This window comes from Populus nigra, chromosome 1 (genome assembly GCF_951802175.1).
Source record: "Populus nigra chromosome 1, ddPopNigr1.1, whole genome shotgun sequence".
NCBI lineage: Eukaryota > Viridiplantae > Streptophyta > Magnoliopsida > Malpighiales > Salicaceae > Populus > Populus nigra.
Genome location: NC_084852.1, coordinates 39,296,120 through 39,363,871, shown reverse-complemented (window position 1 = coordinate 39,363,871; position 67,752 = coordinate 39,296,120). Strand labels below are relative to the sequence as shown.

The window sequence follows — 67,752 nt, the reverse complement described above, 5'->3', positions numbered from 1 at the left end:
TTTTGATTTGATTTCCCTTGGCTGTGCCAAAACATGAAAAATATCTATACCTGGTGGCTACTATGATTTCTGATGTAAATACTTGATAGGGTGGCACGTAAATCCCATCATGTAAAACACTAGATATGATGAATCAAAGTTGTTTTTCCTCTAGTCTATTGTATGTGATGGCATGTTTTAGATGAATATGTTTAGCTGTCTTTATGGAAGGTGATACACGAATATGTGCCTGTCTTTAATTAGAAATTCTGTAATCTGTACTACGAATGTTCTGTTTTCTCTTTCAACATAATTTTTCCTCTTGAAGTTTTTCCATACTAATTTATTTGACCTGCTTAAGGGGACCTTGCCTTTACTTTTGAAAAGGAACTGCTTTTAGAGTTTCTTCATGTTATAAACGATTTAGCACGCGCTTTTCCTTTTTAAGTAGATTAAAGGGGCACGTAATTAGTCCTGTAGCACCACTTTCCATTGAAAAGCAGAGGAGGGGAGCGAAATTCTCCATTTGGAAATGTAGCCTTGTTGATTAAAGCTTGATATTGCAAAGTAAAAGATGAACTCTAAATATATGTATCTCTTTATTAAAAAAAAAAGAGAAGAAAGCAGAAGGAAAAGACGATTTCAACGTGCAAGTAACAAGTAAAAAAAAGGGAACTCTTTCCTACTCCTATGGATTTCTCTTCTTTTTTGTCTTTTCCCCTCTTACGGCAGTGAGAACAGGACCTCAACCCGATAAAGAGAAAAATAGAAAATGTTTAGCTGAAAAGAAATTGTGGCTCCTCTGTGCTTGTTCTTCAAGATTGTGAAATTCTGCAGTATTAAGAATTAAGATTCAGAGTCCTCTGGGTATATATTTGGAGTGCTGTTTGTGGCATGGTGTTGTGAGAAAGCGCAGTTATCTAAATAAAATAGAGAAACAATGCAAGTCTGTTGTGGACAGAAAACAATGTCAAGTATAGATGCTTAGGCTTCGTTCGCTGTTCTCACTGTAAATGCATTCTGTGTTTCAATGGGGAATAGATATAGGATTATAATTTCATTGTAGTATTTGATGAAGTATAGTAGAGTGTACTTATATTTTCCTAAATTTTCTTTTTCTAAAGCCATCCATCATCATAAAAACTTTCTGATTAGTGCAAAATTGTTTGCAGGTGTTTCTTCTTTGTTTGCTGGCTGGATGTAGTATTTGTTGGTTCAACACTGTATGTTTTGTTCTTTGCATCCAAAATTTCCCAGCTAACCGGCCCCTAGCTTTATCTCTCACGATAGCGTTCAATGGTGTGAGTGCAGCCCTATACACTCTCGCTGGCAATGCAATAGATTCATCATCAAACGATATATATCTTCTTTTAAATGCTTTTATTCCCCTCATCACTTCCTTTGTATCACTGATCCCCATTATTCGTCAACCATCTTTAGACCCCCTTCCTCCTGATGGAGTCCGCCGTGATTCCCTTATATTTCTAATATTGAATTTCTTAGCCATCCTCACAGGAATTTATCTTCTTCTCTTTGGTTCAAGTTCATCTGATGGAACGAGAGCTCGTCTACTCCTTGGGGGAGCAATTTTTCTACTAATTTTCCCATTATGTATCCCTGGTATTGTCTATGCTAGAGAATGGTTTCACCGGACCATCCATTCTAGTTTCAGCATTCATGGCTCTGGCTTCATTCTTGTGGATGTTGATGATCTTGAGCTTCACAAAGAGCTCATTACCCGTGAGTCGAGTTATCATGAAAATGGAGATGAAACTATGTATGAAATTAAAAGGCGGAAAAGCAGTAGTGAAAAAGAAGGGTGCTGTGATTCAATCGTTAAGAAAGATCGATTAGCAATGCTTGGGGAAGAGCACCCTGTGTCGTTGCTGGTAAGCAGGTTGGATTTTTGGCTATACTACACTGCATATGTCTGTGGGGGTACCATTGGCCTCGTGTACAGCAACAATTTAGGTCAAATAGCACAATCACTTGGACAAAGTTCAAACACTACAACTCTTGTAACTCTCTATTCATCCTTCTCCTTTTTTGGCCGCTTGCTTTCAGCAGCACCAGACTACATACGAGCGTAAGTGATCGTACATTGTTTTGTTTCTAAACTTCTAATTTCAGCTGCATCTGATTGCATAAACTATGGTGCCTTCACCTCGAGCTGCAAAATCCTTGAGATGTTGCAGGCCTAGACATTACGTTAAGCTAAACAGTAATGATGTCTTCTGCAGGAAGATGTACTTTGCAAGGACCGCGTGGCTAACCATTGCCCTTGTGCCAACCCCAATAGCCTTCTTCTTGCTCGCTGCATCAGGCAATGCAGTAGCATTGCATATAAGCACTGCATTAGTTGGACTGAGCTCCGGGTTCATCTTTGCCGCAGCAGTTTCAATAACTTCTGAGCTATTTGGGCCAAATAGTGTAGGTGTCAATCACAACATTCTTATCACCAATATCCCAATAGGATCACTTGTTTATGGTTTTCTAGCAGCTGTAGTGTATGATTCTCATGTAAGCTCTAGCCTAAACATCATCACTGACTCGGTGGTGTGCATGGGAAGGCAGTGCTATTTCTTAACGTTTGTGTGGTGGGGATGCTTATCGGTGTTGGGCTTAACTTCTAGCTTGTTGTTATTCTTGAGAACCAGACATGCCTATGACCAGTTTGAAGCAAAACGTATTTCGAGCATGACACCACTGTATTAAGAGGTTGCTAAGATTATGGCGTGGTTAGGTTCAAGTAGACAATGGGAGGCAGAAGTTGTTTAGCTGTATCAATGTTTACTTGTACTAGCTACCTGGGGAAAAAAAATTTAGTTTTGCAGCAGAGGATGTTCTTTTTTATCAAAGATTTTGATCTGAAACCAAGTCAATCAAATTTAACATTGGTAGTCCACAAGATCATGAAGATGATCACCTCACAGTTTGATTGTTTCCTTTCATTACAAGGTTTATTGAATCTGAAACTACATGAAGAAGGATAAATCTTTTTTCCTGTCTCCTTAAATGATCCTAAATGATTTTATAGAGCAAACCAACTCAAGCAGTGTGTTAAATGCATAACACACTGCTTGTTATAAAAATAATATTTTTTCCTGTAACAATAGAATGAAAATAAAAATAAAGATGTAAAACCAAAAGAATAAATAGAACTATAATCTAACTAATCATAGGTGCAAAAGGTTTCATTTTTGATACAGAGAAATAACCTCTCATATGCCAGTGCCATCTTACGGGCAGTGAACATCGAAGCAGCGTATTGCCGGCATGCCTTTCCTCTTTGAGCTAGTCTTCTTGATCCTTCCATCGCCACAGCTTCCAAGGTCTCCAATAATGATTCCACGTTTGGAGAAAACATGAAACCAAACTCATCATCAACAACAATGGTGCCCTTAATACTGGGAAATCTTGATGCCATAACTGGCTTCCCACTCATCATTGCCTCCATGAGTGTAAGATCAAGGCCTTGGGGTCTAAGTGTTGGGTTCACAAAGATATCAATGGAGTTATAGAATGCCTTCAATTCAGATGGATTCATAGATCCCAAAACCAAGACTCTAGGGCCTAATTCTTTGTATCTTTGCTCCCACGGACCTGACCCTGCCACAATTAAATAAACATCGGGATGTTCTGTCATGAACTCGGAAAATGCTTCATAAAGAATTGGATGCCCTTTATCTTTCACTAATCTTCCAGCCACACCAAGTACTAAACTAGCATTAACTGGGACGCCAATTCTAGACCTAAACTCGTGGCCTGATCTCACGTCTTCTCCAAAATCATCTTCATCCACACCGTTGACAATTACATGAACTCTTCTTCTAGGAATCTGGTACACATCCCTAAGCATCTCACCACAACTATCACTAATAGCAACATGATGTTCATATTTCTTGAAAAACCTTATCTCATCGAGCACTCTAGGGACAAAACCTTGGAGACTTTTATTGAAATAAGGAGTGATGGCCTCATTTGGTTTTCGTGCCAAGTCCTGGAAAATACTTGATTGTAAGCCTTCAAGAGCTATACCATGCCAAGAAACTGCAAGATTTGGAACTCTGCGAGCTAACCAATAAGGCAAAGCCACGCTTTCCGAGTGAACCACATCAAATGGTTTTGCACGCTGATTCTCCTCTTCAAATTGCTTCCATGCTTTGCTATGTATCCACTTGCCCGGTTCCCCTTCATGAAAATGAATTTGTGGATAAGATATTACACTGGCATGAGAAACGGATGGGCTATTTTCATCTACAGGAGAGGTGAAGATATGCACTTGATGGCCGCGGTGAGCTAGGGCAGTGTGTAAAGTGTAGGCATGGCGTTCCATGCCACCAGGGGTTGTGCCAACAGGCCATTTGCGAGAGAAAACAGCAATCTTGAGCTTGACTGGAGGGGGTTTATTTTCAATGAAGGCAAGACGGTTCCATGCAAATTCTGCATTGCGTAGATCACCTGACCAAGGCCTGGCATGGTTGGCTATTAAGGTGGTGCAAATGGAGGTAGTTGGGGCATGGAGGAGGAAAAGGGCTGGGATAGTGAAGAGAACAACGAAGAAAAGTGTGGTGCATAGATTGGATTTAGATTGAGAAGGGATGGCATAAGGTTTCTTGGGCTTGTTGTGGAAGGCCATTTTTTGGTTGGGACTTGCTAAAATGTTTCTTTTGCTTTTGGTGCTTAATAATTTGCAAAGATTAATGCATTCTAAATATTTATGCTGAAAAGTGAAGGAAAGTCTTGTGGTGATGTGGTCACGCTCTTAAGCAAGTGCATGTTGTTTTCTTTTCTTCTCTTTTTTATTAGCCAGTGCAGTTCTCACGCCTCCTCCAAGAGAAAGAGGATTCTTCTTGTGACCATAATATGTACTTGTTTTTATTGGCAGTTCATATAATATTTGCAGGGCCTGGGCGAATTTACTCCATGTGCTACGTTTTGTAATGTTGAAGCCTCCTCCACTCCCTTGGCTAGCTTGTATCTTCTGCCATTCTTAACATGTTATGGTCAAGATTTACTGTGTAAATGTCCTGACTGTCACTTTTACTTTAGTTTCATATCTGTTAAGCAGAAAGATAGAACTTGAGTTTGCCTCGAAGAGGGATAATACTATCTCAATATATCATTCTATATTTTTCTTCTTTTTATTGAAGCTTTACCCATTTTCTTTAGCCAGTAGACAAGTCAACTTTACCTATGTTAGGCCATCAGCAGAAGACCGGATCTAATTTTCATGCAAAGTCAACCATTGTTGATAGTTTAACGTAGACGCCTTCCCATCTTGATTTTGAACAAAGCAAGCTAGCTAGTCACAATTTCTTCAAGGCGGATTTCGGGTGATTTGCGATGCACGAAGTTCTTTTAAATGCTATGCTTTTTGGACTATGAGACCTCTTTTCATTATCTTAATGCTAGATCAGTCATCAATTTAAGGCACTTGCAAGTGATCTTTGCTTGGACTCAAAGCACCTTGATTGCAACCTCTGCTTTCTTTACCGAAAATGGTGCTCATAAATATGGTTGGAATATTAGGGCTTAGATCTGAAGCAATGGTTTATGATGTTCACCCCAGCTTCCCAAAGCTCTAAGCCTTCAGCCCAACTTTAATCCACTGAAAATAACAAGCGAAATATTGAGATTTTTTAGGTCTGAATCCCAGTATCATTAAAACTTAAAGTGGCTTAAGTTCATTGAGATTTTTCCTGTCCGGTCCACTGGAAATGTAGTATGATGTTTGAAAAGGAGTAGTATGTTGTTGTAATGGATTGGAACAAATAATAAAATCGAAAGTCTACCCTTTATCATTCATTGAAGCGTAACGTTTGCTACATTTTGGCATGGGATTCGCTTCATTGCAATAGCATATCTGCAGGCCACAATTCTGGGACCATCAAAACTACTGATGTATATATGTATAAAATCTTCTTCTTCTTCCTCTTCCCCTTCCCATCACAAAGATATTAATGGCAACAGTTCCTGCCACAAACCCAATATTTAGGCCCATTCCACCTCCACAGCCAAATCCAATCCAATAGTAGTTCCAATCAATACCCCAAGTGCCATTTCCACGGTCGGCATTCGGCTCCATTGGAGGCAATGCATGAGAGCAGGTCTTGGTTAATGGAGGGCCACATAGTCCAATATTCCCTTCAAAAGCAGCTGATGTGAATGTCCCAAACTGATTGCCTTGCGGTATCTCTCCCACGAGGAGATTCTGTGAGAGTTTTAAAACTGAGAGAAAGGTTAATGTGGTGAGTTGTTGAGGAATCGCACCTGAAAGTCTGTTTTCTGACAGGTCCAAAGAACCAAGCTCCTTGAGTTTTCCAAATGAAGAAGGAATCTGGCCTGTGAGATGGTTATTTGACAAGTTGAGTACATAGAGTAAATCAAGATCTCCTATATTTTCAGGAATCTCACCCTCGAACAGATTGTTGGATAAATCAATAGAAGTGAAGATTGTCAAGATCTTCTCCAACTCCATGTTAAACCCTTTGTTTACCAATGTCACAGAGTCTTTGTAATAGAATGGAGTTAGCACCAAATAGCTATATCTGAGAACTTGGCTAGACTGTGATTTCTTTTCCTGCTTCATCATCCCCTTCCAACTCTTGAACCATTCAGACGACAAATTGCCCCGGAATTTATTGGAAGCTAGATCAATTATTTGTAGCAGAGGGAATGAAGTTTTACTGGGAGAATAAATGATTGAACCGCCAAAGAAATTGGACCGCAAGATAAGGACTCGTAGCAGGGGCAAAGTTTCCAACCAGAATGGGAAAGAACCATTCAAGAAATTGTTGCCAACGTCTAAAACTTCCAAATCTCCACAGTTGGCCAGTGATCTTGGCAGAGGCCCTTGTAAGTGATTTTGATTGACATCGAGAGTTCTCAAAGTGCAATTATCTGCGAACCTTTTTGGCAGGATTCCATGTAGTTCATTGTTTCGCAGATTTAACACCTTCAAGAAACTATTGGAATTACCCAGGCACTCTGGAATGGAGCCATTGAAGTGATTTTTAGACAGATCTAGGACAAATAAGTTCCACGTCTCGCACATTGAAAACGGAATTTCTCCATTGAAGTGATTACTTGATAGGGATACGAAACTAGCATAGGTCAGGTTTTCGAAAATCCTGGATGGTAAGGAGGATGAAAACTGGTTGTGTGAGTAATCTAAGTGGATGATGGAAGGTGATGGCATAAGGAAGGGTCCCTGCAGCAAATTGGAATGAAGATCGAGAACAACCAAGTTACCAGGAGAAAGATTTGGAATTGGTTTGTCAAAACCAGATAGCATATTGTTAGATAGGTTTAGATATACCAGATTCTCGTTGCCTAATTTCCAAATCCATTTAGGTATTTCACCCTTGATTTTGTTATTAGAAAGGTCCAAATGAAACAAGTTCATCAGGTTTGTCAGAAAACCTGGAATTTCTTTTAAGTTACAGGAACCCAAACCGAGCTTTCCAATATGAGAAAACAAGGTTGAATTGACACCACTAACCTCAAAGGAGAAGTTATTGCCAGAGAGATCGAGTGTAGTAAGCTCGTTAGTATCTTTGATCATCTCAAAGTTTATGCTGCCATTGAACTGGTTGGAAGAAAGCCCCAGGACATTGAGCCCTCTTATTTTGAAGATTGACACTGGTATTGGACCCTGCAATTCATTTTCACTCAGGTGCATCTCCCTCAATAGGGAAGATGAAGCATTCTGAAATTCTTTTAGCTGTCCATTAAGCTGGTTCTGGCTAAGATCTAGACTCCTCAGTAAGGGTTTCGTGAAAAGAGCTGGAGGGATCATTCCCTTCAATGAGTTGTTCCTCAGGTCGAGAACTTCAAGATAGTTCAGCCCATTCGCATAAGACAAAGGAATAAATCCTGTAAAATAGCTGCTATGAATATAGAGATTTTTATTTTGTTAAACTCTACCAAAGACAAGAAGAATGGTACCTGAGAAATGATTGTGGGAAAATATCAATCCAGTGATCTTTTCTGATAAAACCAGAGATGGAACTGGACCACTGAAATTATTTCTTCCAAAATCAAGATAACGAAGCTCGGTGAGATTTTCAAATGAGGAAGGAATTGATCCGGAAAAACTGCATTGAGAAATTTCTAAATCTTGTAGGAAGACAAGATTAACTATAGAATGTGGTAAATTCCCCATAAACATTGTTCCTGAGAGGTTAATAACTTCAAGTCTGCTGCCTGAAGGGAACTCTGCTGGCAAAGTTCCAGTGAGATTAGAATTGTAGGACACATCAAGAGAACGCAGAGTGCGCATCAAGAACAGACTATTTGGAAAAATTCCATACAACCCACAATAGCTTAGATGCAAAGTTTTCAAAGAAGAAAACTTGGCTAAGAAGTCAGGTACTCTTGATGAAAAGTTGTTTCCACTTAGCTGGAGATCAGTGAGTTTCTCATGTTGTAAAAGAGAAGGGTGCAATACCCCAGCAAGATTACAATTTGACAAACCCAAGACACGAAGGTTAGGAAGTTTTGTTGACAGGACCGCCCACAACTTACTCTCAGCCATGGAGAGGTCTATTCCATCAAGGTGGAGCACCCTCAGCCTAGTAAGGTTTTCGACAAGTGTTTCAATATCTGGATTTTGGAGTGTTACAGGTTCCTCTAATCCAAACGGATAAGAAGAAAGATCAAGAGATACCAACTTTCTAAGAAATGAAATTTCAGCTGGAACTTGGCCAAAAAAGCCTGACCATGAAAGGTTGAGATGAGTCAAGCTCGAAAGTCTACTAAATCCTGATGGAAAGGGAGAGGAATACAATTCATTTCCCGCTATGCTGAGATACTGGAGGTGATGAAGACTGAAGATACTGGTAGAGCCGTTGATTCCACTAGTAATGGAGCTATCGCTGAGGTCTAGACCGACAACATAACCAGTTTGAAGGTCACAAGTCACACCATCCCACAAGCAGCAGTTTTTTGTTGGAGTCCAAGACAGAAGCTTCGAGTCAGTTACAAACTGAGGATCAATTGACAATTCTTGTTTGATTTGTAGTAGTACTGACCTCTGGTGCTCAAGACATTGGCTAGAAACAATGGAAGAAGGGAAGTAAATTCCAACAAAGAGTTTTAGCAGGCAATATAAGCAGGTGTGCATAAGCGAATTGCCCATTTGAAATTAGTGTTAGAAAGGGGATGAACACATGGAAGGTAAGGGTAACACAGTTATATTACAATATGCTTACTAGAAATAGTGAGGAGAAAATAAAGAGGGGATTCTTCCTTGTTGCTGCACAAGTCATTCTCCTCTACCTTGACAAGGGACGTCTTGTACCACTAGATGACTTGGAAAAATATTGGAGACCATCGCCTGAGTGCGTGAGCCTTGAGAGTCTGAGCCTCTCAAACGGACTGATATACAAAGCATCATTTCTTCCTGTTCTTTCTTTTTTTATTCCCCGGTATTTTATAATAGGCTTTGTTCTTATGAATTAATTGGCAAATCTTTTTCGTTGTCCCAGAGGCGCATGTTAGGCTTTTGAAGATATGTGCATAATTCTGTTATTTATTTATCAATCAGAATTTTATAATGGCATTTTATAATTTTATTTAATTATACTCTTAAAATCATTATCAAGAACTAGGTTTCCAGCTACTTCACTGTTTATAATGGCATCTTCCCTTTTAAAAATAAAAACTTCACCTTTCCTTCTCTTTTTTATTAAATCCTCTCATGGCCTAATCAAATGAGATTAAATTTGAAATTACGCTAGAATTATCAAATTGAAAGATAAAGGATAAAAATATAAAGCAAAAAAAAATACATCGTCAATCCTAAATTTACAACAATTTTTATTTTAGTCTAAAAGTTTTTATTTTTATTTTTTAGTATGTGAGATTGAGATAGGAGAGAAATTCACCAAGAAACAATGAAGAGAGAAAGTTGTTGTTTGTTATGATTTAGACAATCAAAATAAATAAGCTTGGTTTGAAATGGTTCCATTCAACGTGAGGAGTTCAATGATGGTGTTTTATGACCTTCATCTTGCCAAAAAATATATCAATTATTGGGAAGTTTTGTGATTTCAGGTTATTTTAGAATTTTGTAATATTTTAAAGCCATAAATGAGTTTATTAAGGTTTATATGATAATTTTTACTTTTTTAAATTGAAAAATGATTGAAATGACTTTTTTTATTTTAAAAGTGAAAACCTAACTTTCTGAAAATTTTCTAGCCACTTCAAGTGTTCAAATACTAGGAAGTAGGAAATGTGTCATTGCCACGTCAAACAACATGTCGTTTGCTTTAAAAAAATTATAAATAAAAAGGGGCAATCAACATGTCATCCACCCCTTGTTGTAGGGGAAAAAAAAAATAAGCTTTAGCACGAGGGACTAGGTTTCCAGACCCAAGCATTCTTGGGCTTGGGTAGTTGGCTATGTACAAGGGCTTAACTTGCTAGACAGGGGCGGAGCCAGGGAGGGGCTCGTAGGGGCCCCGACCCCTGCAAGGAATTTTTTTTCCAACCCCTTCCTTTATGATATTTATAATTTTAGCTTAAGTAGTATAGTAATTAAAATCTTGGCCCCTCTTAATTTTATTTTCTACTTCCGCCATTGTTGCCATACCCATCAGGTTCTGACATTCATCTCTCTCTCTCTCTCCCCCCCCCCAATTATTTTTTACAATTTTTTTTTATTAATACCCCCTCTTTGGAATGTATTTTTTAGTTTATATTATTTTTTTATTTATATTTAAATTAATACCTCCTCTCTCAGATTTTTAAATTATTTAGTTTAACTTTTTTTTTAAATAATACTTTTTTTTAATTTTATAATGTTTAAAAGAGATTGTTGTAATTTATATTTATATTTATATTTTTTTCATTTTATATTTGATATAAATAAAGTGTACTATATAATGTATTTAAAAAAAAATCATTTGTCTTAATGATAAAAATAACCTCTAAGAAAAAACAAAATGCATAAATTCAAAAGAAAAGCGGGTGTTAAATATTTGCATAGTCAATTATCTTTTGCTTTTAGAAGAAACTAAATAGTGGATTGTGCTGCTTCATGGGTCCGAACTAATATTTGTGTAAAATGTTAAAATGTCGCAAGTGTATTTTAAAGAAAGAACAAAAAGTTGGGCTCATGAGAAAACCTAACAAAATTCATTGCCTTTTTTCATTTAAAAAAAAATGTCATTTTTACATTTTATAAAATAAAAAATGGTTCATTCAAGTTAATCCAAGTCAATCAACCAAACTCGAGACTTGCTACAGGTTGATCCTCGGGTTTGGCTTGAAAAGTATATGATAGATAACTTTTAAAACTCGTGGCACATATTATTAGAACGGAAGTACCATACATGAAAAAATAGAGAACTTCAATTCTTAACAAATCAAATGTTGAAAGATGAAATTAAGGAAGAAAAATCAATTACATTAAAGAATCTATAAGAAAAAAAATAATTAAAAGAATGAGGGTAAAAATCAAAATAAAAGTTAGAAGTTGATAACAATTCTTTGATTGGAGGGTTAAATTAAGAACACAAAAAAATTAACAAAAGGACAAAAAAATAAAAAGAATGAGCGCCACAGTATAACCTTGAACGGGTTGAAAAGGCTGGTTTTATTTTAATGACATGATAAAAGAATTAGCAACGATGGTAAACAATTTTTTATTAAAAAAATGGCAATGATAACTTGGAGAAAATCCATATGAAGCATGTAATTAAATAAAAGAAAAGAAAAAAACCTCAATTTAAGCAAACCCGATGCTACGTGATAAACATATAAGTTTGGCAATAAAAGGTGAATAATCTCAGGTTAACTCTTAAAACCTATAGCCTTAATAAGAAGATTGAGATAACTTTATAAATAACCTATTTAAACCCAACCCGACCTGGTAGTTTGACTTGTGACTGAGGCGATTCAGGATCTAGACTAGGTGGGGTTCCAACAAAAATAGAAAAATGATTGACCTGGTCTAATATGATCAAAAAATAGGGTTAACTTGCAACCTAATTAGCCTGGACAAACCTATTAAAAACCATTTTTTCTTTTTTTTTCTTTTTTTTTAAAATAATATCATTTTTATATGTTTATAAAAAAAAGAGTTGACTTGGGTCAAACAACCTGACTTGAGTCAACCCACTTAACTCGTGTCTTGCCCTAAATTAACTATCGGGTCGGGTTTAAAAGTTATTCTATAAATAACTTTAAAAACTCGTGACACAGATCATCACATCGGAAGCACCATCCATAAGAAAACTAAGAAGTCAAGTCCTCAATAAATCAATTGTTGAATTATAAAATTAAGGAAAAAATCAATTACACAAAAGGATTTAAAATAAAATATAACAATTAAAAGATTAAGGGTGGAAATAAAAAAAATAAAAGACACGAGCAATTCTTTGATCGGAAGATTAAATTGAAAATAAAAAATATTAACATTATGAAAAACAAAATAAAAGTATGAGGACCAAATTAAAAACAAAAAATAAATAAACTTAGACTAAAAGACAAAACTAAAACCCACCGGAATGTTGATAAAGGGAAAAAGAAAAAATTAAAAATTAAAAGAAGAATGACAAATTGAAAAATATTATAGATAAAAAAAATTAGAATTGAAGACTAAATTGAAAAAAATACAATTCACAAATAGGTAAAGAAAAAAACTCAAAAATCAAAACAATAAGAAACAAATAGGAAAAATAAATATGCCAAATTGAAATTGAAAACAAATAAAACTTTTATAAAATGATCAAAAATAAAAATAAAAAATCAAAACAATAATGATTGAAATTGAAAAAACAAACTAAAAAAGAACAAACATGTATTTTTTTTTGAAGAAGAGAGAAAAGAATAATAATAAAAAAAAATATCAACCAGTAACAAACCACCATACATAAAACCATACACACCGCTATTAATGGAAGATAACGCAACAACACATCCAATGACATAATAGCTTGTTTGGTCACTGGAAGGTGTCATGTATGTCACCTAAAGAGATTGACACTTTCCATACAATGACATGGTTATCATACTTTAACAATTTTATTGAATAAAAAAATAATGCTTTATAAGAAAGAAGATAAAATTAACTGCCATGCATAGAAGATTCACTACAAAACCTATTTAAAAAGATTTAAATACCTTTAATCAATGTTTCATCTCTCCTTCACTAAAAGAGCAAAGATAGTTTTATCTATACAAAGAAAAAGAAAGATGCAAAAATACCCTTAGCTAACAATTTTTTTTTTTTTTGAAATAAGAGGTAATTAAGTAATTTAAATGTTTAGAAATTATAAAAAAAAATACCCAAGATTAAAATACTCTCAAACCCAACGTTCCTCGATTTGGGGAGATGGTGTCCAAAAAAACACAAATTTACAAACCTTGAAATTACAACTAAACTGTAGAAAAAATCCTGATTTAATAAATTTTGAATATCAATAAGTCTAATGCAAATACTATACACTCTTTAAATAGAAAACTAAATTGACCATATTAACTAATAAATATGAGTTAAATAAAATTTTCAAATCTAATTAGGAAAAGAGTCTAAAAATAAATAGAAAATAAAAAAAACTCAAACAACAACTTTCTGACCAAATTTGAAAATGAAAATAACCTCAGTGAATGCTATTCAACGAACTTTTTTATAGAATCAAGTCTACATAAGATGTTTGTAAAATTTTAATTTAATATAATAATTGAATTAAAAAATATACACACACCTAACTTATTTGAATATCTTTTTAAATTTAAATATGTTGATCTACTTTATAAACATTCTCTTTATACGTTCAAATGTTAGATGATGAAGAAATATAAACATTGCAGAGCATAGTTTTAAAATTCTGGCTCGGCGGGTTAATTTGGGATCTGGCCGACTTGAAACTAGAACCGGACCGGGTTAAAGAAAAAATCTAGTGTGACCTGACGGGTTGACCCGACAAGACCCGGTAAAAATCCAGTTGTAACCCATTGATTTTTGTTTGTTTTTTTACTAAATCGACGTCGTTTTGATTTTTTTTAAAAAAAATTGACCCGGTGACCCGGTCAAAACCCGAAACCCTGGTCTTGGACCGAGCCGGCCACCGAACCGGGTCTAAAAACTATATCTCAAAAATGATACTAAGCACGTATATTTATGTTCTGTGATAAATATCAGATTTTACTTTACAGGAGATAGGTAGTAATGTATTTTGGCCATGCACATATACCGTTTGCATATTAAATATGTACCCAGGCGTATGCCTTAACTGTCAAATGTGTCCCATTAATACACACACACACACACACTAATAATTTACACTTAGCCTTCTAATTTATTAAACATAAAAAACATCTTTATATTTTTTTAATTAAAAAAATGATACAATAAAATAAATTCATAATATCAGTTTTGTAGCACTGTATTAGAAATTAACTTGGAATTCTTCCCTTGTAAAGAAATAGTGAGGTGAATAATTAGGGGTCAATTTTAAGGAGACCAAAGAGGACAAGAAATTAAGTAATTAAGGTGTGAGATGAACCTAACACTTTGTTTTTTTTTTTTAACCTAACACTTGACTTTGAACAAGACTGTCTTTCGTGAGGTCCAAGATTATTATATCTTGAGCAAGACTCTCCATTAATATCTTTTTTTTTTTTTAGTAAATTATTATATTATAAGTACCTTTTTTTTCCTACTATAAGATACTCCAAATGTGTGGTAGATTACCGTTTGGTGGAATAGAAAGATCTTCTTTCTTTATTTTATTTTATTATTTTACCGTTTACCGGAAAAGTCAATCCCATAGACAAGAATATCATCACAAAAATATCATTCTTCATTGCCAAATGCTTTGGGAAAGAGAATGGTAAGCAAGTAGCCGTCCTCAAAGCTTATGGTGAGGAAAACCTTCATCCCCCCCCCCCCCCCAAAGAGTTGTTCCTCGATTTGGTGACATGGTGTCCAAAAAAAAACTCACTAAACTTGGAATTACATCTAAACTATTGGAAAATTTAATAAATTTTGAATATCATTGAGTCTAATGCTATACATAACTCTTTAAATGGTAAATGGCCTAATAAAATATGAATTAAATAAAATTCTCAGACCTAATTTTTGAAAAAGAGTATGAAAATAACTGGAAAAAAACAACTTTTTTATTGAATTAATTCTACATAAAATGCTTGTAAAATTTTAATTTGATCTAATAATTGAATAAAAATATATATATGTTTCTATTGATAAATTCATTTAATTTGTCTGGGTATCTTTTTAAATTTAGATATATTGTTTTAATTTATAAACATTGGATGATTAAGTGATTATCACTACAAGGGCAAGAAAAGTGAGAAAGATGAAGAAATATCTCAGAAATGATACTAATTACATATTTATGCTCTATGATAAATATCAGATTTTACTTTAGGTAGTAATGTATTTTGGCCATGGACATATACCATTTGCATATTCAATATCTACACAGGTCGTATGCCTTAACTTTCAAGCGTATCCCATTAGCATACACACACGTACTAATAATTTACACTTAGCCTTCTATATTATTATTAATCATGTTTTCTTGCTTGATGTAATAACTGGAGCTGATTTCCTATAACTTGCACCTCTACCTTCCAACCTTCCTCCAGAGGAAACTCCATTTCTCGTAGCAGATTTTGTTGATGCTTGCGATTGCCCACAAGCCACAGCCATGTCCTTGTAATGTTGTAGGGCTTCAAGAGTCTCGACAATGGATGGCATTTTGGGCCTGTCTTTGGGGTTTAAACTCACGCATTGTCGTGCTAGCAGGGCCATTTGCTTCGCTCCCTTGACAGAATACTGGCCTGCAAGTCTTGGATCTATAATACAGCGCAACCTGCGACTGCTGGTCAGGTAAGGTTTTGCCCAGTCAATGATGTTTTGCTCCCTCTTTGGTCTTGATTTATCCGTTGCTCTCCTCCCTGTAAGCAGCTCTAGTAGGACCACCCCAAAGCTAAAAACATCACTTTTTGTTGTCAAGTGTCCTGTAATACATTCTCACAGGAGCCATTATCAATGGTCAGATTTCACATTAATTGCTACGTCATAATACACATTCTTGATATATTTTATTAATTCAAATCTATCCATGATGGCTAATGCAATTCAGATTCTCGAATCGGGCTTTGAGCCCAATAGTCTTTAGCTTTCTCTAGAGCTACTGACAGACTTGTAATGTTTTGTCTGGATACACATCACAGAACCTGTCTATTATGGGCCCAAGAGAAAGCTTTGAGGCAAGAAAATACCTGTTGAGACATATTCAGGGGCAGCATATCCATAGGTCCCCATCACTCTGGTGGTAACATGCGTGTCTGATCCTTCAGGTCCCATCTTTGCGAGTCCAAAATCTGATAATTTAACCGTAAAATCCTGACAGCAGAATCAAGTAGAAAACCTGACATGTCAATGATGTTTATCCACCAATCTGAATGAGAAAAGAAAGAGATGTTTACGCACAGAATCTAGCAACACATTGGAAGTTTTGAAGTCACGGTATATGACAGGCTTCTCAGCGCCATGCAAGAAGGCTAGCCCCTTGGCTGCTCCTATTGCAATCTTTAACCTCGTGCTCCATGGCAAGGACACTGAAATCCCTGTGATGGTCAATGAATGAAACAAAACCAAGTAAATAACCCCCCTCATCGTCTTCCTGAATGTTTCTCTGTACACGGCCCCATTTCTTTCATTTTTACCAATGAAGTAGAATCAGGTCAAAGGTTTAGCCTTTTCAGAAGACTTTTTCCATATGAAATAGTCAGATTGAATTGCACAAATTAGAAAGTTGATGTAAATCATGACTCGAAAAATAAATATGCAGCATAAAATTGATCGACTCACTTTTAAATAAGTGATTCTCTAAACTGCCTCGAGGCATAAATTCATAGACAAGAAGTCGTTCTTCTTCTTCACAGCAATAACCAATCAATTTAACCAAATTTGGATGCCTAAGTTGCCCTAAAAATATTACTTCCGCCTGCAATAAATAAAGAAAACTCTGCTCAATCAAACTTTATTGGATTATTACTTGGACAAGTCTTGTGTGCAAAAGAGACTAAACATGATTAAAGACTAGATAAATAAATATTATTTCTTCAACAGAAATGAATCATAAATCTGCAAATAACATCACAGCAAAAACTGCTTTTCATCATGTTTCCCAAACAACCATAGAATTGAAGTCGTCTGGTACTGCTCTGTGCATTCCTGTTCCCATGATCATATCCAGGTACCAAATTCAACGAGGAACAGGTGAAGGCCCACTATGCAAAGAGTTGAGAAAATTAAATTAAAAATACCATGCATGTAGCCGGAAGTCAATATTTGTAAGGATTATAATCTCCCATTGGTCATGATATATATAATAATGAAAATAATAGTGTTATTCATAAAACAGTAAGGAGAAAATTAATTATGTTTACCAGCCATTCACGGTGACCTTGCAGGCCCTCAATGTCAAGAAGCTTAACAGCAACAGCCTGAGCCTTCAAACCTTGCCTCAAATTATCATCTACATAACCCTTATGCACTGTCCCAAACCCACCCTCTCCCAGCAAGAAATTGCTAGAAAAATTCTGTGTTATGGCACGTAACTCACTCAATTGAAAATCAAACAAGTCAGGCCCAAAAGATTGTGCAAGATCCTCATTAATACGTGTTGACGAAGAACGGCTAAGATCAGAGAATGACAATCTTCTGAATGATGGTGCCGGAGCATTGATGTTCTTGGAAATGTCTGATTTTGATGTCCTACACCTGCTGAAGTTGCCAAAGAATGTTTGGTCTTCAACTGAACAGCAATATTTAGCTGTGAATGGTCTCCATGGCTGTGAAGATTCCTTCATTGCTAGTGAATTAGTAGTATAGAAGATTTTTGTGTGGTATGGAGTGGTGGGTGTGTTCGCTTTGTAATATAAACAAACTGCGGTTTTATTATCTAAAAGCTAGAGTTGATTAAAAAGATAATAGAGAGGGCATTCTTTCTTCAACTGCTCTAACCACTCTACTAAATCGGGTTATTTATTCTGTGTTATCCCGCTTAACACTAATATTTCTTTGAATTTGCTTTGTCATCTACTGTAATGTCCTCATGCAGAAAAGTGTCGGTATTTTATTATCTTAATGGCTGTTGGCTGCAATTCATTGTTGCAACAGTAGCCAGATGTCAAGGGGAGGAGTAACAATGGAGGTTACCCTTGTGGGCTCATAGATGCACCATTTGGAACTCCAGTACCAACAATTCATTGCATGGCTAAATGCTAATAAAATTAAGATACCGGTTCATGGCTACAGCAGGCCAAAATACGAGCCTGCAGGGCATTTAAGAATTTAGAACCCTGGCAAGCACTGCAATAACATCCCAGTTACAAGTTCTCTAAAATGATAACACTCCTAAAATGGCGTCTTGGCTTCAATTGAGAAAGAAAACCCCATTTCTTGGCGTCTACCTATATGCAAAATGATTTGAAACATCTTGAGGGCAACGTCACATTTTCTTTTCTGAATTTTGGCAAGGAAACAACAGTGGTTATGAAAATATTTGCAGTTCACGTATGGATTTTCAATTTCAGTGCAAAAGCCCAACTGCCCACAGAAACTGGATAAGGAAACGTTGTTTTGGATAATTAAAAAGGAGATAACTTCACCACTTGTCCACCTAACAGAATGTTTGCATATGCATATTTCAAAACACAGAAAGCAGGCAGGATATGCATGAGTAGCTGAAGTGTTTGAGAGTGATGAGCGGTGCAATCTGGTTTCTTAAGCACGAAATATCATTGGAGCAGTTGAAGTTGAGGTATGAGATGATGTCTGCATTTCTTATCTCTTTCTGCTCCACCACAGCAACAAGATAAATGCGTTCTGTCATGCTCCATACCCTACTGATCTTCGATGCTCTCCAAAAACAGTGTCATGCATTCTCTTACTCTGGGTGTTGGTGCCTCCTAACTTGTTTAGCGTTATGATCGATAAATCATAAACAAAATTTGTGTGCTTGATGTGAACCCCAAAAACAGGCCCCTTTTCCATTAAAACAAATATGCAATAATTGATATTTGCAAAATCAGCTTCTTGTCTTCTCCTCCTTCTTAAATTGTTGTCCGTAATTTAGATTCATTCCTCACTCTAATTGTTTTTTTATATACAGAAAAATTCAATTTTACTGATACAAACTAATCAGCTTACATTTTTATTATAATTCTCATAAAACTCGAAACAAAGATTAATAGAGAAACTAAGATTGCAATCAAATATTGAAGCTTCTCTCGAACAAGTGATATTCAATAATTTCATGACTTGAAATCTAAACATTATTGTAAATTTGTTCCTCAATCCACCGTAAGTTCTTGAACAAACTTGTAGATATAAATAAAAATAAAAAATCTCAGTGATTGAGGGTAAGAAACTAAATTATATAGATTTAAATTCATAATTATTTGAATTCTTGAAACTAGATTTGGAGTTATTAGAAAGAAAGAGGAAACGGAAGAGAAAGACGGATTTCTACTAGTGCCGCCATGAATATCAAATGGCTGAGAGTGATAGATCATCCTTGCCTCCTTCATTAATTCGAGGCACCATCTTTTTTCTGTAAATTTTAAATCAGTACCAAAAAAAAGGTGTTGGGGCAGCTGGTGTTGGGTTCAGCCATGGCCAGTTTTTGAGCTATTAGCCCTTGTTCAGGAATGCGTACAAACAGAAGTTTGTAAAAATTTTAAAAAAATATATTTAAATTTTTTTTTGAATCTTGATGTATTAATATTAAAAATAAAATTTAAAAAAATAAAAAATATTATTTTAATATATTTTAAAAAACAAATAAAAAAATTAGCTTTATTTTTTTATTCATTCGAGAATGTGAATTCATGTAGCTTCTATGTGGTGTACTCATGCAGAGGCCCGAGAGTGAGTTTTTAAGAAAAATAGTTGATGAGACTATTAGCATTAATTAAAAAAAAAAACTAAAACGCCTTAGTGTATATATTATTATAGATAAAAATAGTAAAATAATTATTTTAATTTTTTAAAATTAAATTATTTAACTAGTTATTAAAAGTAAAATAATCTTTTCAATATTATCTATTTATCATTAATATATTGTTTGATGGCAGATCATTCCTTTCACATTTAAATGCACACTACAATAATTTAAATACTCTTGAAATCATTAAAAAAAAAAATTATATGGTCTGAAGGCTTTTTGATCTTTTAAAACTTTAGTTGAATAGTGAAATGATTATATTTTTCTTAAAAGCAAAAAAAAAAATTGATGTCCAGGGTTTTTTTTTCCTTTTATTGTGGTTTTTTAGTTATAAACGAGGGGCAATTCAGTCTTCTCATAAATATAAAAGTAATTTTAAAAAATAAAAATGGTTGGCATTTGTTACGCACACGCCAACGAGTGAGAAGTGCCTCGTACTATTTGGATGGTGCATGCTGCTTCCCAACAATCAATCATTGTTATACACGATGATGTTGGAAAGCGTCGCTCTATTCTATTACTAGTGGCCAAATGCGCGTGTATGGCGGAGCAACAATTAGACTTTGATGGGTTTTTTTTCTTTTCCTCTTTTTTTTTAAATCATTGCCTCAAAATTTATGTCAACCTTTTCAAAAAATATGTCCCTTCATTTTGTATTTGTATCAATTTGATCTTTATTTTTTTTATTGTTATTTGTTTTTCTTATGCTATTTTAAGATATTTTTTTAATTTTATCTCTTATTCAATTTGATCCTCATTCTTTTTATTGTTATTTTTTAATCATTTTCTTGATTTTTTTTTCAATTTTTCCCTCAATATTTATTTCATTTAATTTTTTTATCCAATTTGGTTTTTATTCTTTTGATTGCTATTTTTTTAATTTTTTATCGTTTTCTTGATTTAATTTTTTTTTCAATTTAGCCCCTCATCATTCTCTTTCATTTAATTTTTTGTATCAGATTTGGTTCTTATTATTTTGATTTCTATTTGTTTTGTTTTCTAATTTTGGATGATTAAGAATTTTTCTTCGCGGTCTTTTCATGTTTGTCTTATATTGGGTAAAACCGATATCATGACCCGAGTTGCAGGTTTCAAATATTAGATTAATTTCTCTTTGGTTTTTTTAAAAATTGATTTTTTTTTCAATTTTATTTTTTGACATTAAGTTATTGGGGTTTAAACTTCATAATTTTTTCTATTTTTCTTTATATGAGGTTATCCCAACCTCATATAATAGGACACGTGTTAGTTGAGTTGACTCTTTTTTTATGATCTCTTTACATTTATTTTTTTTCAATTTTACTTTTTATTATTTAGTTTTTTTAAGAGTTAACCTCCGTTGTTTCATTCAATCTCTTCAATATAGGGTTATCCTAATCTCACAATTAGATTGTGAATTTGGCATATTAACTAGAGTCAAGTTTTTTTATTCTTTTTTAAAATTGATTTTTTTTTTCAAATTGTCCTTCAACATTTGCTTTCCTAGTTATTAAACTTCAAATTTCTTTTATTTTTTCTCTCTATGAGGTTAACTTATTATCATTGAGTTTTTCTCTTTGTCATCAAATAAGATTTTTAATACTTTTTAAAATATTTAAAGAGTATTTTTTTTATAATATTGAACAAACATTCATTTTTTAAAATAATTGGTTTTTTTTTAGAGTTATATATATTATTAAATTAATCAAGATTATAAAACTTATTTGAATCAATATCCCGGATTTTTCTTATTCCTTTAAAAATATTATCATTGCTTGGACATTTTTTTTTTAAATTTGATCAAGTCCATAGAACGAAAGCCACCTATCTAATACCATTCTATATAGTTTCTTTGCATACAAGAGATGTTGCGTGTTAGGTTGTGTCAAGCCTCTTCTCCACCCCCCCCCCCCCCCCCTCTCCAAGGACCACAGGCTTTGATTAGGCATATACTCCATTAAATTTCTTAATCACAACTAATTAATACGACTAGTTTGAGGATTGAGATGATGGGGGCGGAATTACAACAAGATATCAACAAACACCAAAAAAAAGAAAGAGTAAAATATCAATATGTTCAAATTTACTTTTTGAATAGCTTTACAGTGTTTTTTTATAGGATAGAAACAATAATTTAGACCAAAAAACAAAATTAGAGTTCTAAAATATAATGGAAAATAATTTAAAATCCAAAAATAAACTATAAATGTAAAAAAAAAATCTTAAAAAAATAACAAAAATAACCTCAAACAATACTAAATCTGAGACATCGAAGGATCCAACAGGTAATAAAATCCTTTTTATAAGATAGCTGGTTGTAGAATCACTTTAAAAATAAATCAAGTATGATCTGATCACTATCATAGCTTGACATGAGCATGTCTTCTCTAATTAGTACACAAATATTTGACAAGACATCTGTCATAGTCTGATTTAGAACACTGTGTGAGAACCCAGCTACATCAGGAGATCTTCTCGACAATGAAGAAATCCTCTTGATATAGAAAAGAGAAAAACTCAAAGTCCCAAAGGTAATGGGAATGAGCTGTGATAATTAAATTCCAAAGCAAAGTTTTCAATAAAGTATCCGAGCCATTTCGATTTTTTTATTGGTATAAAAAGTCTTGGTATCATAGTATTTCTTCTTCCATGGCACAATTAGTATTATAATATATTACATTAAGCATAGTAATATTGATAAAAAAAAAACTAAATATTTTTTTAAAATAATTAATTTGTTTCTCAAAACTAATTTATATATACATATATGAACGCGTATGGCCCCAGGAAGAGAACCGGCCCCACGATTGAAAACTCGAACAAAATGCCGAAAGCATGAGCTAGCCGTTACTAGAAGAAGCTCCCACAATCCGAGTCACCACAAGGAGGACAGCCCCTCCTGTTCCTCTCCTAAGTAGCACACAAAAGAAAGATACACAAAGAGTTACCTGTGCAATCTCACAATTCTCTCTCGAAAAATGGCAGATTTTGGCTTCCTATCAGACACAGATGACTCGGCGGTAGACGAACTTGTATCTCAAACACAGGAACTCTGTGTCCTTGAACAAGTTTCTAAAATCAACTGTTCTGGTTTCACCGACTCGGTCCTTCCTGCTGATTTAGAAACCCGTTTTCACAAACTCAAATCCTTCCCTCCCACTAAATCTAAAACCCCAACTACCAATAAATCTCTCTCAAGGTCTAACACTGATATGAACATCATCTCAGTGAAGGGTAAAAAAGATGATGATGGGTCCTTTTCTGATTCTGAAAAAGGAGAAAACTTTTCAAGTGAGGAGCAAAACCCAGGTGAGAAAATGGGATCTTTGAAGGGGCAAAATGAAGTTTTTTTGGACAACAAAGAAAACCCACAATGGAAATCGGGTTTAGAAAAGGAAATGAAAAGTGGCTCTGTTTCTTCTCCTCCTTCAAAATCGTCAATGGAAGAAGAGATTTTTTCTCCGAAGAAAGAAAACTCAGATGGGAAAGGGGGTTTAAAGAAGAAGTCTTTACACGGGTCTGATCATTCTAACTCATGGGTGGAAGATGTGATTTTCTCACCATCCAAACAGAAACCGGAGAGGAAAATGAGTATGAAATCAAAATCAAAATTTGGGTCTTCCAATTCATCAAATTCACTCATGGATTCACCTTCTCCTCCTAGAAAAGTTGGCTGCTTTTGGTGTTCTCCTAAAAAGAAGCAAAGCAAGGAAAGTTTGGGTCTTGACTGGGAAAGCAATAATCTTGATGAGTACTTGTCTGATTTGAGTACCTTTTCAGTGAAAGAGCAGCAGAAAAGACTAAAGAAGGCAATGAAAGAGCAAGAGAAGATGAGTAAAGAGGCAGAGAAGATTGTGAAGTGGGCAAAGCAGGCATCTGCGAGGATGAGTTTTCATGACACTGACGATGTGCTAAGTGACGATGAGATTGCTAAATGAGTATGGATTTAATGATTTTGGTTTTGCTTCATGTTGTCATGCATGTGATGGAATTATAGTAGTATATGTTTTTTCCCTTCATATTGGCTTTTTACCCTAATACTAGTATAGTTTGGGCTTGAATTTTGTCTTGTAAAGGTTATACAAAATCATCTGGCAATGGTACACAATAATAGGTTGGCAATGCCTTGAATATGTTGTTCTCTATGTATGTCATTTGAGATTATTTTTTTATTTGTTAATTGAAGTTCTTTTTCTTAATAAAATTATGAATAAATTCCTCTCTTTCCATTAGTAGTGCAGAATTTTTCTCTTGGGAACCAGAAGTGCCAAGTAATAAAACTAATTCTTTGATTGGAAGGTCCATGGAAGTGAACTCTATAACAGGCTAATTCTTCCCCTGGATGGCACAGTGAATTTGAAATCAGATTATACGGTTGCTGTCTTAAAAACCTTAGCATTGTGCTCGTTTTCAAAATAAAAAAAAAAAAAAAATACTAGCCAGGTTGCAAAAATCCCCGATACACGCTACCCAAAGACACGAACCAAGACCAAACATTGGCACAATTACTTTTAAGGAAACACAAAACCTACCCGAAGACACGAACCAAGACCAAACATTGGCACAATTAATTTCAAGGAAACACAATACCTACAAGGCGATCTGTAAGAGACCAACTCAAAACATAATTTCCCTAGTAAAGAATGAGAATTTGGAAAGAAAAGCACAGCCCCAACAGTCATGTAGAGCTATGTCACCAGCTTTTTCAGGTTGCTGGTACATCAGGTCTGGCTGACTTGGTAAACATAAGAAAATATTTAGCAGCAGCAAGTAATACTAAGCTAAGAACACCAGCTTTGAATGAAAGCATTGAATCCAACAAATTCCTTTTGCACTCAGTATTGGGTTTAGGATCAAATTCAATTGCTCCAGATCTCTTTTGTTTAGTCTTCATAAATGATGAATATCTTTCAACTTCAGCTCTTGTTAAAGCTGGTTTTAAGGACTCCTTTACTCTCTGGAAATGACGATTGCATACGACAGTGGCAGATATGTTTTCCCTCAGAGCTACAATACCAGCTTCCCGACAAAGGCCCTCCAGCTCAGCCCCGGTGAAGAGCTCAGAATCTTCTGCTACTCTTCTCAGGTCAACATCATTACTTATTTTCATTTTACGTGTGTGAACACCAAGTATCTCATATCGAGCCTCTAAATCGGGTGGTGGCACATACAGCACCTGCAGGTTCATATAAATGAAATTAAACAACATTTAAAGATGTTATCTGCATAAAGAATGAATGGCTTTATTGTGATTTTGGCACCATCTTATGCAAAAGATCACAAGGTAATCAGGAATAGTGAGCTCATAGCTATGATGTTAGGGGCATCTTCGAATACGCAGCAGACAAAAAGACAAACTAAGGAAATGATTGTTAAACAAGGCCAGCAAAAAGAAGGGGTAACAGGTATAAGATATGGAAAACTTTTAAACTTGCACCCCTCACCAAATCAAAGCGTCCAGGGCGCATAAGTGCAGCATCAATTGCATAAGGACGATTTGTGGCAGCCAGCACAAGAATTCCCTGATGGAATTGAGCAAGTGTTTGAACCACAAAAAAAGGGTTAGATGTTATCTATAACTCCTCACAACTATAGTTTCAAGATAAATGATAAACTCAATCATGTGACTGGCACCTACTTTAGACTGCTCTAAACCATCCATTTCAGTCAGTAACGTTGACAGAAGCCTCTCTCCTACGGTAGTGCTGTTACTTGAAGTCCCACCTCTGCCATTGAATAGAAGTGCTTTGAGAACCATTTTTTTATCAGTTGTTTTAAAAAATCAATCATAAGAACAACCGCATTACTCCGTATGGTGTGAATGAAGAAAATGTTACACATATTTCCACATGTGCCCATGATTGCATTTATTATACACCAACTTGAAGAAGCTCAATGAAATAATTACCCACTTACCACAGAAAACATTTGCAGAAACAGTTTTAAGAGAAACAATCATTTTTCAGCAGCAACATATAGGAAACCTCCATACTAACCTTTTTGCAGCAACAACATCAGCCTCGTCAAAGAATATTATGCTTGGTGCTGCAAGGCGAGCTCTCTGAAATGTATGGCGCAGCAATGCTTCCCCCTCTCCAACGTACATTGAATAGAGTTCTGCACCACTGATTTATGCTTTATGAGTTTTCAAGAAATATAAATCTTTGGTTCCCCTTCTTACCCTCTCTCTTTTTATAAATTCAGCATGGATTAACAATCAACAAAAATCAGTTTTGAAACGGCCACCTCTAATATCCCAGTTATCAAGTCTGTACACTAAAATCTGAATAATAAAGCTTTCAAAAAAAATCCTTTCTTCGTGAAAAACACTTCCATTTTACGAGATATGAAAATACAATACAATGATACCTCAAGGAAAAAAAGGAAGCTTGAGCAGCATTAGCTGCAGCTTTAGCAAGAGTGGTTTTTGAGCATCCTGGAGGTCCATGCAGAAGAACTCCACGAATTGGTGATATTCCCATCCTTGCAAATGCAGCAGAATGTTTGATAGGCCATTCAACAGCTTGTTGGAGCTTTTTCTAACAACATAGGAAGTATGGTTAACTTCTGCGTCAGTGTCAATACCAAATTGAAGTGCAGAGCTAACATATATAAAGTTGAGCATCCTTAAAGTCATCAGGAAGGATTTTGATACAAAATTAAGACATATAGTTACAGACTTTTAAATCCTTCAGTCCACCAATATCTTCCCAAGACACTTTGGGAATTTCCATTGTCACACCTCTTGTTATGCTAGGGCCAACCACAGATTTAGCATGCTTCCAGTCATCCATCGTTAATTGCACACCAGCATCTTCACTTGTATCCAAAGAATTAAGAGCGGACATGGTAGCTTCGCGACATAAAGCTTCCAAATCAGCCCCAACATATCCGTTACAAGATGCAGCTATAGCATGTAAGTTAACATTAGGATCCAAATGAAGCTTCCTTGTATAGAGCTGAGAACAATCAAGAAGAAAAAATCATGATAAAATCATGCCTCTACTGCCACATGACAAACCTTTTTCTAATCAACATTCCATCAAACAAGAAGAGCCATGATCATACTTCTAGTAATAACATCAACTGGCAACTCAGATAGGCTGATATATGTTTCATAAATATTGACTCTTACGATGCTCATAGATATTGAAAGATTTGTATGCTACCTTGAGAATTTGCAATCGCTCCTCTTCTGTAGGTGTAGTAACTTCTATTTCAGCATCAAAACGACCAGATCTTCTTAATGCAGGGTCAATTGCATCCACTCTTTATACAGAATATATATATATATACACACACATTAGTTAAGATCAAACAATATGTGCAACACAGCCATAAAAAAAGGCCAATAAAAAGCTTCTGTGTCAGATTGATTCTACTTCATTTCAATAGAACAAAACCTCAAACATACAAAAAGCAACAAACTAACCTATTAGTTGATGCAATCACAACAACTTGTGCTGAAGATGTAGATGAGGGCTTGTTGGCATCCATCAAAGCAAATAGTTGAGAGGCTACACGAACATCTTGCTCCCGTCTGCATTTGAAGGCCTAATTTAAATATATGAATGGAGAAGTTTACCTCTTTATGTCTTATCAAGACAACAGCAAGCCAAGAAAACAAACTAACACAAAACCTACAACAAAGCAATTGTATAAATCTAAAGAACAGGTAAAGCTGCAGCAAAATCTAACCATCCTTTCTCCAATACCTTGAATCACGACGATGACACAAGGCATCAATTTCATCAATAAAAATAACTGATGGCTTGCCTGCCACAGCATGAGACAATGCATCTGAAAAAGCCTCACGTAGAACTCTCTCGCTTTCTCCAGCATGCGCTCTATGAACGAAATGTGGACTACAAAAAAATTCTCACAAATCACATCAAACTCAAGTCAAAAATTAAATAAATAAATATAAGTATTAATTCAGCAATACATAAAATCATTAGTCGGGAAAAAAAAGAAAAAGAAAATCAAATTACCTAATGACAATTAAATGCGCCCCGCATTCGCGTACAACTGCTCGTACCAAACTTGTCTGCGGAAGAAAAAAAAAAGATAAATAAATAAATTTAGAATCAAAGAGAACAATTTATTGGATTAATAAAATGATTAAAAACTACTTACCTTTCCGGTTCCTGGTGGACCGTACAGAAGCAAACCTGTTGGCCACTAGAATCAAAAACCAAATTAATTAATTAATTAACTTGAAATTAAAGCTGTAGTATGATCATAATCAATCACAAAATGTACTTATTTTGTAAAATTAGGTTTTAGTTACTTTTAGACCGAGTTTCTGAGCTTCACGCGAGTAGAGAAGAGGGAAAGTAATGAGCTCTCTTAAAGCTTCGAGAGCCGCTTTATTTCCACCAATTGCTTCTTCGGCTTTCCACTCGTTGTTTGAGTTTTCAGTTCCGTTGTTGACTTTGCTGCTGATGCCGCCGCCGAAGACGCTGCTGCCGCCGCCGAAGCCGCTGCTGCTGCTGGGAGGTTCCATTTGAGAGAGAGAGCGGTAGCAGAGAGAAAATAGGGATTTTTAAGCGCCTTGGTGCCAAAAAAAAAAGATGATTAAAGTAGAGGTAAAGGCCTTTTAAGTTTGTGTAGTTTTCAGCTTGATCTCTAAAATGTATTGTTTTGTCAGTTACGCCCTTTTAATTTTATTTTCCAATGCAACTCCTCCAGTCCTGTCCTATTTTAAATGTGGTAAAATCTAAAAACTTTTGAGGACAAAAAATTAAATTACCCATCAGGAATTAATTAATTTTGATATTGAGAAGAAATCTATTTCTTCTCTTGAAAAATTTGTTCATCCCAAGATACCGTGGATTAGTAACCTGCTTTTTTATGATTTAATATATTTTTTTAATTTTTTTTGTATTTGAGAGTGAGTTTGCCAGGTGTTTTTGAAAAGTTTTTTTAAAAAAGATATTAAATAAATATTTATTTTTAATATTTTTTAATAGTTTTAATGTATTGATGTTAAAATATAGAAAAAAATAATAAAAAATAAAAAAATTAATTGTTTGGATTTCAATGATAAAATTGACTAGATTCAGTGTCAAGACATTCCTTTTGACAAGATGAATGCGATTGAGATGTTTCCAGAGTTACATGTTAGTGGAAAAAATGGATTGAGAGTGAGAGAGGTTTTACTTCACAATTGATTTTGTGAGTTTTTTTAACCGATGTATTTTAGGTAAAAATGAATTAAGATTTAAGATGATAATTATTAGAGGTTTATATAATTATTAATTTTAAAATTTATAGGATTAATTAAAGTATATATAAGTAGGTTTGGACATTCATATTAATAAAAAAAATTAATGTTTTTAATTAAAAAAATTGACCTAGACTGTTTTTTTTATGATGTTATTGTAATGGTTGGTCAACTACAATAAATTATGCATGGTTTACCTGTTTTATTTTTTTTATTCGGTTTAAAATTAGATTAATGAAACTTAGATTAACTTAAAATGTATTAGTTAATTAAACAGCGTGGCATGTCCAACCTCATGGCATTCAATTTTAATTGAAATTAATTAAAATAAGTCAATTATAAATATTTTTGTAAGACTTTTTAACAAAATATTGTTTAATTTTTATTTGATTTTCAAATAAAATTATAGAATTTTTTTCTCATATTAGCATGTGTTGTTTTTTTCTCAACCCTACATGATTATTTTTTTAATTTTATTCAAATTTTTCTGTAATTATTTATTTTTATTTAATTAAGTAAAAAAAACCCTTTCACACCGTGGCTGGACATAATGGTTTCCAGGAGAAGGCATTCACAATTTAATTACCTTTATTTTACTTATTACACTCTTGTCTCAAATTTTCCACAATTACGACTTGGTCCCAAACCCTCCTCTAACGGTTAGAGTCTAACCTAAAGATTTTTATAAAAAAATCTGCCCAGGCAGTCCTTTACACTGATCCGTTCTTGGAGATATCGTTATAATTTTCACATAATTTTAATTTTAAATTTAAATTAGAAAAAAAAGTCACATAAAATTAATTTATTATATTGAATTTAATAATAATATTAAATAATTTTCTGATCTAAATTTTTCTATCATGTTAAAAAAATTTAATCAAACCCACAATACAGCAGACATGTAATTAGTATACAATAGCAAGAAAACTAAATCGCCATTTCTAGAAAGTGTTCGTTTAATATTTCTCCTTTGAAAATTTCATTTTCCGCCTCTTCCCATTTTCTAACGCGTCAAAGAACCACCCGATCAGCGGAGCAGCCAGACGTGAATGTTCTCCTCCTAACCGACCCAAGTCAAAACGGGTAAAAATTTGAAGTATGTGTTTTACATTGTGATGATTTTTACATTATATTTTTAAAAAAATAAACTTAATTTTTATTTTACTTGCTGTAGGAACAAAACACATTTAATTCTAAATTCGTACCCGACAGACAGTTTCCACTTTCCCCCATTTATCTGTCCTCGCCTTTCCCTTTCCCTTTCCCTTTCCCTTTCCGTGTTGCCTGTAAAGCTAACTACAAACAAATCAAAATTCTCTTTCCGCAAAAAACTCACTTTCTTGCTTAATCGCCTCCTCGATTTGAGCAGCCTCTGGCGATCTAAATCTTCTCTCTAACAAAGTTTGGTGTTGTAACTGTTTTAACTGCACAGAATATAAGTTGTACAGTGAGTAGTTGATAGTTTTTCATTTACATGGAAGCCATAAAAAAGCAAGCTACCAGGCTTAGAGAGCAAGTTGCAAAGCAGCAACAGGTAATTAATTTCAGTTCAGATTCTCTTTTGCTGTTCTTTTTTTTATTATTTTTTTCAAATTTTGTGTTTGTTTGTTTGTTTGTTTGCAGGCAGTATTGAAGCATTTGGGACATTTTAGTAATGAAGGAATTATTGTTGACGAAGCAGAATTACAATGCTACCAGCATCTTCAAAATCTCTACAATTCAACCAGAGCTGCCAAGGTGCAGTTATTTATTTGGTTTGGTTTGGTTTTCCTTTTTTTATTGAGGCAAAATTTTGATTTTTTTTTGGTGTTTTATTTCACTTTAAAATACCAGCATTTTCAGAAGAATATTGTTCGCGGTGCTGAAGGTTTTGTATCTATAAGTTCGAAGCAAATGGAAATATGTGAGTATGGATTTTGCTTTGTGACTACCTTGTTATGATTTGTTTTCTTTGAGGTTGATATGTGAGATTTTTGGCTTCGGGATTTTCTTAGTGCGAAAGTTGGCTGATGAGTGTTGTAAATACGGAGCTGAGAACCAGAGCGAGAATAATTATGTCGCAAGGACTGTTCTTCAGTTTGGTGCCTCGCATAATTTGATGGAAAATGAGAAGGAAATTTTGCTTGGGGTTCTTAATGATCAGGTAATTTTACTGCCAGTTAGGAATAATCTCAATGCAAACTGAATAGTGGTAGTTTAGGAATACTTAAGCATATATTCATGCTAATGTAAATGTGTTCCATTTATTATATATTCAGAGATCATTGCTTCTTTTGAATTTTTCTGCCAAGTTCAGATGTCATAAGTAATTGTAGTTCCTGCCTAGAATTAGTTACTCTGCATTGTATAAGTGACCATCCAATTGTTATTTCATCAAGCGTGTTAAATGAAGGCATGAAGAAAAAAATTGTAAGATAGACAAATTGATATGATAGAAACGAGATTATTGTTATTATTAGCTTTTAAGCCCTACATGTACATTGCCAAGAATTAATGATGGGTATCTTGCGATTTTTAGCGTAAGCTGTCATTTAAGAAAAAATAAGGTTTTTCCATCTCCTTTTATGTTCCTAATTGTGTTACAGGATTTCAATATTTAGGTTTCTAAGCCACTTCGGGCTTTAATAACTGGAGCTCCTTTGGAGGATGCTCGCCACTTGACTCACCGTTATGACAAACTCCGTCAAGAGGTTGAAGCCCAGGTAAGCTTTGGTGTCTCATGGGTGTAACAGTTGTAGGAATTGTGGTAGATTCATGGTGATATGTTCTTGGCAGGCAGCTGAAGTATTGAGGCGGCGGTCAAAAACCAGGGATTCTGAAATATCTGCAGAGAGTTGCATGAAGCTTCAAGCTGCAGAGGCAAGGTTGACTGAGCTTAAATCTACAGTGATGGCACTTGGGAGAGAAGCTACTGCTGCCATGTCTTCAGTTGAAAATCAACAGCAAGAGATTACTGCTCAGCGGTTGTTTAGTATGGTATTGCATGCTTTTCTTCTTTCTTCCCTATGTATGGGTGCATTTGTGTGCACGACTCTCTCTGCCTATGATGATCTTTCGGCTTCCGGGACCACGATCTATAGTGGTTGACAACTTTGACCATCTAAACACCTGTTGTGAATGGAGTATAGTTATTCAACAGAATCTTAAAGAAGCATTCATGTGACTGGCGTAGCTAAAGCCAAAAACATTTTATCCATGTTCATGTTCGTTTTGGTTCAGTACTTTTCTCTTGTTGATATGTGACATCATAGGTGTCAAATGGGATAAAGAATTAGGAAAGTTTGGAGGGTTTGGGGAGGGATGTTACCTCATGTACTCCTTGCCTATTTGGGCAAAGGTATTCTTATGGTTCATCTCCCTTTTCAGCAAATTCAATTTGGCACTTGCTTCTGCATATCTCTCTTTGTAGCTAGCCATGTATCCTTCCTTTTACCGTTTCAAAATTTTTCTTGTCCTGATAGAGTTCCCCACCCATTTTCCTGGTATAAATATCTTGCTTAATTTCACGATTGCAAAGTTAAGAGGGGTTTACTGTATTTAAAATTTGTGCTGCTTTATCAAATTTGGTTTAGGTAAAAGTTATTTCTTTTCTGCACATTGATCTAAAAAAAAATCAAATCATTTTTCAGGTAGATGCTGAGAGATGTTATCATCAACACGTTCTTACTATTTTGGATAAGCTACATGCAGAGGTTTGTTCTTTGCAACCGCGGACCTGGCATGTTTATGTGCATGTGCACACATATATCACTTATAGTTTTTTGAAAATCATATTCTCTTTATCACTCCATGCATGCTTTCTTCACTTTTCAGGTGCTCAAAACATTACCTTATTATAATCTAATTTTATGTTTGAGATAGATTATGACTGGTGCAATTCCAAAATGTTTATGATTGATGTAGATGATTCTCGAGGAGCAATTAAACGAGTCTGCATTACAGTCGGCAACCACACAGAGAGATGTGATTCTCCCACCTGAACCCAAGAATAACACTTCAAATGGATCTGAAAATGACATGCACCCTAATCATAAGGATGCACTTTACATAGCAAAAGTAAGATGTTTGATCACTTTGAATATCCCACCTCTTCTCTCAAACCCTGCCACACCAGAAAGAAAAAAATAATTAAATATTGTAGAACACTCTTTGATTTCTTCCATCGTATCTCCTCTTGCACAGCTTTTGACTTGAAATATGAGAAAGTGCCTACACAGCTCGTGATGTTTGATTCTTGTTTTTCGCTTAAAACTACCTATACATGTCATGATGTTTGATTCCTTTTTTTCTCTTAAAACTATCACACTATATCTTTATTCCTTGTAATGGCATGTGCAAGATTACTTGATCATCTCATTTGCCAATGTGGATGCAGCATCCTTCTGTTCCTTGTACTTGAAATAAAGTTATTAGTTTAATTTCAATTCTTTTTTGATAGTTAAAATATTTAACTTTATCAAATATACGGCCAAATATTCATTGGATAGCATGTCACTAGGGGTCCAATACCATGCAAACAGTTTGCTGGTCGACTGCATTACTCCAACAAGTAATTGTTTTTTATGTTGACAATAATTAATTTGTTTGGTCAACTACTCCAACAAAGAATTGTATTTAATGTTGGTAAATAGTTAATTTATTTAATTTAAAAGAGCTGGAAAAGGAAAGAAAACTTTGGCAGTAGTGGAGTGAAGAAGATAGGCCTACTGGCTGCAATACTATAGGTAGTGGCAGTAGCAATGGGTCAATGGTGGTGAAAACAATGGCACTGATCTTTTTATTGTGCACAGTGATGGTGTCAGTGCCAGTTGGTGATGGAAGCAGTCATGAACTAGTAGTCAAATGAAAAGGAAGTTAAAAGTCGATACTTGGACCTTACTTTTCCAACTATTTGCTCTTTTTTTTTAAGAAGTTTTTGTTTCAAAATGATATTGTGATTTGAAGGTGCATGTTTCTTTTATAAGCAAAAGATAACCTGTTATCTTTCCCCATTAAAATACAACTTTAGTGATATTTTTCTTTGAGAAAAACTTGCATGTACATGAGTTTTTTATTTGTGGGAAGTACATGAGTTTGAAGAGATACTATGCCAAACTTTATCATAGGAAGTACATGAGTATTTTTTTTCTAATTATGGCCACCATTTTATTTGTGGGTATAAAAGTTGTATTTACTTAAGTAATAGTAAGGATGCTTGAAGAGCTGGAAGTAAACACGATAACTTAAGGAAAAAGGAAAACCTAAGATTTAATATCTAAAAAGACCTGAAAGTAACAAAGATGCATGAGCGTCAGTAAACTAATTAAACCTGCTATGCGAATGTTAAACAATCATAGTCAGATTAAGAATTTCTTTATGTGGAGCAAAATTGTTCTTCAAACTGTTATTCAAAGGTGTTACCCTTGAAAGCATGTTCTTATCTCACTGATTTATTTGTTTACAACTGTATGCCACACTACTTAAATAAGGATCCACATGTAGTTGTTTACTGTCATGGAATTTTTTACCAGTGCAAAAGATGTTTCTTTTCTTAAGATTCACTGCTTTTTTTTGTTATTTTGGTCTCCATTTCATTTTATTTTTTAACTCTTTGCAGGTTATACACCCATTTGATGCTCAAGCAGCAGGGGAGTTAAGTCTATGTATTGATGATTTTGTTGTGGTCCGGAAGGTACTTTCTCTACTGATAATGCCTCTGATGACCTATAGACTGTTCCATTATAGGCCATCTTTGAAAATGATTTTGAATTATTAATACTACTCATGCATGCATGCATACATTAATTATATTAAGCATGCATATTCACATAAATATATAGTTGTATTGTATATCCTTTACCATAGAGCTCAGCCTGTAAAATGATTGTGCACCAATGCCTGTATGAGCATGGGTGTGGTGCTTGCAGTTGGCAGTTTTGTTGTTATAAATCTGTGAATTCTTTATCTTTTTGTTGAACACCATCACGCACGCACAATATATTTATTGTTATATCCTTAGATCAGAAGTCCTTGTCTTCGTCTTTAGTAAATGACTCTGGGGGAGTGTTTTTAATACGCCATTTGAGTTTGCAAATATATGTTTCAGAATAGGCAACTCGAGCTTCAATCTTTTTCCTTTCCCTTTTCCCTCTACCTAATCTTTTGCTGATAATATCACAAGGTGGCTCCGACAGGGTGGTCAGAAGGAGAATGCAAAGGCAAGGCTGGATGGTTTCCTTCTGCTTACATAGAAAAACATGAAAAAGCACCTGCAAGCAAGATAATGGAAGAAAGCTCAACTCCTTGATCCAGATATTTATGTACAAAAGCTGTATATGTCTTGTTTATATTATAGTTTAATTCTATGCACCAGTGGTTACAGTATGTTATTGAATGCCGTTCCTTCTGGCGTGGTAGTAGTGTATGTGTGATGAGATTGTGCTCTCCTAACTTAGCCTTCCTTTTCTTCTTCGCATCTCTCTATTTATTGTGTTTACGAAAATAAGGCCAATAAGCAGCTTTTAATGTTTCGTACCTTTTCCCCTTGCAGTAATTTTTGTTGGATAATAAAATGCCCTGGCTATTCTTTTCCTCTCATTTTGTCCTGTTATTTTCTCAAGCAGATGCTGTAGTGATTAGTTACAGTTTGGGTTAAGCAATCCTCTAGATTCCAACAAGTAATTGCAAGTTTTTGAACTTTTTCAGCCATTGACGAAGCTTAACAGGAAAGATTTTAGTTGCTCCTTTTACCAATCCATTCTGTGTAATCCAGTTAAAGCCAGAAAATTAGACACTTCAAAATTGGGTGCAAATTGAGATAATTTTAAATTAAATTAATTGATTAAATATAAATATAAATATAAATATAAAAGGTTTGCTTTGTGATATTTTGATTGAATATAAGTAAGGAGACTGGTCGGAAGGTTTTAGTGTTGACTCATTTGCCATAAATTTTTTTGTTTTTCATAACTTGAATATTTTATTTTCCATTGCAAAAAAAGAAAAACTTGGGTTGCAACCCCAGCATACTCCATGGCTAGTAGAAAACACTAAACCATGTGGTAAAAACACCTATCCTGCTCAATTTTTTTATTTATTTTTTTTTCTTATTTCATCCTTGTAGCTCAAATTAATGGCCAATTTAAAAAAACTTCTTTAGCAAAGAAAAGATTTAGAGACAAAAGACTAAAGTGTAAATGGCTAAGAAAATAGATGGCAATCTCAAAATTAAAATAAAAATTTACTTCGGTCTTTCTACTTTTCAAATAATCAATTTTTAATCCCTTTAGTTTTTCCACATTGTAGTTTTCATCCACAAATTTATTTTTATTATTTTTTAGTCTGTGATTTAAAAGAAAAGAATGAGGAAAAGAGAAAATCATTTGATTCAAGTGTTAAAGAAAAACAAATCTCAGTTGATACTAATTTAGACCATGAAAACAATCAAAGGGAGAAAACAAGTTAGCGGATGTTTGTTACTTTGTAGGTATGAATGAAACAATTTGAAATTTTCATTTATAATTTCAATTGTTTGTAGGCAAATGAGGGGTTGGCTTAGTTTACGTTGTCTTTAAGGTTTTTCTGTAGGAGCCTGGATTTTATATGTAAGAAATGTCGCGGCCTGAAAAGTATTACTCCTAATATTCAGATTTATTGGCTCTATGTAGGTTCGACTATTCGACAGCATTTACTATCTGAAAACACTTGGCATGGGTTGCTGTGGGGTGGGGTAGTGATGTTCTTCCCATTGCCAAAGCGCATGTCCAACGTTGCAGTTGTTTCCCCCAAGACTGGAACTAGCTTGTGGGCTGATCTGTGGGTATTTTCTGATTCATTTGTGTAATCGACTCACTTTCCCATGTTCCTTGGATTCAAATTAAAAAATCTTGTCATTCTTTAATTTAACCATCAACTGTTGTAAAAGGATTGACCATGGCAGTATAATATACGATCCTGTTATGCCCTGGTGATGCAATTGAAGATCAAGACCGGCCATGGTGATTGACCCTTTACCAACTGTGAACGACAGCAGCATGCTGTAATCTGTAGCATACGCTTATTCAGAAGTTTATTCATTTTTGCAGGCAATCCCAGCTGCCAAGAGACTTGAAACTAATCAGATCGGGGGCCAAACTAGAGGACCATCCATCTCTAATCCATGAGTGGATAGAGCTCCGCTTACAAGCTGCAAGAGCACTGCCTTTCAAACAGGAGGTAATCCCCGGTGCAACTCCCTCCAACATTGGTGTCCCAAAAGAGCTCGACAAATGCAATCCGAAACTGGGAACGAATCTTATTGCTGAAGTACATCCACCTGATATCTTTGACTAGGTGTGACTTCTTGGAGCCAGTGTCCATGCGACATTGTCAGATTCTAAGAAAGAAGAGGATAATGGAAGAGGAAAAACTAGCACCAAGATTGAAGGCATTGACGGGAAAAATAAAAACAATTATGAGTGAAGCCTTGCATGGCGGATATTGCGATTAGCGAAATGCTAAATTCACTCGAGGAACTGATTGATTATTATTGCAATGAAACATATTTTACAAAAATGGTGAAAACATGAATCCTTTTTGCAAAAGCAAGATGATGTTCTCAATTTTATACAAATTTCATATACACTTGAAATTTGGGTGAACAAATGCTAGATGGGGACTACAACATGAGAAGGGAAAAGGAGAGGGCCAAAAAAAAGAAATACAACTTCTGATGAATAACTGGCCCATACCACAAGTCGATACTCCATTGTCATAGAGACAAGTCTTTTTGCACACCCATGCAAGATGAGGACATGAAAATTCCAGCCGATGAGTAATCAATTTGGTACCAAGAGAACCAGATGAAATCGTGTGTTCCTCTATTAGTGAGTTGTGATACTTCTGCAGAAAAAATGAACGAATAAAATGAAGATACAAAACCGCCGCAGATTCTAAGCCCTCTTCATGCTTGTGCATTACTTCTTTATTTTTCCCAGAAGCTCCAGTAATGGATGTGAACTCAAACATGTCTTCACTGTCACTAAAAGGGTTTCAATCAGAGTTGGAATCATAAAAGTCACTTGGGCATGGGGTCATGACCTCAGATTCAAGTACTTGAACCACCCTGTGCATGGTGGGTCTATCCTCTGGGCTCGAAGAAACACATTGGGTGGCAACTGAAAGCAGGGCATCAAGGCTTTCTACCTGCACCCCCTCACAGTTAGGATCAACAATTTCTCGTGGTCTATTCTCCGTGATTAAAAAATTTAACTGCAAGACAGAAAAAATAGTCAGAAACCAGCTTGTATACTCCATTAAATATGACAGTTCCACATACATTTCCTTTAAGCTTTACCCGGTGGAATTAGATGTGCGCCACAAGGCAATCATGGAAAGAAATAGATATAAACTAGAGACCAGTCCGTTCATAGAAAGAGATCATATACATGCAATTAACATCTTCTAGTCACATTTTTTCTCTCATTGAAAGCCCCTCTTAATTTATATCATGACATAGAATAATGGTAAGTTCATCAAGGAAGAATAAAGGAGATTAGCCCAACTGGGACAAATTTCATCAAGAAACACACCCAACCAACAATATTCAGGCCCTTCTCGATGTATGATGCATCTGTTGGCCGCTTTCCACTTAACACTTCAAGCACCAGGACCCCAAAACTATAAACATCAGTCTTTTCAGTTGCCCTGCCACTTTGCATGTATTCTGCCAAAGGAATCAGACAGGCTCGTCATAAAAAATAATGGAATGATAATGTGAAAGCAATCATGATATTACAAATGCAGAGATCAGCCAGCAAAAGAACCATCATAACTCGTTAAATCATAACCTAAAGAGATTAACAGCTACCTTGGACGCTAAACATCTTCTGCGAAACATTGCAAGTCAAGGTATACTATTAGGATACTGTCTTCAACCATAGTACAGGTAACAAGCCTTGTCAAAGAGATATGAAAGGGTATTCCATTTATTGCACTTAGCATAGATATTCCTCTTTCTATTCTGGAGTTTTTTTTTTTTTCCATCAGAGCAAATAGCATATCCTAAGAAAAAGGTAAAGCCATTTTCAACACCCAATTTAAAAGTTAAGTGGAAAAAACTTAAGGTTGTAAGTGTGACTTTGTGAGTGAAACATATTTCTAAAATGTCCATTCCAACCAGTTTGGTCAAATCAGTGGCACAAGTTCCAGTAAATGTGCATTGCTTACCAGGAGCTAGATAACCAAATGTTCCAGCAACAATTGTAGTAATATGTGATTCTTCATCACCTAACAATTTGGCAAGTCCAAAATCAGTCACTCGAGCCTCCAAGTTGCCATCAAGCAAAATGTTGCTTGACTTTATGTCACGGTGGATGATCCTAGGGGAACAATCATGATGCAAGTAGGCCAGTCCTTTTGCGGCCCCCAAAATAACGGTCAGCCGTGCATCCCAATCCAGTTGCTCAGATCTTTCTGTACAATCAATGAAAAATAAGTAATGTTCCTTGTTTAATCCGTAAACATGAGACTTGATAGATAGAATGGTACGCCTCAATGAAAGGCTAAGAATAAAAATAAAAATAAAAATGAAAGGAGAAGGTCCACAACAAAAATAGCAAATTTATAACCAATGTTATAAAAATCAAAACTTCATTCTAGACTGGAGGCATCTCTGTCACTGCCCATGCCAATGGGTAGGATTTTCTTTTTATTGTCCAAAAACCATCAGCATTAAAAAAAAAAAAAAACAGAAAATAGATGGCACTACATTGTCTTATGAAAAAGTGTCCGCACATCAAACTTTTAGGCCTTCCTAACATCTAAACTAAATGAAAACAAAAACATAAATCTTACCATGGAGTGCTTCGTCAAGGCTGCCACCAGATAGGAAATCATATATCAACAATTTTGACGTGGGAGAATTGCAATAACCTCGTAAATTAACAAGGTAGCGGTGTTTTATGCTTCCAAGAATTTCAAGCTCCCTCTCAAAGAAACGATTAAAACCCTCATCCATCTTTACAATTCTCTTCAAGGCAAATATACTGCCATCATCCATTTCAAGCTTGTACACAGTTCCAAAACCTCCAGAGCCTATGACATGTTCCTCAGTCAAAGTCTCTAATTTTTTTATGATGTCTTTTGAAGAGTATGGCAAGTCCCCATGAAACATTATGATCGATGCACCTGGCGCAACAAGAAAAATAACATGAGGTGCTGAGTTTAAGAACTTATTAGAAGTTTATCCAATTAAAAAACAGTTTGGACAGATAACTTAAGTTGAGAACATTACCTCCACTAACATCCATTGCAATACTGTTACTTCCATTTTTACCAAACTTCTTATATAGAAAGCATCCCCAAAAACACATTAGTGCCACAAGAAGCAGTGCACCAATGGTTGCTGAAGTGCTTATAAGCAATCCACCAGAATATTTTTTCTTTCCTCCTTGATTTTGGCCTGCAAGCAAAGAATAATTTTAAGCAACAACCATAAAGTATATGAGATCAGGAAATGATCGGTGTTGTTAAAAAATTAGGTTCTCTCTTAACAATTCAATTCAGTTTCTATGGTAACTTCAACTACTTCCAGGAGTTAGATTCTAGTAATGAGAACGGTGGGAGTTTTAAGTATGTGTTATGCTGTAAGAATACAAGTAGTAAATCTATTACCATCCTAAATGTTGATACTGTATTACATCCAGCATGGCAGACATTGTACCTGGTAAAATGAAATATTGGAGAATTGAATATGTGATAAGACTGCTAGATTACCTGAAGGAGACTGCCCATCAGTTCTGGGCCCTCCACTGTCATCTTTGCAAGTTCTTTCAATCTGCTTTCCACACAAATCACGATTTCCAGTGAACCTACAAGATATAATGTTTCAGTTTATTGATTAAGAATCTTCTTTGGCTTCTGAGGAGTAAATTTGTAAAATAGTAGAATTTGATTTTAGCTGCCGCTCATCAAGGCACACCTGAGTTACTATATCACAGTGGCTGATGCAAAATCAATTAAATATAACACATATTGGGCAAGTTGGACTTACGAGTTATCTGCAAAGTTGATGAGCACACCATCAGATGGTATCGGCCCGACCAGAAAATTGTTCGACACATTGCTTCAATTTAACATTGTGATCATAATAAATATCAGATGTAAATGTATCAATTTCAATTTCATGGTAACATCATTCTATAAAAAATAACTCAATTCAAAGCAAATGAGGCTACTCACAAAGTTATGAGTTTATTTAACCTTCCAAGAGATGCAGGGATTGAACCGCTGAGAGAGTTACTTGAGATATCCCTGTAGAAATACCTAATCAGTTTCATCTGTCTAGCATGATGATCGCATCTAGAACTAGTATTTGTCATTTAAAGCACATTAGTGAGCACAAGTGCCTGTCAATATTCTTCAAAGACCTTTTTCTCATATACAATAGCTCAGAATTAAGTGGAGGCTTCAGTGTTTATTTTGTCATTACTTTCATTCTTTTTCCATAAAGGTGTGGCATAGATCCTTTAACTTCTGAAAAGACACAAACAGAAGTAATTTGGTGTTAACCATGGAACTTGAATCCTCATCTATCTTGCAGTAGGAAGAAGCCAATTGGTGGAGATGTATACATTTCTACAATAGACACAACAAATTGAGCATTGAAGGCCTACAGCAACCCTATCATATCCCTTGAGAAACTTGCTCAAGCCCAGGTGAATAACATCTAAATTGTTTTTGGAAAAGGTTTGTAATGTGTCACTAATGGGTATACATATATGACAAAAGGAGTTTCAGTACTCATAGAAAAAGATTGTGGAACTACATTTGTTTAAGCTGAAAACAAAATAACATGCATACAACTGAAATTTATCATGAGGAAAACAACTCACAGATTTTGAAGTGCAGTTAGGTTTCCCATTTCGCTTGGAATTGGTCCACTTAAGTAGTTGCCTTGCAAGAATCTGTAGAGAACAGACATTAATAATTTACTTCCAGTCCAATTATAAATGTGTGCAGATAGGACACCCATACAGATGTTGAAATTAGATTTTAAGGTGGCAACTCTAAACCTAATTTGAATGGAAATATATCATGAATTTCTAAAAACAAGAGGGAGCAAATGCTGTAGTTATCGCACAAGCCATAATTTCTAACACCCATTCTTTTTTTAGCAAGTGAAAGTGAAATAGAACTACAAATTTAGGCATCATGGGGTCATGGGGTAGCAGCAATTTACAGGAAAACAGCAACTGAGCTACATAAGCTACACATTACAGAAAATAGTTACCGACATGAAAAGAAATCCTTCATTGTTAAGATGCCTGAATTGTAAACTCAAATGAAAGGCAATATGCCAACATGATCTCTCTAGTGTTTATAATTCCAAACTTCTAAGAGAAGCTGAATTAATTGTTTAGATTATGAGGTGGCTCTTGGACCATGTGCAAGGGTTAAAAAATTTGTTCCCAGTATGCAATCCTCTATGACCAGAGCTAGTGTTACTCGTCTGGGCCATCAGACATTTATCTGGTAGGTTTTTGCAACTTTTCTTCACTGGCAAAATATAAGGTTGGTTGCAGTTAAAATATAATTCACAAGGTGCAAAGTAAGTTCAGAATGCTTTACTCCATTCTGAATGAGTAATTTTCAATCATCATCACTATATTCAAAAGCAGAAACTCAAAGCTTTTTCTGTGGGAGAGAAAATCCTTTTCAGTAAAAATCCTTGTATTCATGTTGTCCATCATCAGTAATGCTAAATTATACAAAGGAAAATATAAATAATCAGTCCTACTAGTGCGTTCTGCTTGTATTCAACCAGTAGAATGGCAACAGCATTATTCAAAAGGATAAAAAGAAAATGTAGGACAACATGAAGTGATGATGATAAAAAAATTATTATTAGATTTAGATGCACTTACATTCCCTGCAACTCTGTGCAATTTCCCAACTCTGAAGGAATTGTTCCATAGAAGCTGTTGTTGTATAGAGCTCTGCAACACATCATTCATAATAAAACATATAAGAAAAATAGCACCATGCCTTTAATACAGAAAACAACAGACAATTTTCAATAAAAATAAAAAATTCCTGAAAATACATACAGAATTTTCAAGTGCGCTAACTTCCCAAGGTCAGGTGATATGGGTCCACTTAATTTATGGTTCTTCAGACTCCTGGAAGATAATGGATAAACAATCAACAAAATGTTGAATGCACTTCATATTGCATTCTGAACTAACAGATTTGAGTGAAATAAATAAATAAGAGAGAGAGAGAGAGAGATGCCCAAATGAAGAGAAAAAACATGTAGGCTATTTAAAGGTTCACAGCTCCATACTTATTTACAGGGAGCAAACTGATTATGGGCAGAAAAGAGAAAACAAGTCTGAGATTTGGATATCATTTGTGAACTCACAAATATATTACTCTCTTGGTTTTCAGATCACATGTCACTCCCCTCCAATTACATGGATCAGCATCCTCTGGCCTCCACAAAGGAAGAATACCATCTGAGCTGACAATTGCATTCCTGAAGCTCCAAAGTGCTTCACCTACAAAAACAAAAAAAATGAATTTCAAAATTCTAATATATCACAAGTGCACTTGAGAATGCATACTCCTATAGACACTAACAAACATAACTAAGGCAAAATGATTCTAGAAGGTAAGCAAGTTCGTGTTTCTTGAAAAATTACAGGCTACTCAAACATTGATGTTGGGAAGAAACACCTACTCCACCCTATCCACAGAAGAACTTGGTGGTCCATCTGTAGGGTGCTTACAATCATCAAACATCCCTCATCGTTATATTTCTAATCAAACTAAATTTCACATTTCATAAAACAAGTCTTGACATGAAAGCAAAATCACGCCAGGTTTGTGTTCAGATTAATGAAATTCAAATGCGAGACAACTCATAACTCACAATAAATAAAAAACCAAGTATTTCTTTCAAAGTAAATGGACTGGACCATAGATTTCTTTGTAGCAGCTTTGCTACTTTGACATAGCTTATGATTAAGTTGAAATAGCACATATGCATAATCCCAAATACCACCGTACCATCAGGACTGATAGCTCCACTTTTGTTTATGAGAATATATAGCAGTAGAATGTAAAGAAGCCAGGGCCGTAGACATCTCATTGGATAGATGGCCATGACAGAACTGATCAAGCATAATATAGCAGCTATAAATCATCTGATAGACCAAGCTCCAGAATGCTTTGCTTGTAACATATGGTTATCTGGTTGATTACGCCGTATAGCAGCTGCAGAGACAAGAAAAAGATTGCTGAAAAATATGAGAGAGCAACAATTAAAACTGCAATGAACAAACCATGCCTCTGCAAACAGAACAACCAAATTGCATTGCAAACAAAATTCATTAGCCTAAAACACAGACATCTGTAGCACGCATGAACATGCTAGAAACATGGATAAAGCATTTAAGAAGAGTTATATCCACAACCAATTCACTGATAGAGCTTCCACAACTCCCAGCGCAATAGAACCTAATCTCTCTCTGCTAGCAGCACTGCCATTTGAAATGCACACTCATAATGAAATAAACTTCTTTTCTTTGATGGGCTATAAAAAAAATCAGTAAAATGTAGAACTTCATCATAAACAGGTTAAGTAAAAAGCTAGAAAATTCGCAATAAACTGCCAAGAAAACATGGAAAAAAAAACAATCTTTATGGATAACTATACACACAAGAAACGAGCTTTTAAGCAATGAATCCATGATAAAATCGAAAAAAAGAAGTGGACCTCAAAATCGCAAACTTTACCAGACATCAAAGTTTTAAGCTGAACAGGTCAAATCTATAACAATAGTTGGCTCCTTTATTGAGTGTCATCCATCCAGCTCAAACAACCTGAAAGCAATCCCATTTCAAGAATAGAAGGATCTTAGGAACAAGACACTGTTATGTAACTATCTTGTTTATAAGCTTTGGACCAAAAAGGTTTGTTAATTACCGTTTTACACAGCTAAAAACACTAAAAATGAAAACTTTGCTATGAGGCCTAAATTGAAATGGGAAAAACACAAGAACCCACAAGATATTTTGTGAAGTAGAACAAAATTGAAGTGGCAAAAACACAAACAGGCACACCTTAGATTTGATCTGGTGAATAATAATGAGAAGAAGAAGAAGAATAATGTAGACTGTGAGCTGTCAAGTGAGACCATAAGCAAACAAAACAAAACACAAATATATAAAACCCGAAAACTAAAAAACACCTCTCTCGCTCTCACTCTCTCTCTCTCTCTAGGAGATGTGTGTGATTGTATTGTAGAGTTAGAGAAAGAGGTTTTTTTTGTTGATTTCTGGAGAGAGAAAGAAGGGAAGTGTGTGTGTGTGTGTGTGTGTGTTTAGTGAAGCGGAATAGATGCTTGGAATTAAGAGGAACATTTAGCTCAGCCAATCAGAGTGGAGTGGATTTGCACGTGTGACGTCGACCTTCCATACGTGCCAACCGACGCTCGTTTTCATTTCATTTCCTTTCCTTTTCCTTTTCTTTTTTCTTTTATTAATTAGTTTTTTCATTTCTTTCTAAAACAGAAATAAATTCGGTACAAAATAAGTGTTATTAATTAATTAGGATTAAGAAAAAAAATTTGCTTATATGTCGCCTGCAAGAGAAAACCCTATAGGTTTAACAGTGTTTCTTCTTTTCTTTTTGTACATGAGGTGTGGATTTAAAAAATTAGGTTCCAAAGTGTTTTTTTTTTGCCCCTTCATTTTTGATATTTTAATTTTTAATTTAAAATTTTATTTTGTTCATGTTTCACAACTTAGTACGAGAAGATGAAAGAAAATGTCACTGAAATATGATGAAGAAAAAAAAAAGTGATCAATTAACTACAATTTATTAATAAAAAACAAATCTTAGTGTTAATGAGTTTCATTTAATAAAAAAAGTTTTGTTGGTATGTTTTCTAACTTTTATCTTGTTGAAAAAAGTAGATTAGGGCTTGAAAATTCTATTTGATCAGATGAATTTATGTTTTTTTAATTAATTAAAGGTTGATTGGATGTTAGATATGGGAGGTTTTTGTGTGTGTGTTTTTTATATTTTTAGATGAAAAAAATGGTTGTAAATAGATTTTTTATCAAATGAGATGATGTATAGTCGCCGCCTCACCACTACATACAATATGCCATTTGCTTTGTTTTTTGAAAGCAAATGATGCATGTTTAAAATAAAAAAAATTATAGGTAAGGGAATGAGTCTGATATTATAGGCCTACACACGCCTTATCTCTTTTTGTTAAGGCCTTAATAGCTTTTTCTAAAAAAAAATCATTATATTTTAATTAAATTTCATCAAAAATAATCAATCAAAAATATATTAAGGATATTGTATTATTAAATATCATTTAATTTTTAGTTAGTTTTTGAATAAGATTATGGTATATTGTTTTTATAATATTGGCAAACCTTTTTTTACACCCCTTCATGATTTTTTTCCCTTAAATTTTATTTAATGGCTTTCTTTAACGTGTCTGTTTTTATGATTGTATAGTTCGGTAAAAAAAAATTAAAAAAAATTATTCTTTCTTCCTATAAACATGCTTGAAAAAATAGATTAGATTCCATTTGAATTTTTTTATTTGATTGATTTTTATTTTTTAACTTATTTTTTGGTGTTAAAGGGCTGGTAAGTGGTGGTTTATAGTGTTTTTAGATGAATATAGATTGAGGATAGATTTTTAGGTCAACAAACTCTAATCCAATCTTTTAGTCACCATAACGGTGATCGAATTTAGGGCAACAACCTAGAAGGTGACAAATTGCATGTCATTGCACGCGATCAAATTGGATAGATAGCCATGACGTAAATATATTTTTTAGCACATCAATGTAAATCAACCTAATATATCATTGTGATATATATTTTTTAAAATATCATCTTAGTTTTTTTAAAACCAAACTATAGTTTTTCCTGGTAATTTGAGTCGACTTTGAATATAAATATCTCCTCAACAATTTAATTTAAAATATAAGTCAACTAAAAATTAAATAGGTTTTAAAGTCAACAGAATATACCAAGATTAATAATATTGTCAGGAATTCTCAAAAGTCTTCCAATTTTTTTTCCTCCAACCCTATATTGCGGGCAGCTACCTAGTTGTCCTCTACGATTGGATGGCGAAATAAACATTCATTATATTGACAGAACTGATTTTTTTTTTTTAATGAATAAATAACTTAGATTATCATACCAAAGAGTCATCATATTCTAAATACCTTTTAGACATGCCCTTGTCCTTAAAGCTGGAATATGAATTGCTCACATGTTTTTTTGCAACGAGAGATTATTTTTTCATGCTAAAAACATAACCCTCACCCATTTCCTAGTCACGTACTCAAGACGAACAGAAAACCCGTGACAATGTAAAAAAAAAGAGTCTCAGATTCATTCATGAAAGGTGGACGCAATTCTATTAATAGAGAGGTAGTAATAATGCATAGGGCATAGGCCCCATATAGAATAATATTAATGAAAAAAGATCCTTACTTTTTTTTGATCATTACTAGATACATGTCCCGCGCGATGCCGCGAATTATTTTTTTACGTAAAAAATATCAAAAAAAGATAAGATCTAAAAGTGTTAGGTATTTTTGCAAAACTATACTCAAGAGTCTTGGGTTTGGCTACAACGCCTGATCTAAAAGTAATATTAATAATAACATTAAACTTGCATGACTCAAGTTTAAGTGGATTTGGCTGCAATACTAGACTCAATAGCCTTGGATGTGGGTATGGCTGCAAGATCGTGTCATAAAAGTGTGATAATTAAATAGATTAATTTAAAAAAAAACAAAGAAAAAAAACCAACAGAAAGAAAAAAAAATCAATGAAGAAAAGGAAAAAAAATCTGAATTAATTGGGTTAACCCTTTAAACCAAGTTAACCCGTCAAACTTTGGATTCGTGTCATGAAAGTTTGATAACTAAATAGAAAAAATAAATTAACGGGTTAACCTAGAATTAACTGGGCTAACCCGTCAAACCCGGGATCCGTGTCATGAATGTTTGATAACCAAATAAAAAAAATTTAACATTAACAAACTAAATTAAACGAAAATTTTAATTAAAAAGGAAAAAAAACAAAAAAAAAAAAACAAAATGCATCAGTCTTTTCACTGTGGACTACACTGTGAAGAAAAAGAAAAAAAATCTAAATTAACTAGGTTAACCCTTCAAACCAGGTTAACCCGTCAAATCTAGGATTCGCGTCATGAAAGTTTGATAACTAAATAGAAAAAAAAATTGACGGGTTAACCCAAAATTAATTAAGTTAACCTGTCAAACCCGGGATACGACATGAAGGTCTGATAATTAAATAGAAGGAAATTTAACATTAACAAACTAAACTAAACTAAAACAATTAATTAAAATGAAAAAAAAATCCGCGTTAACTCATCAAACTAGGTTAAGCCGTCAAACTCGGGATCTGTGTCATGAAAGTCTGATAACTAAATAAAAAAATTAACATTAACAAACTAAATTAAACAAAAAAAATCACTAAAAGAAAAAGAAACAAAGAAAAAAGCAAAAAAAAAAACCAAGAAAAAAAACAAAGAAAAAAGCAAAAAACAAAACCGAAAGACATAAAAAATAGAAAAAAAAAAGACAGCTCAGCCTTCAGATTATAGACTGCACTATGTAGTCCAAAACCAGGTCAACCAGTCAAACCCAAGATACGTGTCATGAAAGTCTGATAGTTAAATAGAAAGAAATTCAACATTAACAAACTAATCGAAAAAAATTAATTAAAACGAAAAAAAGCAAAAAAAAATTTTCGAGTTAACTCGTCAAATCAGATTAACCCGTTAAATCCGGGATTCATATCCTGAGAGTCTTATAACTAAATAAAAAAAATTTAACATTAACAAAAAAAATTAAAAAAAATTCATTAAAAGAAAAAAAAACCCCTAAAGATATTAAAAATGAAAAAAAAACAGAAAAAAAATTAAAAAAAATAAAGACATAAGTGTAAAAAAAAAACAAAAAAAGAAGAAGAAGGCATCAGTGTTTTACTGTGGACTGCACAGTGTAGTCCACAGTAAAACACTGATGCGTTTTAGTATATTTTACAATAGGTGTTCGGATTATGTAAATTTTACTTGTATTTTGACTAATTTTACGTATCTTGATATTAATAATCATGTAAATTTTTAGTGGTTCTGAAGTTTGCGAGATTCAAACTAGTGATTTCTAGAACATAAAATCTAACCAATTAAATTATTCGATTTAGAATATCAACGAACTTATTTTCTTTGTCCCTAAATTTACATTGCGTACTAAAATGAAACTAAAAAGAAAAAGAAAAAACTTTCATGCAACAATGCAGCCGAATATCAGACAGAATAGTTTGATGCCCGAATTGATAAATTCATGGAAAATTTATTTGAAGTAATTACTCAATAGCCTGCGCTAACACGAAATGATTATTTGTTCACCTCTAAAATCATTTCAGGGTGCACTTGAAACGGTCCCGTGTCTAGTCCACGGCATCAAGATCAAGGGGGTGGATGTAGGGATAATGGGGGGTGCCCGGCCCTCCGGGGCTCCACACGCCACTCCACCGTACACACAGACAGTAGCCATTATTGCTGAACTCTGAATGACGATGATATCCTTGTTTGACGAAGGTTAACGACCGGGAGGTCCGGGACCTCCTGCGATTACCAGAGGTGTTGAAGGGTGAAAAGGGTCTGTGGAACTTACAACGGTCACTAAAGCAAGTTTTTAGTTGTCATCAAACACTTAATAGAACACAGCAGATGCTACCACCACTCACTGAGTGAAATGGGTCCCTTGAGACTCGAGTATTTGATTCTTCTTTGCCTTATCTGGCGGTCGTGATGAACGCATGAGATCCCTTTTTAGTGTTCCTCAATCATGAAATGCATCATCTTTCTTGAACAACGGTGAACTCCTCCAAGTCTGAGTCAGCCCCTTTTCACATGGAATTAGATCATCTTTGTTTTGCTTTTTTGAAAGCTTTTTTAGATGTTCAATGTCTGGAAAAAAATATTATTTTAATAGAGGATGGATGAAATCGTTAGGTAGGCTCAATCATGCCTCGTAGTTGAAGATACCCCTAGTGGTTTGAGCTTCATTTACAATTTAAGATTCTGAATGACATCTCCCATCCCATTGGGGATGGAAATGGAGGACGTATGAGATTGGAGATTCATTGTGCTTAAAATGGATTATTTTTTTTACAAAAAACAGCACAGTAAAAGTAAAATTTTGAAAAGTATTTTGCAAAATAATATTCTTTAATATTATCACACTTTAAAAATACAATATTTATTAAATATTATGTTTCTTTAATATTGTCACGCATTGCGCTTTAAAAACAATTCTTTTAACACAAAGTGCTTGATTGATACACGATTTATACTGAGTTAAGTATGCTACTTTTTCCTGATTTGTTGACTATGTCAGTGACAACTATTGTAATTGGCAAATTCATCAAACTGAGCTTAAATTTCCAATCTGTTCAAGAGGCATCATGAATCTGGAAAATACAGATGTTAATGCATTGAAGTCTATAAACCAAATTTCGTATGTTTTTCATGGCCAGATCACCTTGACCTTGCCGAAGCAAACAAATCATGCCTGAAGCCATAGTATCATTCTCCAAAACTGTTAAAAATAAAGGAAAAAAAAAGGAGCAAAACAAAACAGAGAATAAATTCTCGATAAACATTGTATTTTCATCTTTACTCCTTGAGAACCCGCCAGAATAATATAATTCAACAGACTCGTGCAAAAAAATTGGAATATTAAGGAAAAAACAGAACACGGACACTGATAGGCACTGTTCAGAGCATGTTTTTTCTTCTCCACAGGAAAAAAAAAAGATCCATTCAACTGCCTACCTCCCCACATATTAGATAAAAGCCTTTCTTAAGCTGTTTTCACTCTGATTTTCTCTAGCTGTCTACCTGTTTAAAAACACTCAGAGGGGGCAAGGTGGGACTTCGATGGTGGTTCCGGCTTGAATCATACCCCACCCAATGAGACGCCAGTGATTCTCCACTCGGCGACTCAATGCGATCTTCTCACCCTTGCTGGTGCAGACTGGAGAAGTAAGTTGTAGTTTTGCCAAATCATTCTTCACAGCAAGAACTCGAGCACCAGATGACATGGACCCAATGTTCAACATAAGAATCTCTCCCTTGGTCAACTTCGAAACCTTTCCCTGCTTCTCCGAGCCCTTTGTCCTGACACCAATAAGCCGTCTCAAAAGAAAGAAATTCACCTGCACAAAGAAAAGAAAGGAACAACATTAGCACCAGTGGCATGCAAGAATCCTGCTGCATCACAATATGGAAGCACCCATAAATCTCTGCCCCTGTAGAGAAAAGGGCACTTATTGAAACCAATGACAAAGTAACTTGCATAGAGAAGCATGTTTACTTCAAGATAGTTTATAAGCCATGTATAAAAAGCATCATAACATGCACATTGGAATGCGAACAGGGTGTCTACTATTTCCTGTCTACACCAAAAATGAAACTCCACTCAGCTGCACTGAATTCAACCCAACAAGGAGAACTTTGCACATGTCGTGCAAAACACATACTCATATATAACTATAGACAGGACTTGCTCATTTATGACTTGGATTTGGAAAGCAGTTTCAATTCAAAAAGTATTTAATGAAAGTATAAAACTACAAAACATTATTATTGATTCAGCTCCATACCTCAAGCTCACCAAAAACTTCAGGGAGTGAGCCAACATCACCAAGAACCTGACCCACAAGTCTATCAGCACGTGTCAAAGTGGGGTCCATGGTTGTGCCAACACCAATTAGACCTCCAGGCACGGCAAATTGTAGCTCATTCTGCTCAGCATATAATGACACTATTCTGGTATATATTGGGGTGCATTTCATGTTCCCAGCCTCGTCCTTAACAATGATCCCAGGACGGACCTCAATAAATTGATTGACCTTCAAAACACCCTGCATGGACAAGATAGACCAAAATAATGATACTCGTACATCACAGATTCTCAGCACGACTAATTCATGAATTTCTCTCTGGACCACGACATCTTCATGGAAAAAGCAAACTTTAATAGCTATATCAAGGGCTCACGAGTGCCAAGGCCTAAAGTTAATTCTCATTGTCAGTCCACAAGGCTTCAAATAAGTAACACTCGGATCCCATAAACCTTAGCATGCAGTCAGAATTTGTCCCAAACCAAGCATTTCTCCATTTACACTGGCTATTATTACCCTGATGTGGAAAATGGGCCAGAATTGAATTGAACTGAATGAGAACAAATGCATGGAAACTATGCACAAATTAACCATGATCTTGCACCAAGTATAGACACAACTCAGGAAAAAAAAAAGCACGGCAATATTAACCAAACACATGTTAAAAACATACCCTGAGGATGCTTCCGCCAGCCACACCACCTCTTATCTCATCAACCTCGTATCCAGGTTTGTTGACATCAAAAGATCGAATAACAATCATGTTAGGTGGTGAGATAAAGTTCCTCTCTGGAATTGGGATCTTTTTAACAATATACTCACACACAACATCTATGTTATACTTTAGCTGCGCAGAAATTGGCACCACTGGTGCACCATCAGCAACAGTTCCCTGAAAAAAAAATGTTGAAAAGAATAGTAGGGTGTGGGTTTCCCATTTTCTTTTTGGAGAAAAAGAGCATCATCAGGAAAAAGAACATACAATGCATGTACACTCAACTAACAAGATGTGCAAAAATAGCACAGGCAAACCTGAATAAATTTCTGAATAGCCTCGTGCTGGTTGATGGCTGCATTTTCCTGAATAAGATCCACTTTATTTTGAAGAATTATAATATGTTGGAGACGCATAATTTCAACAGCAGCAAGATGTTCAGAAGTCTGTGGTTGGGGACAGCTCTCATTTGCAGCTATGAGCAGCAATGCGCCATCCATAATTGCTGCTCCATTAAGCATTGTAGCCATAAGAATGTCATGACCCTACAGGAGAGTACAAAAGCATGTCATGTGGATGGTCTAGTCACAAAAAGCATAGAAGTACACTAATAATCTGCAGCTAAGAAATTTTATTCAGCAATGCCAGTTAAGAAGAAGCCTTGATTACCCAACGTTTTCTTGCTAATATCTAAGCAGTCCAATGGGAATAAAAAACAATCAACCAACACCATAATTCATTTAACATGTGAGAAACTTGGAGGAAGGGACATTTGGGTACAAACCTTTAATGTGTTACAATCAACATATGAAAATTACATACAGTGCATAAACCATAATTAAATAGAGACCTGGTTCAACCACTTACTAGGTAGCCTTACTGTGTGACGATCAAAATATGAAAAGTAAGCATGGTGAAAAAGCATAATTAAATACAGCACCTGGACCCCTTACCGGGCAATCAACAAAAGAGACATGTCTCAGCAAATTCATCCTGCAGTTTTGAAACCCTTCTACATCACACATAGGATTATCTTCCTTTCCACTTCCATATGCCCTACAAGAACAGTTCTTACATTAAAGGCAAAAGGCCAATACTTAACCTAAATAGTAATGCTTCACCCATGCATTTACTCACTTGTAGCACTTAGGCCGAGGGCACCGCTCATCTTCACACTTGTATATCTTTGCGTTTGCATATCCAAGCTTTATTGTAATATTACGCTCCAACTCATTTTTAAAACGAACTGTCTGCACATGAATAGCAAACCACCAAATTAGCACCCCTCAAACCTGTACAATTCGTAATTATAACAAATTGAAAATCATCTGCCTGAGTGTTATGTATGGATAGATCAAAATACAAATTTCCATAATCATAACCAGTGAACAACATTTGGCAAAAATTGTGCAAGTATGGTAACTACTCTGTGGAACCATGATAAAAAAGAAAACAACTAGCTTAGCTACATGTGATAATATAACATATTGTGGGGGAGGATTGCCTGTCATGATGAAGGTAAAACTCCCTTTATCAGAGCTAGGATCAATTTCTAAACGCACCTAATCCAGCAACTCTTCAATACTTGATATTAGCAGCAGTGTTATATATTGCAGGAATATGAATGCTCAGTGGATTAAGGAGCAAAGTCATTTTGCATTATATGAATTGAACTGATTTTGTGTCCTATTTACACTGGGAATAAAGGAGGTTAGAGAGGGAGAGTGTAGACTGACTTATTAGATGGGCCTCCATTGTGTATTAAAAAAAGAGTGAGGGAAAGAAAGAAAAAGGAATTGACATCACTGAGAAATTGTTTTCCAATTCACCGGCTCCCATAACTATCCCTATTGCAAAAATTTATAACCTTCTTCTTCTTCTTCTTCTTCTGGCTTTTATTCCCCAAAGTAAATACCACATGATATAACCATAAGAGACTGCTGTTAGGAAACAGATATAAAAATTAAAGGCAAAACCATCTAAATCACCTGAACACCGGAAATTGCTTTGACGACAGTAGACTTCCCATGTGCCACATGACCGATAGTACCTACAAATAATTAACACCAAAAACTATCAGTTTCGACGAACACGGTCAACAACTAAGCTACTGAAAGGAAATTCCAAAATAAAAAAAAAACCTATATTAATGGTAGCCTGCCGCGATATAACTTCAGGAGAGAGTGGATGCAACGTTGTCACGTCCAGTTTACTTAAATCTTGTTCCATCAAACCTTTCCGCGCCATCTTGACTCTTCCTCTGCTTCAGCTGGTTCCTTCTCAAACGAGTCGAAAACCTCTCCTGCTAAACAGACCAATAAACTGAATTAAAATGTCAATTAACAACAACAAAAAAACGAATATACACAGAGTCGATTCGATTGAGATATTGATAGTTGAAGATCGTAAAAACTAATGATTGACAGAGATTAAAGGAAGATTGCGTACCAGCAACGCTGTTTGCTTGGGAGAGAGCACGCGGCGATGTAGATAGCTAGGGTTTCAGTGTGCGAGTGAGGAGGGATAAAGAGTAAAGACGATATTTTTATTTTTATTTTTTGGGGTTTAAGTGAGATGGTTTGTTGTTATTTTTGGAATTGACTAGGACTAGGCAGTTGATATTAAAAAATAATTTTAATTATAAACTGAAAAGTTGTTAATAAATGTTATAAAGATAAATATTATAAACTTTTATTAACATTACGGAAAAGTTAAAAAAAATATAAATCCGAGATATATAATTTTGCACTATAAGGGATGAACCTAATTAGATTTAAACTTTATTTTCTAAAACCAACTTTTTATTTAATTAAACATTGATAAAAATAGAAAAAAAATATTATATAAAGTTGCACAAAAACATATACTAATATTAAAAATATATATATATATATATATTATATTTTTATTTAAAAATCAAGTGAAAATAAAATTATATGGTTTATGAAGAATTTATGTTAAAGGGTAGTTTATCAATATAATTGAAAATATAGTTTTTTTTTTTGAAGCAATGCGTAGAACACCTTTTCTATCTTCATGTATCTTATTTCTACATCATAGAAAACCCTATTAGTATAATACACAAGATTTCTTTTTCATCTCTCACAAGCTCTACACTAATTTTCAAATCTACAACCTCTAAATAAATATCCTGCTCTATTTTGTTAAAAGATGTTTTGGAAGGATAAATAAATCTTTAATTTTTCAAAAGATTGCTTGCATTCTAGATTCTATTTAAAATTAGAGATGTTTTTTAGGCTCTTGAAAAAAAAAGATAAGTAATGCTTTTATAGGCAGAAAAATAAATCTATTCAATGCTTTTATTCCTTGTGTGAACCTTTGTACATCTTTGATATACTAATGAGTGATCATGTTTAGTATAGATTGAATCTTCTTAGGGTTAGGCGCAATCCCTTTACTAATAACAAAAAATCCCAAGAATCTTCCTCATGTCATTACAAATATACATTTCGTAGAATTCAACTTTATTTGATACAAGTGCAAAACATAAAAAAATATATTCCAAGTCTTGAAGATGTTGCTCAAAGTTTATGCTTTTAACTAACATATCATCAACATAACCTCTATATTTCTACACGGCTAACCTTTGAAGATCATGTTTACCATTCATCGACAAGTGTCTCTTATATTATTTAAGCTACAAGACATGGCTTGATATCAAAAATTTCTTTTGTTCATAATGAATGTTGCTTTTTCTTCATCATTTTAACATGAGTGAGTATCTGATGATACCCAGAGTGAGCATTCAGGGAACTTAAGTGGTCAAAACTAGTTATGGAGTCAGTCAGCCTCTCAGTTTTAGGCAATGAAAAGTTGTTTTCTTGGAGCATGCCTTATTGATGTCTATGAAGTCCATATACATACACCATTTTTCACTTGCCTTCTTTACCATCATTATATTTGTTAGCCATTCTAGAAACATCACTTTACAAATGAATCCGACCTCCAACAACTTGTATATTTCTTCTAAAATTGCTTTTCACCTTTCTTCACTAAAATTTCTTCTTCTTTTTTTTGACACATTAAGGAGAAAAAAAGACACTTATTTAAATGGTGACAAGCCACTTTTAGGTTGATGCCAGACGTATAAGATGTCTTGAAAGCAAAGTTATATTTTTTTTAATATTTAGGAGCTCTATCAGGATTTTTTCTTGTCTAAGGTCTAGAATGGACACAATTTTAATGACAACACTTGTATTAGCATAGAGAATAACTTCATTCAAATATTTTATGGCCTATATCCTCACTTTAACTTTTTATTTAATATGGGTCATCTTAGTACAACCATGAGGTATTTTTTCTTTTCATATAGGTTTATATGCATATCCTAAACACCAATTGGTTTCCCTTTACCATCACGACTCTTTTGTTAGTGGGAAACTTAATTATTAAATATATCGTATTGATCACTGTATTGATTTTATGCAAAATAAGAGAAGACCTTCCTAGTATGACATTATAAGCTAAATCTATCTTAATCAACATGAAAGTTTGTTGAAGAATACAACACTTGGAGTAGGTGATAATAATGACAGGTAGGTTTAGTGCACCTTCTAATGACATGTCCCTTCCTTCTATTCCTACCAGGGGTGTCTTCACTAAGTCAACTTATATGAATTTACATTCATCCGTGTCATAATTTACTTAAAAGAGAATGTTAACATCCCTTTTATTTTTCATCAACACTTTGCCCATATTATAATTTGATAGGACTATGGTAATCACTAGGGAATCTTTATGAGGAAATGTCACTTCTTTTCCATATTCTAGAGTAAATATGATAAGTTCATGATAAAAGTTTTGGAGTTGGAAGTAAAGTACATGTTTTTCATAGACTTGACTTTTCCACTAGAATCTCCCCACACTCATATTCTTTACAGGATCACATTGATCTCTAATATTGACTTTTAGGAGCCTTTAACCTTTTTTTTATGCTTTTCATACTCTATTTGTTTTTTGATATATTGTTGGAGATACCTTTTTAGTAATAATTATCTTTATGTTTTTTCTTGGGAGCATAATATTATTTTGTGTCATGTCCCTTGTCCTTATGAAAAAACAGTATTTCTTTGGATTACATTTACCAACATCTCTTTTTCATGGGTGATAGATATTGCATATAATCCTTTCCTTTGATGGTTGTCAATAATTTTATTTTGGTAGTGTTTAGAAAAGTGATTATTAGGTCTTTCTCTATTTATATCAATCTACTTTGTATTGGGCCCTTAGAGTTGCTTTTGAATGGTGAGGAGATGACAAGTAGCCACCTATGTTTTTAAGATTCTTCTCTTCATCTGTGAAAGCGTAGGTGCTTTTGTCTTGCCACACTTGCTTCCTCCACAATAATATGATTCTTTAAAGCTTGCTTAACATTAAAAAAAGTCTTATCGAGGAGTGTATAAAGTCATCCATATCGGGAATAGTTATGACACCCACTGATCATAACTTCTATAATAATGTGCTATAACAAGCCTTTTACTTTTATAATCTTTTTGTTGAACCTTGTACCTTTCCTCTCTTTATAGGTAATAGAAAAAAGTTTGGTTGGAATTTTTTGGACAAGGATGCTTGTACTAAAATGAGCAATCAATTTGTTGTATAAATTAGAAAACTGAACAATGAACTTAGTTCTAGACTATGGTAACATGTTCGAGTAGACCCGTGAAATATGGTTAGGATAATCTTATACATCCCATCACTATCTTATATCACTAACTCTAAATTGTTTCTAACATTCTATATATGTTCACTAAGGTCAAATAGACCATCATAGTTGTTCAGACTTATTTTTATGACTACAGAATTTTTGAAAGATGAGTGTTTAATACACTCTGGCATGATATCAAATCTCTTATTTTATTTTCTTCTCGTCGTGGCGTTTTATGCTCAAGACCACTTGAATTAGACACTATGGTGGGGTGGGGGTGGTAACGATAATTATAGCCATGAGTGGTTATGGCCTTGCCTATTAACCTGTAAAGGTCTTATTGAGAGGAGAAAATTGTCTCTTCGTGATAATAAGACCTACTTCTTGGCATGATAGTAGCATGGTGATTTTCTTGTTTGCTCTCTTTCATGTCATTTTGTCCTGTTTTTTTTAGGAAATAAATTTGTCTGTGTATAGGTTATACATGATGAGGATATTGTGCAACTCATTATATAACTTGTAGGGGAATATCTTTAAGTTGCTCTTGTGTACCTAGAATAACCTCAATAAATGCTTTTATTTGTTGAGCAAGTTGATGAAGATATATGGAAACTTGCGAAAATGGTGGGAGATAAGTTACTCTTGCTCCTGAAGTTTTCATTTTTCTTTTATTAAAAACCTTAGAAACAATAAATAAGATGTGAAAATAAACATAATTTATGTTTATTTTTTTCACAAACAGCATCACTGGTGAAGTTATAGAAAAACTTCAACAAATTTCATAGGTTTTCCCATGGTTGACAATTGAACTAGGGTGATATGAAGTGGATTGATGTTACCTGTAAAATAAAATCTCTGATGCTTAAGTTAATTTAAAACTCAGCGAGAGAGTTTTAATAGAAATGATAAACAAGTAATGTGTAGTAGGGAGTTACATGTTTTTTTCTATATCATTATGTATGTTGATATTTAAATATCTTGATTTATATTTGAAGATGAATAGGAAGTGTAGCTCACCATAACAGGGGTGACAAAACTAGTGTAACTTGATTTGCAAAGGTGGCTAAACTGCTAAAAAAATGGTGAAAGTCTGTTCAAGATGCTTAGCTTATGGAGCAAGTAGCTAACCTTAAAAGAAAAATCCTACATTTGTTGGCTATAGAGAAAGCTGCTTGATTGGTTATGTTATCATCCAATAAAAAGAGATAGCGTTAAAATATTAAGATTATTTTTGTACAAATATTATGGGAACCTGTGCAAAGAAAGAAAGAGAGAGATATTAGGTCGATCAACACGGTCATATAGGAATCTCTTTTTACACACACACACACACACACACACACATATTAACAACATCTAAATGGTGTGGGGGAACAAGTGTGGGGGAATCAGTGTTCCCCCACACCTAAATCACTGTGGATTACAATAGTAATTCACAGTGCTTTTTCCTTTTTTTTTTTAATTTTTTTTTCCAAAATTAATTTTTTTTTCCAACTTTGCTTTTTTTCTTTTTTTTCCATTTAATTTTTTTTAAAAAATTATCTTTGTTGATTTTACTTTTTAAATATTAAGTTGGTTAAAAATTTCGCTTTGTAATTTTTTTCCTTTAAAATACTGTGGATTGCTACGGTGTTTTCCCACATAGTTTTTCTATTTTATTTTTTTATTTTTCAAAATTATATTTGTCGATTTTTTTTTTATATTGAGCTGATTAAAAATTTAGTTTAGTAATTTTTTTCTTTAAAAAATTATTGATTGTTACAGTGTTTCTCCGCATGGTTTTTTTTTAGTTTTTTTTTTATGATTTTCTCTGAAATTATCTTTTTTTTATTTTATTTTTTAATATTGAGCTGGTTAAAAATTATAGTTATAATATGTGAAGAAAGCACTGTAACTTTCCTCGCAAATTATTGTGGATTGCTACAATATTTTTTCTCATATGGTTTTTTTCTGTTTTATTATATTTTCTCTAAAATTATCTTTGTCAATTTTATTTTTTAAATATTAAGCTGGTTAAGAATTGCAATTACAAGTAAATACAAGTTTTTCCTCACAAAACAATATGGATTGATACAAGTAAACATGGTTTTTTTGTTCCAGTTTCTTTTGTGTTTTCTTTTTTTGTAAAATTTTTTTTCAAAATTTTTTTCGTTGATTTTATTTTTTTTAATATTGAGTTGGTTAGAATTTAACTTTGTAATAAAACTTAATCATATGGGGAAAGCACTGTAGCTTTTCTCACAAAACATTGTTGAAAATTACAATTACAAGTTATTACAAATAAGGTTAAATCATGTGGGGAAGCACTCTAGCTTTTATCACAAAACACTATGAATTGCTACAGTGTTCCCAACATGATTTCCCCCCCTTTTTTGTGTTTTTTTTTTAATATTTTTTTCCTAAAATTGTCTTTGTCGATTTGATTTATTTAATATTGAGTTGAGTAAGAATTTAGTTTTATAATTTTTTTTCTTTAAAATACTGTGAATTATTGCAGTGTTTTCACATATGATTTTTTTATTTTATTTTTTCCAAAACTATCTTTGTCCATTTTTTTTAATATTAAGTTGGTTAAGAATTATAATTACAATAAAGCTAAATCATATGGGGAAAACGTTGTAGTTTTTCTCACAAAACACTATGGATTGCTACAGTATTTCTCTAAATAGTTTTTTATTTTATTTTATTGGGAAAAATACTGTAGTTTTCCTCACAAAACATTGTCAATTGCTACAACGTTTTTTCTCATGGGTTTTTTTTCCTTCCAAAATTATCTTTGTTGGTTTTTTTAAAATATTAAGTTGGTAGAGAATTTAGCTTTGTAATTTTTTTTTTGCTTTTTATTAACAGAAAAGCTAAATCATGTGGTGAAAGCACTGTATCTTTCTTCCCAAAACACTGTAGATTGCTACAAATCATTTTGTTCAGTCTCTAAGTTTTGATCACCAACATAACTTTTTTTTTCCGTCATGAAATATTGGCTCCATCATACCTTTAGCTTTTATTACTTATTTAGCGCTGATTCATAATTATAACACTATTAAATATATTTGTTTTATAAGCCAGCAATAGCGCGCGGGCATGCATTTGTATATATATTATTAAGTGTCACTGTAACATATTCATCATTTGTGTAGAAAGGAACTAAATCTTCATGGACATCAAATAACATTTAGAATTATAATATTATTGCTCAAGAATATCTGGAATATATACTATTCAAATGCAATATAAAATATGAATTAAATTTCTTTAATAACTGGGACAAATTCATATAGAGGATGTTTGGAACAAATTCATAATTGGAACAAATTCATCCAATAATAATGAAGTAAAAAAAGTAATTGTGATGCTCGGTGTAATTAATTTTTTTCATACATTTTCTTGCGACATATTAGTTAATTTATCTTATCTCATAATTTAACTGATTTATCTTATTTATAATTATAAATAATTAAGTATAATATGACAACTAAAAAAAAGTATATGAGATAACAAATTACCTTGTTATCACGTTAGTGAAGAAAAAAAGTACCATTTTAACTGCGAAAGAAAACACTTTTAATGATTACAAATATCCAATCAGAAATTACAATTTAAATGTCAGGTCAACATTAAATTTAAATTTTGAGGAAAGACTAAATTATTCCTTCTTCTTTTTTTCTTTTCCCTTTTTTTTTTATTTTTTTTCTTTTACCACTCTCTTCTCCTTAGCATAGTCTGAGAGGGTTTGTTTAAGAGCTTACGTTTGTGTTTTGTCTAAAACACAGATGCAACCTGTTTGATAAAGTAAAAACTATAATTTACTATTCATGAGTTCCACAGTTTTTTATGTTCCAAACGCAAAAAAAAAAAAGTAAGAAAATGCTGCTTCTTCAGTACTATTGATGAAATTAATTAGCATGAATAGTGTTCACGCTACACTATTGAGTCTACACTGTTCCGGTCGGACTGGATCAGGTCCAGTCCAAAGCTCAAAATGCATTGAATCGGGTCTGACCCAGTAAAATAAAAAATAAAAAATATTTTTTATTTTTTAATTGTGTTTTATTCGAAAAACTAGTGTTTAACATTATTTAATGACACTACATAAATTAGACAGAGATCGTTTGATAATGTAGCATTTGTAAAATTTGATCGCAATCCCAATTTAGTTCCTGATTATATTTTACTTGATGTTGTTGCGCGCTTAAGAAACCAAAAAAATTGTAATCCTTGTCGGATGTATTTCATACATGATTGAATTCTAGATAGTTTAATGGAACAATGAAAAATATTTTATATAAAATATTATTTATTTCATGATATAATAACAATAGTTAAATCTACAATATTTAAATTAAAAACCATCAATATTAATATATATTTTTTAAAATTATTTTATAACCTCAATTTCAAAAGCATTATTAACCAAACACATTAAACTACTTTTTGTTCAACCTCAATTCTAACCACAGTTCTAACCAAACATACATAAATATCAAATCAATCTCAACCAAAAGTACTTTTTATAAAACAACTTTTTTCAAACCACAACCACAACCACAACGACTACCATAATACCAAACACTTAGAGTATGTTTGGTAGTGTGGTAGCGGTTGCATTTCAAATAACTTTTCATGCTAAAATACATGCCAATGATTTTTTTTTATTTTTTTAAAAAATTATTTTTGATATCAGCACATTAAAACGATCCAAAACATATAAATCATATTAAATTTTAGCCAAAAAAAATTAATTTTTTTAAAAACATAATTTACACCATGTTCCCAAAGATTTCCTAGCCTGTCACCCTTTCATCCCTTCTTTTTCCTTTTTCTCTTCTCTCTCCTTAAGCATCAACCATCGAAATTCATTCATGCTAATTAAACTGAAAAATTAACCAATAAAACACAAAATCAAAAATAAAAATTTTTTAACAAAAAAAAAATATGTATTGAGATGCTGTGTACCCTCAAGGACGTGGCCATGGCCATCTGACCAATATAATGGGCCACGTTTCCAGATAAACCTGAGGAGAAAAGGACATAAAGGCATTCAATCTCTCTAGGATGGATTTTATCAATTTGCCAGAATACCAATTTGGACCTATGGATTCCGTGCTCACAACAATTGCCAACGGATTCTTGTATGTTTTGGATCAACGATTTGAACAATTGCTTAATTATATCAACGATTACCACGCTTGCACCAAAACCCATTATAGAGAGATTGAATACCTCGATGGCCTTCCTCATCTTGTAAAGGGTTTACTATAAAATTATAATTTTACATGGCCATGGGGTTTCTTTTGAAATTCCTAATTCTTGTATGTCTGTAAAGGATTCTCTGTCTCTCCATTGTTGATATACAGAGAAAGGAATTTGAATCTGCTATTACAAGGGTTTCAAGCAAAAGGAAAGAGTACATAGTGTGCATATTAATAAAAGAGATTGCATCAATAATTAAAAAAACAAGGTGCAGACACAATGCTGTAGAATTACAATGAACAACATGGTACTGGTTAACTCAGAACCAGTTATATATCCTTTTGCAGAACATGTGCTTATCTTGAGTGGATGTTTGACGCACCTGTGTTTTCTCCCTTAACAATTTCCCTGGGTGAAAGAAAGCTTGGTATATAAGGATTGGCTTCAAAGTTTTGAATCCCATAAATTTTAAGAAATCTGAAGCTCCTGTCTTCTGGATTATAGGAAACCATAGCCTTGGATTTATGTGACATCAAGATCTCGCCATTGCTCAGCAAACTTATTGGTCGATACAGGTCCCAGTACCATATGATATCTGTGCTTGGATTCTTTAAAATGAATTCCTTAGTCCAGGACTCTTGAACACCATATTGTTTCATCACCCATATATCAAAACTGTCACCCAGAGGATAATCAAAGAAGTAGAGGCATCCTCCTAATACCCCTAGCATCATGTCCCCAGTCCTGTCCTTGTCATTAGGGCCAAGATGAGGAGGTGCTGAAACTGGTTGAAACAGCTCCCGCCCGAATTCAAGACAGTATATAAATTCTGATTTGGAAGGATCATTAACAATCCAATGGAGACACCCGCCTACAAAAGCATTATGGCATCTCATATCTATTGGAGGACTGAGGGCACCTCCATGAATGCTTGTCCATGTACCCTTTCCGAGTGTGTGTATCTCAGCCTCCAATTTCGATGGCTGCTGAACGAACTGAATCACCTTGTACTCATCAGTCTTAGGACTGTGCCCAAACCAGGAAAAAACATAAGACTTGTGTTTCTTCTTCGTTAGGGGCAGGGTGATATAATCACCAACAAGGGGATTGAGTATGCTAATATCATTTGGTGAATGAAAATGGCGTATACATATCAATCCATTACAGGTGTTCACAATTTCAAAGTTCCCGGTTGGGAAACCGAAGTCAGGACTGAGCTTCACTGCTGCATCAGGACTGCATATATCCGAGGCTTCTAGATCGAGTAAGCAAAGGCTTCTAGGTCTGCGTCGACGTCCATGTCTGTGGGATCGAAGAATGAGAGAGGCGGGTGCTCTAGTTTGGTGCAGTTTGGCAAATTCTGGGGCTAATATAAGATCCTTCCATTTCTTGCACACACACATGCAACTGAAAATGGTTTTGAAGGGTAGCCTAGAGAGTATATCGACGAGGTTTTGAATGGGTAATGCTGATATGGACCGGAAATCATCTCCTCCTCCTTTAGTTTGGGCATCAATATCTCTGCTACCCCTGATCAGACTGGGGTTGACATGGTTTCCTCTCCTCTTCATTTTTCATGGTATAACTGTAATGGCCCTTTAGCCATTGATTTTGGATCCAAGGGCTTGGATTTGAAGAACGAAACTTACTGTGCTCTTAAGAACATGAGAGGATCCAAGACCCCTTTAGTTGATGGCATTGCCTGGTAATATGGTGGCTAGGGTTTCATGTTTATAATGGCATTCTTTCATCCCTTGTCAGTGCTTCCAAACAAGGAAACTTTTCTTTTGGTGTTTTGAATTATTTGCTGACTAGTTCACTGCGAAACAGTCGAGATTTTTCTTTAAATCTGAAATTATGATCATTCCTCGTTTAGATTTTTTCTAAAATTGGGAGTAATTAATTAGGATTGCACAAACCTAGCTCCTACCTTCTACATTGATTTTCAAGATGCCAAAAAAATACTTTCTATTCGAGGGCATCCTAATTAAAGTATGTCTGCCATTCAAATTTGAAATTGCGTTCAACAATATTCGTGAAAATTTATTTATTTTTATTTAAAATTAATTCTTTTATATTTTTTAATCATTTCTATAAATTAATATTAAAAATAATTTTTTAAAAAATTAAAAAATATTATTTTAATATATTTCTGAAAAACACTTCGAAAAAATTCTAATCACCTTCTCAATTGAATTTTTTTTTTTATAATCGTGGAGTCTTAAATTTTACCAATCAATTTTCACTCGGCAGACTACGTAAGATCCCACAAGAACAAGCTCGCGTGGACCAACAGTACTGTATGAGTAGTGTTAGTCCAAATCTTGCATGGAGATTAGACAGAGAGAAGAGGCGATCATTCTATGTACGATATTTTTCAGGCGAGCATGTAGCAGAACTCCTCGGAATGGGTCTGAGACAGAGAGATGAACAAATGACGGATTGGATGGATGGTGCCATTCACGTACATTACATTAATGGCAGTATTTCAAGAACCGGACTCATACTTGATACTTCTACATACATGCCTGACAGGACGACCACAAATAGGCTCTGTCCTTTTTTAGGGTGCGGTGGACAACGGAGCAACATCACCAACAACAAAATTAGATTTTGGAAACAAAGAAAACTAAATGATAACAGGATCAGTTCAAATATAGGTCATAGATACAATCTATTCCAGCACAATCCTTCAAAAAAATCCCTGTCCATCACCCTAAAGCTCTCTTTCTTTTTCCCAGCTTTTTTTTATGCCTCAAATGTGCAAGCATCATCTTATATTATTTCCTTTCTTTCAGGATTTCATTCTACAATGTCATTGGAATGGCAAGAAAAGGTGATTATTTTCTTTGCTTCTTAAACATTCTAACCCTCTTGATTTCAATGACTATCGTGGTTCAAATTTCTAAAACATGGGAAATCATCACTTTCTATGGCAATGCGAATTGTGCAAGCTTCTTACAAGTACCAGTCTTCATCTTAGGAGTAGCTCTTTTGGTTATCTCGGTCCTCGGATTGATGGCTTTGTTTTGTCGAGCATCGCCCCTTCACCGAGTGTATCTGTGGGCAATGTTTTTGCTTGTAGTTGTTCTCTTAGGTTTTACAATATTCTCCTCACTCGTAACAGATAAGGGTCCCAAGGAGACAGATTCAGGTGCAGATCAGAGTAGGCTTCAGGATTTTTCAGGTTGGTTGCAAGGTCATCTGGTAAATGAAAAAAAATGGGTCAGAATCAAGAAGTGTTTAATCAAGGCCAGAGTTTGTCAGGAGTATGCCAAGAAATTGTCTGCCTTACCTCCCGATGTCTTGTTGGAGATGTTGCTTCCTGTTGAGGTATCATAATATCTCCATCTCTGCCAGATTATTGATTACCAAAGGCTTTATTATCACATTGTTTGTTAGATTTAATGTTATGTTCAAGTAAGTTTTACATATATGCTTTCTCGATTTCCTTTTGTTCTTTTACCAGTCAGGCTGCTGCATGCCACCAAGTAATTGTGGGTACAAGTTCAAGAATGCGACGTTCTGGGATGCTCCGAAATTAGGCTTGGGTTCTAAAGGTGATGAATGCCTTTCATGGAAGAACGGCCATGGCACTCTATGTTACGATTGTGGAACTTGCAAGGCTGGATATCTTCATCAAGTGAGGAATGATTGGAAAGCTTTGAACATTTTCAACACATGCTTCGTCACCTACCTCATCCTCATCCTTGCCTTTGGATTTCTTTGCTGGCCAAGCGATCAGAGCAGACGATTATGACCCTTTTCCCAACTCTGCTAAATTTAGGTAACTTCTACTAGGAATAGGATACAGCTGGCACAAAGCTTGTATAGTTTTCATTTCAATCTGCCTAAGGCTTCCAAGAAAAGAAAAAGGAACTCGTATCTGCAAATATGTGATTTCCTTCGCCAATTTCTGCAGGGTTGGCATTTTCTGAAACCTAGAGCTTGCTAGTAGGAGCTAATGGTGCATGTTCATACAAGTTTAGTTTTTTTTTTTTTTTTTTTCATTTCAGTTAATATGTGATTAACATTTCTATTTGCATCATACACTTATTGTATACGTGATGCCCTCATGATGTAATCTTTTTTTTTCCTCTTAATTACAGGAATAAATAGCATTGGACTAAGCTACTGTTGATTTTAATCTGATGAAATGAAGGCTTATCAGTTGTCATTCTAAAACAATTTGGTGCATGCACTCTATTTTCTTCAAAAAAATCACATCTAAAAAGTATAGTTGAAGTGCCAAGAAAAGCTAAAGGAGCAAGCAGC

General features: G+C 34.2%; 12 protein-coding genes across 15 annotated transcripts in view; 5 read left to right on the top strand and 7 right to left on the bottom strand.

Annotated features, from left to right (window-relative positions):
- Positions 1–2,815, top strand: part of LOC133675812 (protein NUCLEAR FUSION DEFECTIVE 4-like) — a 5,626-nt gene extending 2,811 nt beyond the window's left edge. Inside the window, exons 2-3 of the mRNA XM_062097307.1 lie at positions 1,152–2,065; positions 2,220–2,815. Of these exons, the coding sequence (XP_061953291.1) occupies positions 1,152–2,065; positions 2,220–2,694 (1,389 nt within the window). The 3' untranslated portion in view covers positions 2,695–2,815. The remainder of the gene's footprint in view (positions 1–1,151; positions 2,066–2,219) is intronic.
- Positions 2,816–2,857: 42 nt separating this feature from the next.
- Positions 2,858–4,738, bottom strand: LOC133675821 (uncharacterized). Its single transcript, XM_062097316.1, has one exon. It carries the CDS (start codon positions 4,616–4,618, stop codon positions 3,152–3,154), a length of 1,467 nt encoding a protein of 488 aa, XP_061953300.1. The 5' UTR covers positions 4,619–4,738; the 3' UTR covers positions 2,858–3,151.
- A 1,032-nt stretch (positions 4,739–5,770) lies between these two features.
- On the bottom strand, positions 5,771–9,121 carry LOC133681886 (receptor-like protein 7). Its single transcript, XM_062105075.1, has 3 exons — positions 7,930–9,121; positions 5,933–7,857; positions 5,771–5,845 (listed from the first exon to the last, which is right to left on the bottom strand). The coding sequence occupies exons 1-3, from the start codon at positions 9,119–9,121 to the stop codon at positions 5,771–5,773; spliced, it is 3,192 nt and encodes a 1,063-aa protein (XP_061961059.1).
- A 6,182-nt stretch (positions 9,122–15,303) lies between these two features.
- LOC133681027 (probable serine/threonine-protein kinase PBL15) lies at positions 15,304–17,898 on the bottom strand. Its single transcript, XM_062104112.1, has 5 exons — positions 17,416–17,898; positions 16,835–16,970; positions 16,454–16,590; positions 16,243–16,366; positions 15,304–15,978 (listed from the first exon to the last, which is right to left on the bottom strand). The coding sequence occupies exons 1-5, from the start codon at positions 17,836–17,838 to the stop codon at positions 15,527–15,529; spliced, it is 1,272 nt and encodes a 423-aa protein (XP_061960096.1). The 5' UTR covers positions 17,839–17,898; the 3' UTR covers positions 15,304–15,526.
- Positions 17,899–22,796: 4,898 nt separating this feature from the next.
- Positions 22,797–24,178, top strand: LOC133675781 (uncharacterized). The gene has a single exon (XM_062097259.1). It carries the CDS (start codon positions 22,934–22,936, stop codon positions 23,891–23,893), a length of 960 nt encoding a protein of 319 aa, XP_061953243.1. The 5' UTR covers positions 22,797–22,933; the 3' UTR covers positions 23,894–24,178.
- A 324-nt stretch (positions 24,179–24,502) lies between these two features.
- Positions 24,503–28,518, bottom strand: LOC133675765 (cell division control protein 48 homolog B). Of its 2 annotated transcripts, XM_062097242.1 has the most exons (12): positions 28,246–28,518; positions 28,092–28,136; positions 27,947–28,002; positions 27,671–27,820; positions 27,388–27,495; positions 27,125–27,224; positions 26,636–26,914; positions 26,325–26,494; positions 25,952–26,080; positions 25,594–25,681; positions 25,400–25,477; positions 24,503–25,131 (listed from the first exon to the last, which is right to left on the bottom strand). In XM_062097242.1, the coding sequence occupies exons 1-12, from the start codon at positions 28,459–28,461 to the stop codon at positions 24,661–24,663; spliced, it is 1,890 nt and encodes a 629-aa protein (XP_061953226.1). In that variant the 5' UTR covers positions 28,462–28,518; the 3' UTR covers positions 24,503–24,660. The 2 variants fall into 2 exon arrangements, with proteins under 2 accessions (XP_061953226.1, XP_061953232.1); XM_062097248.1 differs by lacking the exon at positions 26,636–26,914.
- Positions 28,519–30,389: 1,871 nt separating this feature from the next.
- LOC133692024 (SH3 domain-containing protein 1-like) lies at positions 30,390–35,757 on the top strand. The gene is made up of 10 exons (XM_062112684.1): positions 30,390–30,715; positions 30,805–30,918; positions 31,015–31,084; positions 31,176–31,324; positions 31,782–31,883; positions 31,957–32,157; positions 32,811–32,873; positions 33,085–33,237; positions 34,778–34,852; positions 35,342–35,757. Exons 1-10 carry the CDS (start codon positions 30,656–30,658, stop codon positions 35,465–35,467), a joined length of 1,113 nt encoding a protein of 370 aa, XP_061968668.1. The 5' UTR covers positions 30,390–30,655; the 3' UTR covers positions 35,468–35,757.
- Positions 35,758–36,895: 1,138 nt separating this feature from the next.
- Positions 36,896–37,491, top strand: LOC133706291 (uncharacterized). The gene is made up of 2 exons (XM_062131799.1): positions 36,896–36,975; positions 37,245–37,491. The coding sequence occupies exons 1-2, from the start codon at positions 36,896–36,898 to the stop codon at positions 37,489–37,491; spliced, it is 327 nt and encodes a 108-aa protein (XP_061987783.1).
- A 169-nt stretch (positions 37,492–37,660) lies between these two features.
- LOC133675748 (LRR receptor-like serine/threonine-protein kinase FEI 1) lies at positions 37,661–45,532 on the bottom strand. 2 transcript variants are annotated; one of them, XM_062097227.1, is made up of 15 exons: positions 45,265–45,532; positions 44,938–45,024; positions 44,209–44,415; positions 43,562–43,697; positions 43,248–43,319; positions 43,065–43,136; positions 42,033–42,104; positions 41,380–41,451; positions 41,192–41,263; positions 40,915–41,009; positions 40,433–40,600; positions 39,994–40,326; positions 39,367–39,612; positions 38,730–38,863; positions 37,661–38,409 (listed from the first exon to the last, which is right to left on the bottom strand). In XM_062097227.1, the coding sequence occupies exons 3-15, from the start codon at positions 44,303–44,305 to the stop codon at positions 38,191–38,193; spliced, it is 1,788 nt and encodes a 595-aa protein (XP_061953211.1). In that variant the 5' UTR covers positions 44,306–44,415; positions 44,938–45,024; positions 45,265–45,532; the 3' UTR covers positions 37,661–38,190. The 2 variants fall into 2 exon arrangements, with proteins under 2 accessions (XP_061953211.1, XP_061953217.1); XM_062097233.1 differs by lacking the exon at positions 45,265–45,532 and adding an exon at positions 45,128–45,264.
- A 5,335-nt stretch (positions 45,533–50,867) lies between these two features.
- LOC133675730 (eukaryotic translation initiation factor 2 subunit gamma-like) lies at positions 50,868–55,220 on the bottom strand. 2 transcript variants are annotated; one of them, XM_062097196.1, is made up of 9 exons: positions 55,068–55,220; positions 54,761–54,921; positions 54,608–54,669; positions 53,757–53,869; positions 53,573–53,675; positions 52,937–53,164; positions 52,578–52,796; positions 51,884–52,144; positions 50,868–51,436 (listed from the first exon to the last, which is right to left on the bottom strand). In XM_062097196.1, the coding sequence occupies exons 2-9, from the start codon at positions 54,864–54,866 to the stop codon at positions 51,134–51,136; spliced, it is 1,395 nt and encodes a 464-aa protein (XP_061953180.1). In that variant the 5' UTR covers positions 54,867–54,921; positions 55,068–55,220; the 3' UTR covers positions 50,868–51,133. The 2 variants fall into 2 exon arrangements, with proteins under 2 accessions (XP_061953180.1, XP_061953186.1); XM_062097202.1 differs by having other exon boundaries at positions 54,761–54,924; positions 55,068–55,216.
- An 8,613-nt stretch (positions 55,221–63,833) lies between these two features.
- Positions 63,834–65,048, bottom strand: LOC133681877 (F-box protein At3g07870-like). Its single transcript, XM_062105063.1, has one exon. It carries the CDS (start codon positions 65,046–65,048, stop codon positions 63,834–63,836), a length of 1,215 nt encoding a protein of 404 aa, XP_061961047.1.
- A 1,312-nt stretch (positions 65,049–66,360) lies between these two features.
- On the top strand, positions 66,361–67,237 carry LOC133681872 (tetraspanin-8-like). Its single transcript, XM_062105051.1, has 2 exons — positions 66,361–66,810; positions 66,947–67,237. The coding sequence occupies exons 1-2, from the start codon at positions 66,361–66,363 to the stop codon at positions 67,235–67,237; spliced, it is 741 nt and encodes a 246-aa protein (XP_061961035.1).
- The last annotated feature ends 515 nt before the right edge of the window (positions 67,238–67,752 follow it).

What these genes read in the sequence shown, in the direction of transcription:
- LOC133675821 (XM_062097316.1), bottom strand. Translation starts at nt 4,618, where the DNA reads ATGGCCTTCCACAACAAGCCCAAGAAACCTTATGCCATCCCTTCTCAA.
- LOC133681886 (XM_062105075.1), bottom strand. Translation starts at nt 9,121, where the DNA reads ATGGGCAATTCGCTTATGCACACCTGCTTATATTGCCTGCTAAAACTC. An exon ending in TTCCCACAATCATTTCTCAG is followed by an intron (nt 7,858 to 7,929) that starts GTACCATTCTTC and finishes GCTATTTTACAG; the next exon opens with GATTTATTCCTTTGTCTTAT. An exon ending in CTGTTGCCATTAATATCTTT is followed by an intron (nt 5,846 to 5,932) that starts GTGATGGGAAGG and finishes TGTGGCCTGCAG; the next exon opens with ATATGCTATTGCAATGAAGC.
- LOC133681027 (XM_062104112.1), bottom strand. Translation starts at nt 17,838, where the DNA reads ATGAAGGAATCTTCACAGCCATGGAGACCATTCACAGCTAAATATTGC. An exon ending in AAGGTCACCGTGAATGGCTG is followed by an intron (nt 16,971 to 17,415) that starts GTAAACATAATT and finishes TATTTATTGCAG; the next exon opens with GCGGAAGTAATATTTTTAGG. An exon ending in AGAGAATCACTTATTTAAAA is followed by an intron (nt 16,591 to 16,834) that starts GTGAGTCGATCA and finishes TGACCATCACAG; the next exon opens with GGATTTCAGTGTCCTTGCCA.
- LOC133675781 (XM_062097259.1), top strand. Translation starts at nt 22,934, where the DNA reads ATGGCAGATTTTGGCTTCCTATCAGACACAGATGACTCGGCGGTAGAC.
- LOC133675765 (XM_062097242.1), bottom strand. Translation starts at nt 28,461, where the DNA reads ATGGAACCTCCCAGCAGCAGCAGCGGCTTCGGCGGCGGCAGCAGCGTC. An exon ending in AGCGATTGCAAATTCTCAAG is followed by an intron (nt 26,915 to 27,124) that starts GTAGCATACAAA and finishes GATTGTTCTCAG; the next exon opens with CTCTATACAAGGAAGCTTCA. An exon ending in GATGTTGTTGCTGCAAAAAG is followed by an intron (nt 25,682 to 25,951) that starts GTTAGTATGGAG and finishes ATTCAATGGCAG; the next exon opens with AGGTGGGACTTCAAGTAACA.
- LOC133692024 (XM_062112684.1), top strand. Translation starts at nt 30,656, where the DNA reads ATGGAAGCCATAAAAAAGCAAGCTACCAGGCTTAGAGAGCAAGTTGCA. An exon ending in ATTCAACCAGAGCTGCCAAG is followed by an intron (nt 30,919 to 31,014) that starts GTGCAGTTATTT and finishes TTAAAATACCAG; the next exon opens with CATTTTCAGAAGAATATTGT. An exon ending in GTCAAGAGGTTGAAGCCCAG is followed by an intron (nt 31,884 to 31,956) that starts GTAAGCTTTGGT and finishes TGTTCTTGGCAG; the next exon opens with GCAGCTGAAGTATTGAGGCG.
- LOC133706291 (XM_062131799.1), top strand. Translation starts at nt 36,896, where the DNA reads ATGTTCTTCCCATTGCCAAAGCGCATGTCCAACGTTGCAGTTGTTTCC. An exon ending in ACTAGCTTGTGGGCTGATCT is followed by an intron (nt 36,976 to 37,244) that starts GTGGGTATTTTC and finishes TCATTTTTGCAG; the next exon opens with GCAATCCCAGCTGCCAAGAG.
- LOC133675748 (XM_062097227.1), bottom strand. Translation starts at nt 44,305, where the DNA reads ATGGCCATCTATCCAATGAGATGTCTACGGCCCTGGCTTCTTTACATT. An exon ending in ATCAACTTTGCAGATAACTC is followed by an intron (nt 41,010 to 41,191) that starts GTAAGTCCAACT and finishes TATATCTTGTAG; the next exon opens with GTTCACTGGAAATCGTGATT. An exon ending in TGCAATGGATGTTAGTGGAG is followed by an intron (nt 40,327 to 40,432) that starts GTAATGTTCTCA and finishes TTGTTGCGCCAG; the next exon opens with GTGCATCGATCATAATGTTT.
- LOC133675730 (XM_062097196.1), bottom strand. Translation starts at nt 54,866, where the DNA reads ATGGCGCGGAAAGGTTTGATGGAACAAGATTTAAGTAAACTGGACGTG. An exon ending in GCAGGCTACCATTAATATAG is followed by an intron (nt 54,670 to 54,760) that starts GTTTTTTTTTTA and finishes AATTATTTGTAG; the next exon opens with GTACTATCGGTCATGTGGCA. An exon ending in TCTCTTTTGTTGATTGCCCG is followed by an intron (nt 53,165 to 53,572) that starts GTAAGGGGTCCA and finishes ACTCTCCTGTAG; the next exon opens with GGTCATGACATTCTTATGGC.
- LOC133681877 (XM_062105063.1), bottom strand. Translation starts at nt 65,048, where the DNA reads ATGAAGAGGAGAGGAAACCATGTCAACCCCAGTCTGATCAGGGGTAGC.
- LOC133681872 (XM_062105051.1), top strand. Translation starts at nt 66,361, where the DNA reads ATGACTATCGTGGTTCAAATTTCTAAAACATGGGAAATCATCACTTTC. An exon ending in AGATGTTGCTTCCTGTTGAG is followed by an intron (nt 66,811 to 66,946) that starts GTATCATAATAT and finishes TTCTTTTACCAG; the next exon opens with TCAGGCTGCTGCATGCCACC.